Source organism: Vigna umbellata, chromosome 5 (genome assembly GCF_029865625.1).
Source record: "Vigna umbellata cultivar VRB3 chromosome 5, Vumbellata_1.0, whole genome shotgun sequence".
Lineage (NCBI taxonomy): Eukaryota > Viridiplantae > Streptophyta > Magnoliopsida > Fabales > Fabaceae > Vigna > Vigna umbellata.
The window spans coordinates 26,795,729-26,867,817 of record NC_142169.1 but is presented as its reverse complement, the minus strand read 5'-3'; the positions used below and the strand labels follow the sequence as shown (position 1 = coordinate 26,867,817).

The 72,089-nt window shown below is 29.2% G+C and overlaps 6 protein-coding genes and 1 long non-coding RNA gene across 14 annotated transcripts in view; 4 read left to right on the top strand and 3 right to left on the bottom strand.

Moving 5' to 3' along the window:
- Positions 1–26,025: 26,025 nt before the first annotated feature.
- LOC124825588 (heat shock cognate 70 kDa protein 2-like) lies at positions 26,026–28,990 on the top strand. The gene is made up of 2 exons (XM_047298237.2): positions 26,026–26,345; positions 26,957–28,990. The coding sequence occupies exons 1-2, from the start codon at positions 26,132–26,134 to the stop codon at positions 28,696–28,698; spliced, it is 1,956 nt and encodes a 651-aa protein (XP_047154193.2). The 5' UTR covers positions 26,026–26,131; the 3' UTR covers positions 28,699–28,990.
- Positions 28,991–34,800: 5,810 nt separating this feature from the next.
- On the top strand, positions 34,801–35,544 carry LOC124825587 (uncharacterized). Its single transcript, XM_047298235.2, has one exon. The coding sequence runs from the start codon at positions 34,894–34,896 to the stop codon at positions 35,245–35,247; it is 354 nt and encodes a 117-aa protein (XP_047154191.1). The 5' UTR covers positions 34,801–34,893; the 3' UTR covers positions 35,248–35,544.
- A 1,878-nt stretch (positions 35,545–37,422) lies between these two features.
- LOC124825580 (uncharacterized) lies at positions 37,423–38,080 on the top strand. The gene is made up of 2 exons (XM_047298225.2): positions 37,423–37,701; positions 37,832–38,080. Exons 1-2 carry the CDS (start codon positions 37,524–37,526, stop codon positions 37,918–37,920), a joined length of 267 nt encoding a protein of 88 aa, XP_047154181.2. The 5' UTR covers positions 37,423–37,523; the 3' UTR covers positions 37,921–38,080.
- A 9,093-nt stretch (positions 38,081–47,173) lies between these two features.
- Positions 47,174–51,360, top strand: LOC124825586 (26S proteasome regulatory subunit 4 homolog A-like). The gene is made up of 6 exons (XM_047298234.2): positions 47,174–47,696; positions 48,617–48,862; positions 49,780–49,949; positions 50,121–50,337; positions 50,445–50,585; positions 51,067–51,360. The coding sequence occupies exons 1-6, from the start codon at positions 47,214–47,216 to the stop codon at positions 51,148–51,150; spliced, it is 1,341 nt and encodes a 446-aa protein (XP_047154190.1). The 5' UTR covers positions 47,174–47,213; the 3' UTR covers positions 51,151–51,360.
- A 1,799-nt stretch (positions 51,361–53,159) lies between these two features.
- LOC124825585 (transcription factor PIF1-like) lies at positions 53,160–54,977 on the bottom strand. Its single transcript, XM_088115163.1, has 2 exons — positions 54,367–54,977; positions 53,160–54,277 (listed from the first exon to the last, which is right to left on the bottom strand). The coding sequence occupies exons 1-2, from the start codon at positions 54,432–54,434 to the stop codon at positions 53,497–53,499; spliced, it is 849 nt and encodes a 282-aa protein (XP_087971289.1). The 5' UTR covers positions 54,435–54,977; the 3' UTR covers positions 53,160–53,496.
- A 5,565-nt stretch (positions 54,978–60,542) lies between these two features.
- LOC148198034 (uncharacterized) lies at positions 60,543–63,122 on the bottom strand. Of its 8 annotated transcripts, none has more exons than XR_015786685.1 (5): positions 62,944–63,117; positions 62,743–62,798; positions 62,471–62,630; positions 61,102–61,465; positions 60,543–60,913 (listed from the first exon to the last, which is right to left on the bottom strand). It is a non-coding gene; the product is annotated as an uncharacterized LOC148198034 (long non-coding RNA). The 8 variants fall into 8 exon arrangements; XR_015786684.1 differs by having other exon boundaries at positions 60,543–60,709; positions 60,793–60,913; positions 62,471–62,798; positions 62,944–63,116; XR_015786682.1 differs by having other exon boundaries at positions 60,543–60,713; positions 60,793–60,913; positions 62,471–62,798; positions 62,944–63,114.
- Positions 63,123–71,231: 8,109 nt separating this feature from the next.
- The window catches only part of LOC124825578 (two-component response regulator 24-like), a 1,012-nt gene continuing 154 nt past the window's right edge, over positions 71,232–72,089 (bottom strand). The window contains exons 2-3 of the mRNA XM_047298223.2: positions 71,716–71,952; positions 71,232–71,637 (exon numbers count right to left, since the gene is read on the bottom strand). Coding sequence (XP_047154179.1) covers positions 71,452–71,637; positions 71,716–71,931 — 402 coding nt within the window. The 5' untranslated portion in view covers positions 71,932–71,952 and the 3' untranslated portion in view covers positions 71,232–71,451. The remainder of the gene's footprint in view (positions 71,638–71,715; positions 71,953–72,089) is intronic.

The following is a 72,089-nucleotide window of genomic DNA, read 5'->3' as shown; positions in this document are numbered from 1 at the left end:
TTAAATTTTTTATAAAAATAAAGGTTAATTTAGTTTTAACTTTAGGAGGTTGAAATGTGACTTGTTTTTAATTTGCAAAGTTTTCTTTATGAGAGGATAGTGATTGTCTCTTAAGGAAAGACATTGTATATTTTACATATATTTGCAACAACTTTCAATTTAAGTTTCACATATTTTTTTGTGAAAAAAATCATTGTGTGAATAAAAAGTTATCGAATTCGGAGAATAGAATGCAATATCACTATTGTTATTAATTTGAATTTTTGTCATATTAGGTATCATGTGGCTATGCGTCATAAAGAGTATGTTTTTTGCTTTGTGTTACTTTTATTATGGGTTTGGTGTGGTCACTCCATTTTAGTATTCTTTATTTTTGTTTTTATATTTTTTTTGATAAACCTTGATGATAAATGATTGATGTAATTTGAGATGTCAACTTAATTGAGGTGTCAAATATATCTTATAAATTTGGTTATTTTTATATTTTTCAATTGAGTCTTTGTCAATTAACATTATTTTTAATTGTGTGATGTGAGTGTTATCTTACTTTATTATCTCTATGTTAAGAAATGTGAGATTTTGTTGTTGATAAAAAAATATTGTTGTTAAGGTAAGATGATAAGTGAATTTTATTATTTCAATATTTTTATTTTAGCAATAAAATTTTACATTTTTTTAATATGAAAAAACAAGAACCAAGATAACAAGATAAGATAATAATCATGTCCTCATTAGTAAAAAAAGTTAAATGACATAACTGAGAAGTATAAAAAGATTTAGTTACTAAAAAACATAAATTTTTTAATAAAACTCAATTGAAAATACACAAATTTATGAGGACTTGAAACTTAATTAAATATAAAAGTAATAATTCTTTAAAATTATTTATTCAAACACTAGCATTGTATTCGAAAAAGAAGAATTCATAATTTTTAAGACATTCAAATACATTGAATTTGATATGATATAATTTCAAATTGTTTTTTATAAGAAAATTCAAAATTAATGATTTTAATTTTATTGTTTTGTTAAAGTATTTCAATTACCATAAAATACAAAAAATATTAAAATATAATATAATTTTTAAAATATTAAAAGTATCAAAATTGATTATATTTTATAATCGACATTGCACTACAAGAAAATCTAGTAATATCATACACTAAAATACACATATAATTACAATAATTCATGAGTAATCCAAAACTATGGTTACTTATGACCAAAAGTTTATCAACAAAATCATTATAAATAAATTTTACTAACAAATAGAAACATATGACCAAATATGAGTAGATAATTATTTATCAATAAATATTCATTAGTTATTATTAATAAATATTTCAATTAATAAAATTTGTTAGTAAATATCATGATTTATTCTTCTTTTTCTTTCTCATAATTTATTTTTTTTTTCTTTTTTGTTTTTGTTTTTCTTCCTCTTCTTTTGCCTCTTATTTATTCTCCTCCGCATTTGTCAATGAGTTTGTTATTATCGTTGCATCCATCACCTTTGTCTCTTCATCTCATCCTTCTTTTCTTCTTCTTCCTTACCCTCTTTCTATTCATCATTCATGGTTGTTTATATTGGAATTACCAATCAATTTAAAAAAAAAATCAATTACCAACAACTTTATCAATGAATTTAAAAAATAAATCATTATTAATGGATATACCGATGAATTACGACATGGTTAAAGTTAAAACATAAATTTTGACGTCCATTTTACTCATAAATTGTATCAACGAATCTATTATGATAAATATTTTTGTCAATAATTAAAATCCTAAGATTTGTCAATATGGTATTTTCTTATAGTGTTAGTTAATGTTATTTTTCAAATAAAGTTCATCAAGATTTTTTAATTACTATTTAAAATAAAAGTCTTGATTGACGTTAACAAATATTGTTTTCAATTGGTGCCAAACACAATTATTTAGGCTAACTTTAGTCAAAGTTATTTGTACAATGTTTATAATTGGTATTTTTTGCTTTAATAATTTTTATCAATGTCTATTGAAAAATTTAACCAATTGACTTTGAAAAAAAAAAACTTATTAATTATGAAAAAAGTTTTCAAGTTTGTTAACTATGTTTTTAGTTTATAATACGATTTTAATTTTCGTTTTTATCTCAAATTTTGTTCATATTAAGCCCTCATACTTATAAAATGGATGAGTAAAGTCTTTCTCGTCTAATGTGTTAAATGTTTTTTGGTGTGACAAATGACAAATCACATTAATCTTTTAAGACATTGAGAGAATAGAAAATTATGAACTACATCTAACATGATTTGTCGTTTGTAATATAAAAACTCAATTAGCATTGTTGGATGAAAATAACATTTTTTAAGTATAAACAACTAACCAAATCAAAATTTGAAATAGTGATAAAAATCAAAATCACATTATAATTTATAAAAAAAACAAACAACGTAAGTAACCCTAAAAAAATTACTATAGGCATAAAACAATCACCACGAGCATTGAAAAAAAAATTCACATGTAAGAAAATAGTATCTCCAACATTGAACCAAAACAACTCTAGTTTATATCGAGCAAGAAATAAAAACGATTAAAAAAATATTCAAACGACTTAAATCGCAAAAATAACTTATATTAACATCAATAAAAAGGCATGAGGTGACATCAACCAGAAAGTCATCATTGGTCAAATAAATAACATCCAAAATCAAAATTGAATTGAGAAAAAAATACGAAAAGCAAAATGTGTACTTAAAAATATAAAGAGTTTTCAAATTTTACTTTTGTAAATGAAATTTGAAATTTTATAAACAATACAATGACCTTAATAGAATTATAAAATTTCAATTTCTTTTTTGACGAAGTTATAAAACATTTTACATTTTCTAAAAAAATTGAACTATCCTAATAAAGTTCCATGTCCAAATACACTATATAAGAGAATTATCAAAATATGTACACTTAAAAGTAGGTTTATATTTATAGTTCATATTTATTATAATTGATGCAAAGGCTTTGATTTATTTTTTCTGTAAAATATGGAAGTTAACATTATCTAATTTTCAAAACAATAAATTTCAACAAGTACATTTGCCTGTCTTCAAATACTTAGATTATACAACTTGATTTAAACGTAAGGTAATCTTAGTTATTAATTAAAACATTAAATGCAGTTGACTTTATTTTTTAAATGTAAGCTACCTAAAATTTCGTTATAATATTAATGAGTTAAATATATTTGTAGTATGTGCAAAACGAGTGAATTTTGATTTTAACGTAAGTAAATTTATTGTATTTTTTGTTTTAATTTTTTTATTCTTAGTATTATATGCTATTAATTATCCACTTGTTTTTTTAATAAAAAAAATAAACAATAAGTTCCAAGTGATACATACTAATATAGTAAATAATATAATTAATTTTAAAAAATAGATATCCCTGAGAATATATTATTCATCTATCTTAATATTAATATTATAAATTAAAAAATATATATTTAAATTTTGAAGGAATAAAAAATTTAAAAACAAACTAAACTAAAAATCATATACTGTATAAAATATTAAAAAACATTTATATTTTATGAAAATGTAAAAAAGAAAAACAAAATAAAAATCTATTAATTTTATATATTTAAAAAAATACTTAAGTTATTCTTAGTATTATAAGATAGTGACTAAGTAATTACATATTTCTTTAAAAAAAAATAAGCAATCGTTCCAAGTGTTCTTCTACTTTTGAGTTGTTCAGAGTATGTTTTGAAATAATGGTTTCAAGTTGCTAACGATATAATGTTTACTTCAACCAATAGTGAATGACGTGGCAAGTTCAGGATCAATTGATGTGTAAATGTTAAAAGTTAAAGTTATTGACGTGGAAAAGTTAAAGTTAAGGTTAAAGAAAATTACAATTAAATTATAAGCAATCCACTATCAAAATTTTATTTCATAAACAAAATTCAAAAAACTCCAAAATGCAAGATCACAGATTTCAAAAACCTCAAAAGTGCAAGATCAGGATACAAATGCAGATAATCCCAAAAAGTGAAACCAGAAAGCAAAATCCCAATTCGAAAATCCTAACCCCCAAATCGCATAAACAATCTGTAGAGGAGAAACAATGCACAAGAAATTCCCAAATCAAAACCCTCAATCCCAAACAAAAACCCTAAAATCTCCTAATCACAAGATCACGAAGAACTCCAACCATTGTGCTACCAACCTGTAGAAAAAACAAAACAGAAACTCAATCCAAGGAAGAAAATGAAACATTACAAGATCAGAATTCCAAAAATAGAACACCAATTCGGAGTCCTAATACTAATAAAACCACAACATAACCATAACAAGAAAAAGAAAAGAATAAAAGTTCTGTGCGATGCCAACCTAAATACAAAGAAAGGACGGAGAAAAATGTCTCCTTGCGAAAAAGGATTACATGACAAGAAAAAAAGAAAGTCTTGAAAATGGAAGTCAAGAGTTTCTAAAACTCATAAAGGATAATTCACCTGAGCTTGTTAATAAATAACTGGACATGTCATTCAATATTAACTAAGGACATTAAGCCGTTAGGATTTTTAACACTGTCAGCCAAAAGGACCTTAAACCATTTTTATAAAACATGAAAATGTTTTGAACAACTTAAAAATAGGATAACTGTTTTAAACACAACTAACAAAATCAAGAATTAAAATTGATATTAAGTTAAATAATATAATGAATTCAAAACTATAACGTCCCGACAACTTACAGGGAACATCGATTGCCCCCACACATCACCACCAGGTTTTCCAATGTGCTTTGTCCTCACTCGCACACTTTCTGGGAAAACTTCCCAGAAGGTCGCCCATCCCTAAATTGCTCCAGGCCAAACACGCCATGGAGTTCTTATGGGTCAGGCTACCGAAAAGCAAATGCATTTTGGTGATATGAGTAGCCAAATCAATCCCTTTAAGCTATCCTTCAACTGTATAGTCCCATACCTATACAGTCTCTAGATCCCTCTCATTCCGGTGTATGTTCGATTCGTCCCTGTGCCCCTTCCACTGGAAGCCTGCCAGGAGCCGTTCCTTATCAGTGTCCCTTGCATCATGCCTCTTGCACCGGCGATCACTCCCCACCCTCATCAGTGCCCGGGTGTCACAAAAACAATCCTTATATTATATGTGAGAAAGTATTATTCATCTATCTTAATATCAATATTATGAATTACAGTTATTTATTTAAAATTTTAAAGGAATACCAAAAATTTAAAAAATAAAAATAAAATCACTATATAGAAATTAGAAAATTATTTTAAATTTTATAAAAAAATTTAAAGATGCTTAGGACCAGGATCGAAATCTATTAATTTTACATAAACTAACAACGATAGCAAGACCTGAAGTAAACTTAAGCTTTTGAATATTTAATATAATTAATTATGTTCGTATAATATATTCTATAAAATATGTTTTCATAGTATAACATTCTATGTATCATACGTACTGTGTAATTTTTTCCTTACACTATCCAATTGTGTAAATTTGATCTTCTAGATATTATGAAGATACAATTTTCAATATTAAATTAATAATATCTATTAAAAAAACAACGAAATTAAAATGAATAACCATCAACGCAATCTTAAATTTAAAAATTTATTTCTTCATTTCTTACTTAAAGTTTATTACGTGAACTTACTAATATTATTAGTAAATATAATTATTGTTAACTTTAAATATATATTTAAATGTTTTGGTGATTTTTTAAAATTTTATTCATATTTTTATTCTTCTTTGTAGAAATGTTTAAAATGCATTTAGTATAACTTTGTTTTTAATGGTGTATGTATGGGAAAATTCATTGATGGTCACCTCAAAAAAGTCTTTCCAACTTGGTACTTTTGGGATCTACCCCTTCTTCTATAAATATAAAATGCATTAATTGAATATACGATATCAATAGGATTTTTTTAATATGTGGCCTTTGCTAATCCTGATCTTGTTCCTTAGGATCTTAGTAATAGAGGAGGAAATAATATTAATGGGTTAGTTTTAACCAAAATAATGTCCTTTGTATATATTTTCTTGCCAACTTTTGTGTAGATAAGAGAGGACATATATATAGAAACAGGAGAAAAACTCCCTTATTTTACCTAGCACAAAAAATAATAAAGACAAGAAAACAGTGTGTTAAAAAAATTACATAACTAAATTTAAAATTTTCTAATTTTGGATTAAAATATAATGTTTTTAATCTCGTATGATGGATAAAATAATGTTTATTATTAACCTTTAAAGTTTTTAAACCAGATTCACGACAATATTAATATATTTATGAATAACTTGATGCTGAGTATCATGTCATGGACGAGTATATTCTATATATACTTTGAATATTTCTTTTATAAAAATAAAGTTGAGAATGATTTTTATGATATTGTTCTTAATATTAAACATGTAGCGTGAGCAATATACATTATTATTATTATAAAATTATTATTATAAAATTTAAGACAATTATTATGTTGAACACCAATGAGATATGAATCCAATTATATCAGGGATTGACATCACTTTCTGCTAAAAATATAAAGTAATGAGTTAATGAGTCTTTCACTTTTATATAAGGCTCTATTTTCTGATTTTTATCCAATAAGACTTAAATTCCTACTTGGATTCTCAACAATTTCAATATGTAACTTTTTTTTATTTAATTTTTCTTTTTAAATTAAAAAAAACAAAATTATTCAACTATCATAAAAAAGGAGGATAACTCCACTTATTTTTATTTCGTCATGGCTTAATTTTAGGCCATATATCGGTATTCATTTTGATATCATGTCAATGAAACATTTATTTGCAAATAATCTTATTTTACAATTTTCAAGTCAATTAGTGCAGTGTGAACATTCAATGTTTATTCAAATAAGATGTTAGCTAAGCATGACTAATAGGTATTCTATTAGTGAAGAACTCATCCGTTGAAGAAAACTCATGATTATTTTAAATAGGGACAATACTCTCAACTTGCGAAAAAAGGTGTGTGAAAACATGATATAACATATAAGAATTCGTCAAAATACGCTACAAGTTAAGGGACATTAATATGACAAACCTAAACATAAGGGGATAGCATTAATATCAGCAGATTTTTATATATTTATATTGTATTATAAGTTAATAATATATGTAAATTAATTAAATTAATATATAATATAAAATATAAAAATAAATGTTAACAGTAAAAATTATAAACATAATAAAGAAATAAAAAAATGTAACAATTTTATATAAAATATTAATATCACTTCTAAAAAAACAATCAATAAATATATTTAAAAAAATCAATTAATAATAATTATATTATAAAAAGTAAAATGTGAATAAAAATTATGTTAAAATAAAGAGATATTCTCTTTTTATATATAGTTACAGAAGTATAGATTAAAAAAAAGAATACTATTCTAAAATTGAAGTTAAATCTCGTACTCTGCCACTCTTTTTTTTTGTCTATTGCATAGTTGATCTTTTTGCCACGCAATTAAGTTTTTTTTAGAATATTTTATATTTTAAAATAATTTTCAATAATTTGCACAAAAATAAGTAGGTACTTCTCTCGTTGCATGAACTTGTGTCTTAGTAGTCTCACTCCAGTACAGCAATATACAAGAGCGAAACACTTATACAGAATCATTTTCATAATCCTTTTTGTGGCTAGGTGTGGCTTCACACTTTGATCCTTGATTGAAAAACAAAACACTTCTATTGGGTGGAAAAACTAACTAAACTCCACTCCACTATCAATTAATTATATTATATGGAACTAAAAAATTGAACCGTTTACCATACAAATTGAGTTGTACATTTTATATTTCAATTTTAGAAAATTGAACTTTTAAAGTTACTTATTTAAAACTATTTTTTTCTACTTTTTACTTATTTAAGAAATTCTAAAGTTATAATTTAATTTGTCTAACATGACCAAATCTTGGTTGGGGCGAACTCTGTTGATTTTCAGTTAGAACTGTCTTATTATATTTAATTGATTTTCAACAAGGACCGATTTAGTCGAATTTCGATTCCAATTGACTCGAACTAGTTTCAATCATATCAGACTTGGCTGAATTATGCCAATTTTCGTTCAGGATCGACTTTGCCAAATTTTGATCCTTAAGTTTCGTCTGTGGCTTCTCAGCCTAATTCAATCAATTTTAGGTTTGGACTAACTTGACCAAGTTTTGATTGTGTCTGTCCTGGTCGAATTCAATCGAATTTCGATCCCGATTTCAATAGAGTAAAGACAATTTTTTCCTATTTACACAGTCAATTTTTTTTCAAGGTTTCTAAATAATATTTCAATTCAATTTTTTTTCTTAAAACAAAAGTAGTTTAGTTCAGTGTCTCAACAAATTTTAAGTTCATGCAAACTATTTTTTGGTTCAGTGCAATTTTTAACGATTTAGTATAGTTAAATTAATTTCATTTAGAACAAGCACAACTAAGTTTTGATCGTGACCAACACGGTCAAATTAGGCCAATTTTTTGTTAGATCCTACTAAGCCAAATTCGGCTAAATTTTGATTGGGATCGACTCAACCGAGTTTTGATAGTGGATGTCCTAGTCGAATTCAGCCGACTTTTAACAAGGTCGACTTGACCAAATTTCAGTCATGACTTACTCAAATGACTTTCGGTCATGGTTGTCACGATCAAAGTTGTTCAATTTTCGATCGTGGGCGACGTGGCTGAATTTAGTCGACTTTTGATCAAGTTTGACTTGACCATGATCATCTCAGTCGAATTCAGGCAAATTTCAGTCGAGACCAACTCTGCAGAGTTGTATTGTGTTTTAAAGTAGAAAACAAATTTATGTAAAATTTAATGGAGTGTAATTTGATAGAATAAAAAAATAGTTCAATTTAGTTCGTTTGAACTAATTTTTAATTCAATTCACTTGAAACAAACTAATTTTTAGTTCAGTGCAATTTTTAATGGTGGACTTTATTTTTTCCTCTGTATTCACAATCCATGCTAAATAAACATTAAGGTATAGATACATGAAGAAAAAAGATTGATACCTTAATATAACATCACTTATCACTTAATGTTTAAGTGAAATGAATAAGGATATATGACATTTTATTCAGGTTCACAGTTCGTTAGACATATTCTCATAATCAATTTGCACCATCTATTATGTCTAATAAGTTATTTTTTTAAAATATTCATAAAACTTATTGGTATACTTATTTAATTATTTTTAGAAAAAAATTAATTAAGTGTTCCTTTATCATACAACATATTCAAAACAATCAATTATCCATTGAAAATAATTGTTTTTTTAATTCTTTAACTTAAATATGTCACCAAAATAAAAATAATCTATTATTACTACTATAATTTTCCATATTCCATTAAAAAAATTCTAAAAATTATGGATAAAATTTTGTGAAATTTGTAGATTTTAATTCATAGGTAATTTGTTTCTAATAATTTGTTCTAAGAGATTTGAAATCTGTAGTGTGTATAGACATAGTATTTTAAGAAGGTAATTTAATTTTTAAAGAATATGAAATGCTTTATCAACAATGACATTATTTAGGTAATTAATTTTGAAAGAACTTGAAATTATAGGATTTTATTAGATTAATAAAATTAAATCTTCATGTTTCACTTAAAATATAAAAAATTTTGAAATTTTTTACATTTTTAAATTCATATTTTGATCTTTGTAGATTGAGTCAATTTGAGTTCAAGTAAATTCAATTTAACATTGATTTGAATAGATTTAGCTCTATCTAGTATGTAATCAATCCAAATTAGTTTAACATGACGTGGGATTTGACTCAACTCAATCAAATATAGTGTAATTTATGTCGATCTCACTTGTGCTTAAGTTAAGTTGGATCTTACCAAACTTAACTTGACACAAGTCTAGCCTAACTTGCTTGAATGTGATTTTGTCCCAACTCAACTTGACTTGAACTAAGGTTGACTTGGGCCCAAATTAACCCAACTCAACCAACACAAACCAACTCGACTCCATCGAGTTTAGGGCGACATGACTCAACTTGGGTCTAGGCCAACTCAACCTGACCTAGGTTTAGGCTGACTTGGTTTGACATGGTCCTGATCAGACTATGACCTACCTAGGGCTAGTCTCACTCAACTAACATGATTCAACTTTAAGTCAAATGAACGTGGACCCGTCTTAACTTGATTGGACATGAGGTTGCCCTAACTCAACCCAACTTGGACCAACTCGGGACAACTTGAGTTTGGGCTGACTCAATCTAGATCTAGGCAAACTTGACTTGACCTAAGCTTGGTCTAATTTATTTTGACTTGGACCTATACCAACTTGGATTGATTTGGGCAACCATCTTGGCACGATTAAGGCTTAAGCCTTTTTTCCTTAAATTGAGCCTAGAATGATTCAACTCAACCTGGGTTTGAGGTGACTTGGCTTAACTCTGACTTAGGTTGATTTGACCTAACCTTACTTGAACCCAATCCATTGATATTTTACTCTGGTCGATTCCAATATAAAATTGGGAGTTGCTCCCTCCACCACCACCAACCACTTCCTGCACCTCCCCATACCTAATTTGCCCTTCTATAAAACGAATGTCAATATCCGTTTCACCTTCAACGGATGTTGACATCCGTTTAATAAATTTTTAAAAAGTATTTTATTTATTATTTAAATAATAATATATACATTAAATTAATAATAATTATTTTATTAAATAAAATAAAATTAATTTATAAATAATTAAATAATAATTTTTAAAAAATTAAATAACATTTATATATTAATTTAAAATATAAAAAATTAAAAACAAAAAAACAAAAAAAGGCAACGGATGTGGCACATCCGTTTTAATATATTTATAACAAATTTTTTAATTATTATTTAAATAATAATACATAAATTAAATTTAATAATAATTATTTTATTAAATAAAATAAAATTAATTTATAAATAATTAAGTAATAGTTTTAAAATAATTAAATAATATTTATACATTAATTTAAAATAAAAAAAATTAAAAAAAAAACTAAAAACCAAAAAAAAATATGCAACGGATGTCGGATGTTAACGGATGTGGCACATCCGTTTTAATATATTTATAACAAATTTTTTAATTATTATTTAAATAATAATACATAAATTAAAATTAATAATAATTATTTTATTAAATAAAATAAAATTAATTTATAAATAATTAAGTAATAATTTTAAAAAAAATAAATAATATTTATATATTAATTTAAAATACAATAAATTAAAAAAAAAAAACTCAACGGATGTGGCACATCTGACATCCGTTGAAGAAAAGAGGTGGGGGTGTAGGATATTTTAAAATATAAAGGATAGTTTTGGAATTTTAGAAAAATGTGGTGGTACAGGGAACAAAGTGGGGTGGTGTAGGGAGTAACACCCTATAAAATTTCATAACTTAAAAATAATCTCATTTAACTTAAATTGAGAAATTATTTTGCAAATATATTGTGAAAAAATCTTTAAGAACTTTGAAAAACAAATCAACCAAAATAAAAAAAAATATATAAATATTGATATATTTTATTTTTTAACAAGATATTTAAATGATTTTTTAAATTTAATAGTAATTAAAACACTTTATAGAAACAAGAAACTTAAAATTCACTAATTTGAATTATCTTATCCACCTAAAATATTTGAAAAATGAAACCATTTGAAATGACTTCAATTCAAATTAATATACTTGAATGTGTTATAATTTGTCAAACAATTTAAAACGAAATCAATCAAATTTAATATATTTGAATGTTATAAATTGTGAAATTCCTAATTCAAATAAAAAAATTGAAAGAAACTTACAAAAAGAATTTATGTAAAAACAAATGTGAGGAACTTTTCCGCAACCAAAGTTTATGTGAATATTAATTTTTATATATATATAATTTCGAAAATAATTTTATATTTGACAAAGTAGTTTATAAATTTATATGAAAATTTTATTTAATTTCTAAATACTAATATAATTAATATTTATTCAAAAAGAAGATTGAAAGCACGATTACTAAAGTGTTCATGGTTTATTATGGTTTGATTTTTCATTAAATTACTATAAAATAAATCATTAAATAACAACTGATTTAAAAACAAAAATAATTATTCATCATATTAATTTAGACATTTTTTTAAAAGAATTTGGTATGTAAAATAGTCTCTATTATTAATAAAAATTTATAAATTATTTATTAATGAAAGTTTTAATTATTTTCTAACATTAATTTTAGCTACTTATATTATTAATTTCTAAACTAATATCTAATTAGCCTTTAATAATATTTAAGACACATTATATATGCGTGATAGTAGTTAGGTAACCGTTAATTAGAAATTCAAAGAAAAAACTGTTTTTATCAATTTTAAACTTTTAGGCCTAATTACGTTTTCTTCATTAGTATACATTTTCTTTTGGACCAGTTTGATTTTAGACATCCTTAATAATGACAAAATTTAGTACTATTGATTGTAAGAAAAACTATTCAATAAAAATAGTTGTGCTTCTGATGTTAAGAAATATCATTATTCTATCCTTAGAAAAATATAATTCTAGATAAAATTTCTAAAAAAATATGAATTAAAGATACTAGTAGCTAGCTATTGCCAATGTTTAAAATTTTATTAGGACCACTCAACAACCGAGTAATTTTATCAACACTAATAGCTTTTTCTATTTGAAAACTAAAACACCACATTGTCGTTATTTTATTCGTTTTTTTCTTCTGTTTCTTTTATATATGACATATTTACAAAAATCACCAAATTAACCATAACCATTTCTAATATGTTCCTCATGCTTTTTCTATGTTTTTAACTTTTCTCACACTCGATCATGAAAAGTTTGCTCTCTCCACTTAAGGCGCGATGGTTAAATGATTTCAATAAGGCTTAAGGATTCAAAGATGAATGATGTTTTCTTTTTAGCTCAAAAGGTTGGACAAAGATTTAAGTATTGAAAAACAAGGTTGGCTTTTTGGTTAAAAAAATGATGCAAGGAAGGAAAGAAAATTGCCTTGTTTATATGTAAGCAAACAAATGAAAAGTAACTAGCTATGAAACTCACACAAAGTTAATTGTAAGCCAAAAGTAATAGTACTCAATAAATATAACTCAGAGGCATAAAATCTCATTCGGTTAAGTTCTTTGGTTTCCTAAGATTATCATATACATATACCATGCCACAATCATTAACTGCAGTAAAAATTTTCACAACATTCTTAGCATACAAACAAAAGTACAACCACAAGCATAAGTTTTCACAAAACCACATCATACTCTTAATGTAATCCAAAATCAACTCATTAACAAACACAAATGGTTTTCTTTATTGTCATGCAACACTAACTCAAAGTCATCAAACCAATTGCATCATGCATGTCATATAAGCCAAGTCATGCTTTTACTATAAAAGAAAACAATAAGTTAAAAACAGAAAAAGAAAGAAACGTAAACTCTTTTTTGGTGGGTCACATGTTGAACCAATGCCCCCTGCCTCCCCTGCCTTCTTTTCATTTTCGTCAATACCTTGCACTCATAAGAACACAACAAATACTCAAATAGACAAGTTAGCCCAATTTTGATATAGAATAAGATTTGAGAATTGAAAACATAAACATAAGAACAAAGAAGAAAATTGAAAAACAAAAACAAAGAGAAATGAAAAAAATTCATAACATAAACAAAGGCATACCAACCAAACAAAAAATATAATATGCAAAATGATTAAAATAGATTTCCTAGATAACCTCACTCAGATCCCTCTTATTGCAAATACTAACTTTGAAATGGAAAAACATATGTATTAGCATAAAAAAATACACAAGATTTAGTTTGTTACATAAAATATCATCAAATAGAGTAGTTCTCCATGGTACATAACCTATGGTTTACAAATTGAAGAGATGAGGAAGAAAGTAAAACCAAAGAGAGATGCATGCCCTTCCCCAATGTTCTTTGCATCTACTTCATGTTCCAATCGTGCTTTCTTTTTGTATTTCGATCTTTAATCTGTGACTCATCTTCCTTCTCAATCTAAAAACGGTAAAATCACCATTAACGAAGATTAATGTCTAAGGAGGAGGAGGAGAGCTTCCCAGCACCCCAAGCAACCTCTAAGGGCCTCTCCAAGTTGCTACGGGTGAAGAATGAAGAGTGAGAGAAGATAATGTCCTTAAACCTCCCGAAAAACATGTTTAAATTCTCAATTTAACATGTCAGTGACGTCACCGCTCAACATCATTAGTTAAAATGCAAAAGGGGTTCTTTGTCAAACCACCGTCCAATGCTATTTTTTATTGCTTAATGCAAGTTTTGTCGCATTAATTGGCGCTCAACACCACCTTTTCACCGTTCAACGCTACTTGTGTAGGGGTTGTTGGCGCTTAACCCTACAAATATGGCGCTCAATCCCAGGCAGTTTAACAACACTCTATAAATGAAACACTAGGCGTGATCCCAATGGTGCCCAACGCGAGTATTTAATCATGTTAACTTTTTCTTGTCCAAAACATGCTTTCTTGAGTTCTTACCTGTTTTCCTTTACTAAAATTGTTCCTTGTTCATTTATTTCACACATTTAAACAAAGATATTAGAGGTAAGACAAACATAACACAACTAAATTACAAAATAATAAAAAAACACACTAAACTTGTGGAGAAAACAAGATTAAAACTAGGAAAGAATTGATTTATTCATGACAATAGACATACAAAATCAGATCAAAATGGACTTTATTAGATGACAAACTACAAACCTTATAGTTGTACTAAGACGCAAACAAATAAATGGAAGATAAGTGTGTAAAAGCAACACCCACACTTTCAAATTTCGTCACTGGAACGAATGGTAAGATCCTGCAAATCCATCATCTCAAATTCATTCAAATCATAAGAAGTGAACACAATATTTACTTGTTTGCTTACCCATCCATTCATACAATAAATCTATGAAAATAAACACGGTCTAAGTATTTTACTTAAAATAAAATTAAAACTAAAATTGTAATTATTGCTCTTAAGAAATAAAGAAACTAACATAATATCAATATCAATAAATTGTTCATAAAAGTTTTACTATGCTCATTCTACACAAATAAAGCTCCAATTTTAAGTTTTATAAATATTAAAAAAATTACAAGAAAAACTCTAAAATAAAGGTTAACCGCTCATATTTTCTTAAAGAAAAAGAATTGGATTGTATTTATTTCATCGGTCCCTTTTGTACATAGATTGTACATCTAATTCAACTTTTTTAGTCATTATTTTGTTACAAAATATTAATCTATAAATAATATAATTTGAAAAGAATAAATGATAACTTTTGCCATATATCACACTTACAATAATTGAAAAAAAATTTCTAAAAAAATAAATTAAAATATATATGTGGGTCTCTTTGTGCACGACGAGAGGTTCTCTCAAAGCTCAAAGCGTGCTCCTTACATGTGAAATCCAATTTAAAACTTACTCATTTTGTCTTTATCACTCCTCAAAACCCTAAGTTACTTCTTTCTCTCTCATTCTCCACGACGTCACATTTTTCTAGATTAGGATTTTAAATAATTTACTCCATCGCTTTCTAATTACCTAAACCAATCATGCTTTTTTCCTTATTTTTCCTCTCATTATGCTTCTTCTATTTGTCTCTACAAGAGAACATCTTTTTTCATCTATGTATAAAATATCTAATTTTTTTTTAATTATGTCATACGTATATGTATTGTATGATCAATTAATCGAATGATCCACACAGTTAGATACATCAATAAGAACACCTAATGGCCAAATGGTTGTACCATATACATCAATAAGAACACCTAATGGCCAAATGGTTGTACCATATAAACTGAACAATCATTCTTAAATAACAATTAAACTTGGCAAAAATTAATTTATAACAATACATGATTAATACCAATTAGGTCATCAATAATAAAAAAAAAAACTCATTATGAACTTTATAAATACATGTTTGAGATAAATAGGTACGAGATTACAATTATTACCTGAACTCATCAAATCTATATTGACTTCGACATCAAAATATCTTTAATAGATAATCTCATATTGGAGTACCTTTTATAGATAACCTCATAGTTTGACTGAATGCTGGAAAGAAAAAACCAATTATATGAAGACAAGCATTAGACGAGCATTAATACTCAAGACTTAGTCAACAAAACATCCACCCGATAACAAATATATTTTATAACAATTAGAAAAGTGTTAAATGTCACTTTATGATTTTTTTTTATCTTTTAAATATTATTTTTTATTTAAAAAAAATTGTTGTCACATAATCATAATAATGTGATGTGACAGTAATAATCATCATCATTTTTATTTTGTTTTAATTCAATTTTAATTTTTTAAAAGTTAAACAATTTCATCTCTTCAAATTGAAACAAAATGTAATTTTTATACAAATATTATATAAATATTTTTATAAAAATTAATATTTTTATTAAATATTTTTAACAAGATTAAATTTATTTATATTTATATTTTATATTAAATTTTATTTAAAAACGTTTTAAAGTTGTTAGTAAAAAATTCAAAATTAATTTCAACTAAACTAACAAATATGCTAAACTTATTTATTAATTATATTTCATAAAATAAAATAAATTTATCAATCTTTTCAATTCTTTTAAATAATTGTATATTTTCAAAATGTTTAAAATTTAATAATTTTTATGTTGGTTTAAAAATAACAATTTTACAAATTTAAATGTAAAATTAAAAAATAAAAACATTAAATTCTTTTATAACAATTTAAAATAAATAAGTTTAAAATTTGATAAAAAAATTTAAATAAAATTCAATATAAATATAAGCAATTATTTATTGTTAAAAATATTTAATAAAAATATCAATTTTAATATTATATTTATATAATATTTATACAAAAATTAAACTTTAGATTAATTTGAATAGAAAAAAAATTGCTTCATTTTAAAAAAAATTTAAAAAATGAAAATATATGACTAAATTAAAATTAAGATTATATATTTAACGTACACGAACCAAATTTTTTATTTTATTTTAAAAATAAAAAATATTAAAAAAAACATAAACATAACACTTTTTTAATGTGTTAATTTCGTATTAAAAGAAATAACATGTTTACATCAAATTTTTGAAAAAAATAATTAAATTAAAACATAAAAAAAGTCAATTTGAGATTTTTTTTAAAAGGACATATATTGTTGACATTATTTAATCTTTTTATATTTGAATTTTTAACAGCTGTAAGGAAAATAATGGATAAAATAATAAAAACATGTAACCATAACATTGTTTTAAATATATTTAAAATAAAAAAAAATTTCATGTGTAATTTCTTAGTTTTTTGTACCTCAAAAATATCGGGTAATCTCATAAATTCTTTTTAACAAAAATTATATGATTATCACAAAAAAGAAAACCACAACAAAAAATGCAAATGTCAACTAACTTAACAAAACATAATAATTAACATAATTTATATCACCGATAAAATTATCACACCAAACTCCATCTTAGTCTTTTCATCAATTCATTCAATATTAACAATCAATCACAATTGTTGTCTCATCCAACAATAACAATTCATGTGTAATCTCAGTCCAGAAATTCAATTATCAATATAAACATAACTCCGCACATAACTTACCATCAAAACCATCTTATCTCTAAGATCTTGTTCTTTTGAGTGAATTTGAGGGAGTGGATTTGAGAGGATTTGAAGATAAATTTTTTTGTCGTTTATTTGAGTGAATTTGGAGGTAAATGAGAGTGAAATTGGAAATAAAATTTGTCAGAATTAGTATAAAATTGTATTGATGTGACAAATTAAAAAAAATTATTTTCAAATTCACTCTCATTTACCTCTAAATTCACTCAAATAAACGACAAAAAAATTTATCTTCAAATCCTCTCAAATCCCCTCAAATCCACTCAAAAGAACAAGCCCTAAGTGAAACCAACTCTTTCCTTCGTATTGCATTAAAGTCTTTGGACAAAATTTTCTTCCCCTGATTCTCCTCGAGTTTTACAATCAAAGTACAAAAGTGTAACTTTTCATTACTCTCATTGAGAGCTTTCCTAGTACAATTCGTCTATCCTACAACCAGTGTTATCAAAATAGGTTAGAATCTGTGAGCCAATCGTACCTACCAGGGGTTTAGGTCAGGTTGGATTTGAAAAAAAAAAACTTTTTTTATACGGGTCAATTTTTAACCCGGTTCACTTAGAACCCAATTCACCTGGGTTGGCTCACCAACTCATTAATTTAATTATTTATTATTTATTGTTTCAATATTATTTGTTAACATTTTTTATTGTATTATAAATGGGAATAAAGAAAAAAATGTTTTAAGAAAAAAAATATTATAATTTTTTCCATTCAAGACTTTAATCTTATAAATGTGGATAAGTGACACAAAAATTATCAATATTATAAACTTATTTATTTGTTTTTTGAGTTTACTTTTGGATTACATTTAAGTTGTATGTTACTTTTTTTGATTTTGAATTGTTTTTGGGGTTTAAGATCGTTTTGAAGTGAAATTTATTTGAATCTACATTACAAAAATATTGTAATTTTTTTGTATTTAAAAAAACTTGTAATTAAATAAACCAGCCTGTTTAATCCACCAACTCATAATAAATCGGATCAAATTTAAATTTTTTTCGACTCATTAATAAATGAACCAAAATTAATTCACTAACTAACTAACCCATAAAAACAAATTGAACTGAATAGTCCATTTTGTCAATCCTACTTCCGGTTACATCAAATTCATCACTACACTAGATACTACAATTGAAATCTTCAATGTCAACTCCCATATACCCTCACCTTTTCCTGACACAAACACTTTTCACCTCACCATCAAGACATGTACATTATATTCATAATAATACACATTTTATATTCATTTATATAATCTATAATTTAAATTTGGGTTAAATATGTTTTTAGTCTCTAAACTATTAGCCGTTTCTGGTTTTCGTCCCTCTTTCAAAGTAAGGTACAATTTGGTCCTCATTCTTTTCGAAACGTTCGTTTTAGTCCTCAGAACTTTGGTTTTAGTCCTCATTTTGTTGCTAAACGAGGACCAAATTTTTAAACGGTTTAGTTTTCGAGGACTAAAACGAACGTTTTCGAAAAGAATGAGGACCAAATTGTACCTTACTTTGAAAGAGGGACGAAAACCAGAAACGGCTAGTTTAGGGACTAAAAACATATTTAACCCTTTAAATTTTTATGTTATATTTTATGGTTAAATAATATTGAATAGGTTGTCGGTGTATGTTTTTGCTTTTTTGATTTGTTTGTCACTAGTGCAGCGAGGGGCTTTTACCGCGGTTCATTTTCACTATACGTCGCGGTTTAGGAACCGCGGCATATTCAGCCGCGGTAGTAAGTCAGACACTTTAGGCCGCGGTTAAAACCGCGGTATATAACTTGAGGAATATGCCGCGGTTGTATAGGAAACCGCTGCCTAAATTCATTTTTTTTAAAAAAAAAATTAAAAAATACACGATATGCCGCGGTTCAACCGCGGCATATAGACCGAAGAATATGCCGCGGTTAGTGTCAAAACCGCGGCCATATGTCTCGTTTTTAAAAAAAAACGAAGCACTATATGCCGCGGTTGTGGTTAGAACCGCGGCATATTCCCCTGCAGTTTTTTAAAATTGCAGGTCTGTTTTTGTGATATCCACTACCACAAAAACAGACCTGCATATAAAAACATGTACACAATCTCAATTTCAACATAACAAACACGTGTTCAAATGTATTTCAACATCAAATAAAGTACAAAGTCTAAGAAAATTCTATCTAATCAAATGCATTGTTTAAATCTAAATCTAAGAGCTATTGTATAATCTAACTATATACTTCGCAGCAGCGTTCCTAATGAATAATAGTGACTTCTCAGGAACTAGTGTAGTAGTCTTGAATCTCTACAAAAGACAATTCATTTTAATTAGTGTATATGAATTCAACATTTGTTAAAAAATCAAAATTTGTTAAAGTTAAATATTACCGTTTCCCAGCGACTTGTGATGTGAGAACGAACAATATGGGTCATCCAATACATTACATAGTATCCACACTCATATGACCCATTTTGTCTGTTACACTACAATATATCATCACAGTTGATAATAGTTAGTGAATAACATTTGTTATAAAACAATTATAACAAAGTATGACTTTAGCATATGTCAAACCTTGAGAGAAATCCAAGCAATCTTTCTACTCTTAACAATTGATCTCCCGTCCATCATCATACTTGCTGGAATAGAACTGTATATAAAAAAAGGTTTTAGCATTCAGTTATATAACAAAGAAAGTCCAAACATTGAGGTTCTTACCAATCAATTGCTTGTTTGAGTTGTGTGGGAGGAGGCCTGTGCAATGAGCAGAACCACAAAGCATAGTTGTCTTGCATAGACATAACAAAAAGTTGCCAATGGCGCCTGAAATTCATAATAACGTAACTATTAAATATTAAAATCACATATGGAACATTATTATGTTAACAAAGTTGACTTACCCGGATATATAAGGCAAAAAGTATATTTTCTTGCCCCTTCCAAAACTTCTTATCAGACTCATGTTGATATGGTCAAAATCATTTGATTCATGAATTTCTTGGGGATCAATGAATCCATAATCATCAGAACGCCCCAACTTATTAGTGACCCCAGACATATACCTGAAATCAAAAATTAACTTTGATATAAGGATACTTGATATATAAATCAATTTTATATATAAATAATTGGTCATAGACTTACATCGTCCATAGTTGAATAATTGAAATATTCAACTCTTGTGTTCCCGACGCAAGCTCACGGACATCTTGGCTATTAAGGTATATTGGGACCTCAGAGCCATGCCCAAATACATTAGCATCATACTCAACCTCCAAAGGCTTATCATCAAGGATGTCAGCAAGTAGATGCAATGAAGAAAGAGGGTCATCCTCAGATAGAGGAATCTTCTGTTGTGTCTGCGTCTGTTGTTACATGAAAAGATAAGATAAGTTTTGACATCAAAAACCTTTAAAATTGAGAAGTGTAAAGAAGAATTTCATACCGAGGGGTCAGAAACTGGTTTAACCAAATGGTACTCAGATTACCAAATGGGTTCATTCCATCAGTGGCTAAACCAAGCCTAAGATTTCTACACTCTTTACCAAATTCGGGGAATTGTCGATCAATATTTTTCCATTGCTTTGAATCAGCTGGATGACGAAGCAGCCCGTTAATTTTTCTCTCATCTGCATGCCATCTAAGATTTTTAGCATCTTTGGGATTCGCAAACAAACGCTTAAGTCTGGGCACTATTGGAAGGTACCAAACTACTTTCAAAGCAGATCCATTTTTTTCTATCCGACCATTATCTTCACTATTGTTTTTTGACTTGTATCGTGATAAGCCACATTTTGGACACTTTGTCAAAAATTCAAACTCTTTCCTATACAAAATGCAGTCATTGGGACAAGCATGTATCCTTTTATACTCCATACCCATTGGACAAAGAATTTTCTTCGCATCATAATTACGAGTGGGCAGTGTATTTCCATCTGGCAACATTTCATTCAACAACGTCAACAGTTCTGTAAAACTCTTATCAGTCCATCCATTGCTCGCCTTCAAATTCATGAGCCTTAACACCGCTGATAAACGTGTGAACTTAGTTGAACCGACATACAAAGGTGTTTCTGCATCAGTCGACATCGTCTCATACACATGAGCTTTGGCAAAATTTTCTGCTCCAACATCGCGGATCATGTCCTCCAATTTGTCTTCATCCGGTCGATCTTCTTCCATGGTGGAATCAGTAACATTTACACTTTGAGAGTCAGTGGGAAAATCCATTTCTTCGCCGTGCCAGATCCATGTTGTATAGCATCTTAGAAAACCATCACATATAAGATGTTCTCTAATTTGAGTTGCGTTCAACTTTCTCCCATTCAAACAGTTCACACAAGGACATCTAAACTTCACTTCATCATCAGTTCTCCCCTCATTACGTTGCGCAAATTGTATAAATTCCTCTACACCTCTCTCGTACTCAGCACTAATACGTGGTAAATTAATCCAATTTCGATCCATATTCCTAAATATTACATAAATAATATTTTAAGGTTTATAAATAATACAAGAACTACAACACACATTACCAAAACTATAGCAAAAACCATTCCATACATTACCAAAACTATAACAATTTCATGCATTATCAAAATTAAAGCAAAAATTATACCATACATTACCAAAACTATAGAAACTTCATACATTATCAAAACTATAGCATTATGCAAAAACTAATGAAGAAATCACGTTAAGAATGCAAAAAGACATAAATACCTAGAAGAGGAACGGCGGCGGAGAGGGTGAAAAACGCAACACAACGGCGGCGGAGAGGGTGAAAAACGCAACGAAATCACGATTTTGATCGGGTAAAACTCGTTTTTATCGTCAAAAATGAATAATGACCGAACAATCTTGAGTTTAAACGGTGAAAAACGCAATATCTGAGATGATTGGTGGTTCGGAGAAGAAGAAAACGCGAAAACAGTGAGGCACGCGAAGAAGACGATCACTGTTCAAAGTTTTAATTTTTAACTCTGAACGGGGGAATCTACCGCGGTTCACTACTTAACCGCGGTATAATATAGGTATATGCCGCGGTTTCACGCCCAACCGCGGCATATACTCATTAAATAAATAATCCTAAATGGCATTTTTGAAATTATATTCAAACTATATGCCGCGGTTCAGCGGGCAACCGCGGTATATACCTCGAAATATTTCAAATACATATTAAATTAATTTCAGATAGGAGAATATGCCGCGGTTGCTCGTAGAACCGCGACATATACCCCTGTAACGTGCTCAACACAACTGTCTCTCCAACTGCCTTCTGGGGAATTTCAGAAGTTACAGGGGGTATATGTCGCGGTTCTCTGGGCAACCGCGGCATATACCCCCTGTAACTTCTGAAATTCTCTGACTGGCAGAGAAGTTGAGACGTTACAGGGGGTATATGCCGCGGTTGCCCAGAGAACCGCGGCATATACCCCCTGTAACTTTTCAAATTCTCTGACCCAGTCAGCACCTGCAATAAATTGGCAGGGTATATGCCGCGGTTGTTCAGAGAACCGCGGCATATACTCTGTTATTTAATTTTTTATTCATACGTGGCGTCAAAGGCAATGGTTGACTGGAGTATATGCCGCGGTTTGGAGCAGAACCGCGACATATATGTTCGATTTATTTACAAAACTGCCACCGCGCACCATTATGCTGCGGTTTTCGTTGAACCGTGGCATAATGTGCGCTGTAAAAACCCAATTTTTTACTAGTGTGTTAATTTTTTTAATTTGTTTTTTTTTTAATTTTTACATCTATATTTTTTTGTTTAATTTTATTTTATTTGTTCCTAAATTTGTTTTTAATATATAATTTTTATTAAAAAATTTATTTCATCAAATAATAATTATTATGCGTTATTTTTTTTTGTTGATGATTAGAAAATCATTAACTGATCACTAATTTTTATTTAATTTTAATAAATGAATGACAAATACGTAAAATAGAGATGTAAAAGGAAATAGAGAATCCCTCATTTTATAAATGCCTAAATTTGCGGGGCAGTGCGACCATCCTACTCCTCTCACATTCTTACTCCTCTTTCCTTCTTTTGTGCAAGCATCCACCTCTTTTCTTCGTTCCACTGCCATCATTTCTTCTCTTCCTTTTGGTATGCAATGCTTCAATTTTCACCATTACATAAAGGAGCATCACGTTGACATCTTTTACTACAACATTCTTCATAAAATCATATGCATGCCAACAAAGATGTAGAAGGGACTGAAAGTAAGAGAGTGCAATGTAGAGGTAAATGATAAAAGGTGAAGGGTGAAAATGGCTGGAGATGATATGATGTATGATGGAAAATCAATTTGATTTGTAATATGAACTGAAAATGGGTATAAAATGCATACTCCAAATGCAACCTACCAATATCTTCCTGCATTAAGATGGCAATTGGTGATGCACGTCATGCTCACCTACCCACTCCTATCAAACCTTGCATATATAACGCTAATTAACTCCTCCATCACATTTCAACACAACTTTAGCAACCAAGCAGAAAGACCCTCTGCCAGTAAAGTGGTACTCCATATGTCATTATAGTCATTATTTATTAGGATGCAATTATGCAAGAGGGGATGGTTTATATAGTGGGTTAATAATTATTAATAACTTGACGAAGCAAGTGGTGGGTAAATAAAACCATGTTCCAAAGCATATTAGCCAATGAAGACAACTACTTCCCATGAGAAACATGGGTTGGTGAATGACATTATGCCTGGTTTACTGTCACACATACATACGTGGATCTGAAGCTGTTACATGTACTATTATATATATATAGGAACAAAAGTTTCATGGATAAATTTGAGACTAAAATTTGTGTGTTTTTTTTTTAAGAAACTTAAGATGAAAGTGAGTCAATTTGAAAATGAAATTTATGAAAACTTATAAATAAATTTGAGAGTAAAGTTTATTTGTAAGTAATTTGAATAATGAGATAGATAAACAAATAAAATTCTAATAGATTAAAAATAAAATTATAGTTTTAACCTTATAATTAAAATTAACTTTTTAAAATATTATTATTATTTATTATTATTTATTATTATTTATTATTATTATGATTTATTATTTTTATCATATATTATGAAGCTATAACCAAAGTCCATAATTATATAATTATATTATTATATATTAGTGTTTTGAATAATAATATATTGAAATCCATTCTATATATAATAATAATAATAATAATAATAATAATAATAATAATAATAATAATAATAATAATAATAATGATAATGCATGAATGATTCTTATTATTATATATTACGAGGTTTCAAAACAAACTCAAACCCAAAATAATACTATAATCAATTCCCACACACAGAAGCTTCATAGAATCGATTCCATCGTACAAAAACCGCGTTCCCTTTCAACACAGCTCTTCATGTTATTACCTATTTCGAGTTCCATTATCACCATGCCTTTTGCCACCATTGGAGGTGCACATATCTTCTCTCACGTGATGTGTTTCGAAGTGTTGGGTACAAACAAAGTTCCACATCAAATAAAATATAAAATACACACATGAGATACATCCCTTAGTAAGAGGTCTTTCGGAGTGGTTCCAAAAGACAAATCTTGGAGAGCAACAAACAAACTGCATGATGTCAAAGGACCTAAAAAAACCCCACCTCTCAATATGCTAACTTTGAGTTAAGGAGGAGATTGTTGGGATTTTATGACTCAAACTTTTGCCTCTTATATTGTAAAATCACGACACTAAGTACATCTTAATCCAAACGAAGCATGAACAAGCATCCCAAAAATGGTGTAATAGTAATGTTAAACAATATATATTTTTGTAAAAATTCATGAATCACTCACAAATCCCCTTCCATGAAGGAAGATTGGCTCATATGCTAATATCGCATATTCGTGTTCTCTCACTAGCTTTCAAATTTTTGGGTTCAAATGCAAAACGCATTTGCTAATCCGTTTCACCAAATCTCATTGTACATTAAATTACAGAAAGCGAACACAATGTTAATGTCCATTGAGTTACAAAATCCAATTTTAATCCAAACACCGGTTAGATCCAAACTGTACACCAAATTACAAAATCCGACATATTTGTTTATTTAATATATAATAAACATGAAGGAAAATAAGAATAAATGGAAAATTGTGAGGTACAAGAATAAGTCCAAAAGTTGTTAGTGGACTTGTTGGGTCGGCTGAAAGAGAGTCGAGCCCGTTAAGGGCCCACTGTTTAGAAAAAATCAGATCTGAAAACGTGAAAATTATGTGTAGCCAACTGGCAACGACTTCTGGGACTGAAAGAAGATTCTGGAAGGACTTCAAACCCTAATTATATAAGCTAATTATCACCTTCTCCTTAGGTCTCCCTTGAATCACAGTGGTGTTGTCGCTGTGGTTTTTCATTTTCTTCCTTCCTTTTAGATCTCTTGTTTGTCTCAGACACACGCTGAAAAACAATGGCTGGGAAAGGTGAGGGTCCTGCTATCGGAATCGATCTCGGAACCACGTACTCTTGTGTCGGGGTCTGGCAACATGACCGCGTTGAAATCATTGCCAACGACCAAGGCAACAGAACGACGCCGTCTTACGTTGGATTCACCGACACCGAGCGTCTCATTGGCGACGCCGCCAAGAACCAAGTCGCCATGAACCCCATCAACACCGTCTTCGGTAACATCTCTTAAGCACACATTTTTTGTTCTACATTTTTACTCTGCAAATGAATAGACTTGTGCTTCTCTTTTATTTATTTGTTTATTTATTATATCTGATAATGATGTGCACAAAAAGAACTCCTGTTTTTTAGATCTACGGCGCTGTAGAAATTCGGTTACTTTATTAACCTTTTTTTTTTCTATTTGTTTCTAATTTTAGTTTCCATATGAGAAATATCCGAGGTTTGTTGTCTGTACATATGTCGTAAAATTTTTGTCTTTTGTCACTCTTACCTAAGAAGAACACTTAGTTGAATAAAATTGATCTGTATCGGATTAGTTTTCTTGTGTAGAAAGTAATACTTAAAATGTGAACAACTAGAGGAACTGAAATTTGAATAAAGAACAAGTACGGAGATTTAAATATAAAAGGAGGCCATCTATATGAACTAAAAATTAGAAAGGAGATAATTATACAGATTAAGTGATAGTTTAACTTGGAAATTTTGATGAATTATTTTAGATACGTTTAAGTTTCTGGCTTCAGTTTGCCTGAAGTATGTGGTTTTTTTTGCATTTAGTGATGTACTTGATGTCTAATTTTTAAGCTCATTTTTTGAATCACAGATGCAAAGAGGTTGATTGGTCGTAGATTCACCGATGCCCCTGTTCAGAGTGATATCAAATTGTGGCCTTTTAAGGTTATTGCTGGTCCTGCCGATAAGCCAACTATTGTAGTTAACTACAAGGGTGAGGAGAAACAATTTGCTGCTGAGGAAATCTCTTCGATGGTGCTCATGAAGATGCGTGAAATTGCTGAGGCTTACCTGGGCTCTACAGTGAAGAATGCTGTTGTTACCGTCCCTGCTTACTTCAATGATTCTCAGCGTCAAGCTACCAAGGATGCTGGCGTTATTGCTGGTCTCAATGTCATGCGTATTATCAATGAGCCTACTGCAGCTGCCATTGCATATGGTCTTGATAAGAAAGCATCAAGTGTGGGTGAGAAGAACGTGTTGATCTTTGATCTTGGTGGTGGGACATTCGATGTTTCTTTACTTACTATCGAGGAGGGCATCTTCGAGGTGAAAGCCACAGCTGGTGACACCCATCTTGGAGGAGAGGATTTTGATAACCGGATGGTGAACCACTTTGTGCAAGAGTTTAAGAGGAAGAACAAGAAGGACATAAGTGGAAACCCCAGAGCACTTAGAAGGTTGAGGACTGCTTGTGAGAGGGCGAAGAGAACCTTGTCATCTACTGCTCAGACTACTATTGAAATTGATTCTCTATACGAGGGAATTGATTTCTACTCCACCATTACTCGTGCCAGATTTGAGGAGCTCAATATGGACCTCTTCAGAAAATGTATGGAACCAGTGGAGAAGTGTTTGAGGGATGCTAAGATGGACAAAAGAAGCGTGGACGATGTTGTCCTTGTTGGTGGTTCTACCAGAATTCCCAAGGTTCAGCAACTACTCCAGGACTTCTTTAATGGAAAGGAGCTGTGCAAGAGCATCAACCCTGATGAGGCTGTTGCTTATGGTGCGGCTGTCCAGGCTGCGATCTTAAGTGGTGAAGGCAATGAGAAGGTTCAAGATCTTCTCCTTCTTGATGTTACTCCTCTATCTCTTGGTTTGGAGACCGCCGGTGGTGTGATGACTGTCCTGATCCCTAGGAACACTACAATTCCAACAAAGAAAGAACAGGTTTTCTCAACATACTCTGATAACCAGCCTGGTGTGTTGATCCAGGTCTTTGAAGGTGAAAGAGCAAGGACCAGAGATAACAATTTGTTGGGCAAATTTGAACTTTCTGGCATTCCTCCTGCTCCCAGGGGTGTTCCACAAATTACAGTGTGCTTTGACATTGATGCCAATGGTATCTTGAACGTCTCTGCTGAAGATAAAACCACTGGCCAGAAAAACAAGATCACTATCACCAATGACAAGGGTAGGTTGTCGAAGGAGGATATTGAGAAGATGGTTCAAGAGGCTGAGAAGTACAAATCCGAGGATGAAGATCACAAGAAGAAGGTCGAGGCCAAGAACGCCTTGGAAAACTACGCTTACAATATGAGGAACACTGTGAAGGATGACAAGATTGGTGGCAAACTGGATCCTGCTGACAAGAAAAAGATTGAGGATGCAATTGAGCAAGCTATCCAATGGTTGGACAGCAACCAGCTTGCAGAGGCAGATGAGTTTGAGGATAAAATGAAGGAATTGGAAAGCGTCTGCAATCCTATCATTGCCAAAATGTACCAGGGTGGTGCCGGTCCAGACATGGGCGGTGCTCCTCCAGCAGAGGATGAATATACTCCTTCTGGTGGAAGTGGCGCTGGCCCCAAGATTGAGGAAGTCGACTAAATCATATTTGCTTTCCATCACTTAAATTATTTTTTTTGAAAGAACTTATTTTGATGTTTTTTTGTTGGATTTAACTGCATTATTCTTCTTGCATTGGATACTAATTATTTTCCCCGTCTGGACATGTACCTTGCTCGAAACATTATGTTATGTTTATGTTTTTAGATGGCTAGATTGAGGATACTCAACTATCTAGATACATAGATTATTCTAGGTTATTTTGTTATGTTAACATTTGTGTTATGTGATGTTTTCAGGACTTTACGTTTATTTAATCATGTTTTTCACTCTATCTTTTGGCTATGAATTTGAAAGTTTTCTGTATAGTTTATTAGTTATGATGATAATTCTAAATTGTTCATTAAGTCGCTCACAAAATTGATATACTTGTCTTTTTATTTTGTAAAATCCTTATTTTGTAAGGTTTAATCAACATTTGAAATTCAAAAATACAGAAGTTCAAGTCTTGAACTATTTTCATAACTCGAGTTGAAATCAAATTAATAATATTATAATGGAAATTGGATCTTTGGAAATCATTTTGGTTTTTATAGTAATTACCTATTAATTACGTTTAAACCAATGTTTAATTAGGTGATAACTATTACGCTGATAATTTTTTTTTTATTATTGATGGAATCTCACACGTTAGTCTGCATCTGAAATATGGATGGTTGAAAAGTATTTTTAGGAAGTTTTTCATTTTTTGTTATTTATTTTTTAAGAGATATGACAAATTAGTTTTTTATATGCCCAAGGTGTGCTTAATGCTTTACTATTTTTAAGTATTCTATTATAAAATACATTATTTATACTGGCTACACTATTTTAGGATTAAATTTACAATAAATTATTAACAAACTTTTATGTTAGATACAAATCAACTCAACAGTCTTGAGATGGAATTTAATAGGAAAAAAACATAACAGTCTTCAAGTGGATACATATCTTGTCTCTTATGGTTCATCTTGAGTAAAACAACGTTGAACGACTAAGTGAAAGAGCCATTTGAAAACTACCTTGAAACATGGGTTAAATGTAAGAGTGTTTCATCTACACCTCCAAGATCTCATCCTGTACCTCCAAAAATTCCACTTTTAATCTTCTGACATCTCATCATCATCCTGCACCTCCAACCTTTTCAAAACTTTATTTTTAACTTTAATACATATTTTTCCATTTTCTTTTCTTTTTTATTAAAAAAATCTTCACTACCTTAATAATAATTTAATTTATTATATTTTAAAATTTAAATATTATTTAAAATAATTTTTTATTTTAATAATTATTAAAATATAATTTATATTATAATAATAATTATATTAAAAACATAAAAACAAAATAATAAAATAATAATAATAATAATAATAATAAATAATAATAAATAATAATAAAAATAAATTTGATTTAACATATTCAAATATATTAAATTATAATAAAATATTAAAATAAATTAAATAATTATTAAATTTTAAATAAAAATGAAAATTTTAAAAAGCTTATTTATATATTAAAATCTATAAAATATGTTAATACTTTTCTTTTTATTTAAAATTTAATAAATATTAAACTTAAATAAAAATTATAATATGTACTTATTATATTTTTATATTTTAATAATTAATAAATATAATTTATATTTTTAAATTAGTTCTATTAAGAAAATTGAAAAATAATAACTAAAATAAAAATAAAAATAAAAATAAAAATAATACTTAAAATCATATTTAATATATTTAAATATATTAAATTATATTAAAATATTAAATTAAATTTAATAATTATTAAAATTTTAAAAAAACAAAATTTTGAAAAATTTGTTAGTCGGATACAGATATCCGATATATCCATATCCGATAAAGAATGGTTTTTAAAATTTTATTTTATATATAAATTTTAATAATTATTTAATTTAATTTAATATTTTAATATAATTTAGTATATTTAAATATTTTATTTAATATAATTTTATTTGTTATTTGATAAATAACTGTTTTAAAACTTTGGTTATTATTTAAATTTTAATAATTAATTAATTTAATTTAATATTTTAATATAATTTAATATATTTAAGTATATTAAATATTTTATTTAATATAATTTAATTTTTGTTATTATTTTTATTTTTAATTATTTTATTTTTTATTTTTAATATAATTATTATTATAACATAAATCATATTTTAATAATTATTAAAATATAAAATTATATTAAATAATATTTAAATTTTAAATTTAATTATTATTAAGGTGATATAGAGTCTTTTTAACAAGAAAAAGAAGAAAATAAAAATATATTTATTAAAATTAAAAATAAAATTTTCTATAAAGTTAAAGGTGTAGAATAATGATGAGATGTCATAAGGTTAAAAGTGAAATTTTTGGAGGTGTAGGATGAGATCTTGGAGGCGTTGGATGAAACACTCTAGATGTATTAGGGTAGGCCTAAAAGTTTTCTAATTTCTTTGTTTGTTGTTTTTTTCTCTTTAAAAAATAAAACAAAATCAACATAACAGTGTTTTCCCCCATGCTTCTCAGAAAATAAAAGGTTTGGATGTTTCTGTAGTTCATAAGATATAATCATATATATTTTCAGTATTTAAAAACTTATGTTAAATTTAAAAATGTTTTAACAACTATTTTTTAGGTTTTTATTAACTGCAATCGGTTTAATGTTAAAAATGATAAAACAAAGATAAAAAGTATTTTAGATTAAAATTATTGAAAAAACTAAATTCATAATTTAATTAATGTGTCATTCCACGTAAGATCCAATTTTTAATAGTATTCAACTGTCATAAAATCATCATGCATCTAATACACAGAACAATTAACTCAAAAAACATAAAGGATACTATTTAATTAATTCATACTCAAAGAACTTAAAGGATACTATTTAAGTTATTCATATATAATTATAATACCAAATTATACATACAAGAATCTTATAAAATTAAGAATGTTATTACATTAAATAAAAATAAGTAATAGAGTCTTTTAAAGACTGATATAAACAAAAAATTAGCATCTTTGAGCATCATCCCTATATGTTCATACCATTAAGGTGATGATTACAAATAAGAAGACAAACATACAAACATACAAACAAACAGAGATAAAAAGATAAATTAATTTATCAAAAGAGCATTCATACAACAAAAATATAGATGTTAACACATACAAAGTTATATCAACAAATTCTAAGATATATAATCATTCATTCAAGACTTCACCTATCAGATACATGTATTGATGTCAAAAATTGACAGGTTATGCACTTGTGATAGCTTCTATTGTTCTGTAGAGCCATTGCAAATGAGTTTCATCTTACCACACACACAAGATTAATTTGTTAATGTCTTAGGTCAAGATAAAGTCCCTGAACTATAACTTTTGATATTGTATATAAAGTTTGACTTATAGTTATTTTGGATAACTTTATAAATATTTTATATATATTCCTTGAGTTAAACTATTTTATTGTATTGATCTTGTGATAATTTCTTAATAGTGTTTATACTATTTTAATAAGATGTTACATAATGTATTTCAATTTCTTGAAATAGTTAAAACCCCTCTTCCAATTTCAAGGTTAATATTCACATAGTATAATCTCAAAGTTAAATTTGTTTTGAAATCAATAGTTATTTTTAATTTATTCCTTCAGAAATTTAATTATTGAAATTCAAATAAAAGTTAATAATAATAATTGACATTCCTTAGTGTTGTTTGTTTGCAAGTCTAGGTTACAATCTAGTGAGGTTTTTCATGCATCACATCAAATTTCTTCCTGCACTCCATATGTTTTCAGAAAATTTGATCCAAAATAGGAGTGGAGTGAATGACTTCAGGAAAGATATTTCCAGAATTTGTCTAGTTTGTTCCGGAAAGCAAAATCCGGTTGGTGGGGTGAAGAAGAAATTTGATGGTGCTGGAAGAAATACCCTGCAATTTACTATTGAAAGTGGACGAATATAGTTGTGGGGCTAAAATTGAAGCCTTGGGACTTTTGGTGGTTATTTCTTCGTGCACTCTTCACAGTTATGACGGTGTCTCATTTCATAAACCGGAAGGGTAAAATGGAGATTTTAATATTTATTGAGATGCAAGATGAAAATATGAAGACACAAAAAGAAATTGTGGATTTTGTAACCCTGGGCCATCATTTTGGTATTTTATTAGTTAATTTGTCAAAAGAAAATATTGTTAGTTGCACCCCTTATTTTTATTTAAACTCCAATGCATTAATATTATGTATTTTGACAAAAAGGATCCGTACAACACAAATACGTTTTTATTGTCTGTCTATCTACGTTTTCATTGTTTATTATTATTAGTTCACAGTCTTTGTCACTCATGAGAACTTATTTTCCTGTATATTATTCTACTATGCAATATATGTTATATTTAAGAAATATCTTTATACTAAAATGTAAAATAAAGATTAAAGTATAAATATAATTCCTCTTGTTAAAAATACATTGCGTAAAAGTTCATAAGCTGGTTTAAAAAAATGAAACAGTTCAGTATTCTTGCAAATGTGATATTCCCAATAAAGTAAGATAATATAAACCAATGAAATTGCCATTTATTATGTCGTATTTGTTTGGAAAGTAATTTATTTTGTAAGCTTAATTTCACTTTCGGTATTTCTAATATTTTGTTTGTATAATTTTAGTCCCTCGTGTTTAAATTGTACATGAGTCCTCAACCCATCACGTATGTACAATTCTAGTAGTTAAAATTTTAATTGTATTAGGGGAGTAACTTGAAAATGACTATTAAGGCCAAAACCTTATTTTTACGATTCAATAAATTAAAATTCTACAATAACCTCACCTATCAATTTATCTCTCTATCTATTTATCTATCTATATATATATAAACGAGTAAACGAATAAAGATATAATTAATATCTTTAAAATACTCTTTACAAGTATACAAAAAAATATTAACATGAATGTTATAACTTATTTCCACAAAGGGAACTCGACCTTCTTCTTTTTTTCATTCCTAATATATCATTTATATTTATAATGTTTATATATTGTTTTTGTCTATTATCTAATTGTACACCTATTTTGGGTGTAAATTTAATATTTTTCTTATATTTTTTTCTTATTCGATGTGGGGAAGATAAATATACATCTTATTTTGTGTTCTGCAAACGAGTTAAAACAAGATAAGGATGAAAAGTAAAAACAAAAGAGGAAAGAGAAAATAATAAATAATAAATAAGAAATGAGGTGATAAAGAATAAAATAAAACAAAGTAAAATGAATTTTTTGTGACGCGTATACACGCCACTTAATACAGCATGAATCATAAAAGACTTCAGCCAGCTCAATTTTTCAAGTTTCTGGCTAATACACAAACCTTCCATTTTCTTCTTTATACTTACTCAATACAGACAAAATAACATTTTTATATATAAAATAATTTGAAATAAATGAAATAAAAAATAAAAAATCACTTTTTATTAGATACTACAAAGGTGTATAAAATTTAAAAAGTTTACATGTAAAATTTCCCATAAATATATTTGCCACTTCTGACAGAAGAAAAAGCGAAAACAAATGCATTGCTTCAAGTTGAATTAAGTCTAACACAAAAATCCATATTAAAATTAAAACTCTGTTAAATTAGTACCATTTATCATATATGGATATCATTGATCTAAGTTGTTCCAAACATCGATGTTGTAATACATCGCTTATAATATGTCCCTGCTTCCTTTGCCTTCAGTTCACCACCATTGCTGGTGCTTCCCATTCATCATCAGCCCCTTTTACTTTCTCAGGATGAAAAAAAATCAACTTTTTTCTTACACATCAATTTTACAGAAGTGAATTAAATCGAAATATAAATTTAAAAATGGTATAAAATGATTTGACAGAGTGAGGGTAGCGTGTCCCATAGGAAAAATTGATTCATGCACGAATGTGGCAGGGTAGGAAAATGGTCTTAAATATAATTTGGGACACCGTGTCTGATGACAGCAAGGCTCTGTGAAGACATTAAAGTTTCATTTACAATGCTCAACTGCCCCTCACCCGTTAGTTAACTTTCTCCCCTATAAAGAAACAACCTCTCCAAAGTCTTCACCTCACAGACTCAGAGTAACCAAAGGAGACTGCAACTACTCATTGTGTGTTCCTAGTGTGTGGGAGTCAAACAGAGAGAGAGAGAGAGAGACATGGCTAAGTTTTGTGTCTTGTTCTTGGTTCTTGCTTTGGCTGTGGCCACAAGTGCCAGAAACGCACCCACTGATGCTGGTCTCAAGGACCAGAAGAACTTCATCACCTACGGTGGAGTCGGTGGCTATTCCGGAATTGGGAATAATGGACTACCTTTTGCAGGAGGTGGTGCTGGAATAGGAGGTGGTTTTGGCGCCGGTGGTGGACTCGGTGGTGGCCTCGGCGGCACTACTGGCATCGGTGGAATCGGAGGACTCGGCGGTACCGGTGGTGGAATTGGTGGCGGTGTTGGTGGTGGCGTTGGAAGCGGCATTGGAAACGGCGTTGGTGGGGGTGTTGTTCCTTTCCCTTGAGATCGTTGAAAGTGCATGCATGCATGCATGCATGCAAGGGTTCTTCTGGATGACTCTAGTGTTTGTTTTCGTTCAGGAAATAATGTTGTTTATGTGCGTGTTCATCAGCCAGCAGTTTAGTGTTTCACGTGTTGGGAAAGTGAAAAAGAGTAGTGTATCTTGTAACGTGTCATTCCATCTTTCATTTGTTTAGGTTTTCTGTCAACCATAGCACTCGTATATATACGTGGTTCTTTCATAGTTGCAACATTTCATTTTAGCTTCCAAGTAATATGAGTTCAACTTTCTATTTGCTTACCTCCACTTCCTGGTTCAACTTTCAAATGTTTAAGATCGTGTGTGCTAAATAATATTTAAAAATAAATAATTTCAGTTTTAGAATACTTTACATATACTATATGGTAATTAATCAATTTACTTCAAAATACGACTAAACTCCTTATCTCTACTCTTTATTTTCTTAGTAATTATCTAAGTTAATTATTAGATTATGTAAAGAAATATTATTGGATTGACGTGACTATTATATTCCAAATATGTGCAAATGGCTTACGAATATAGAAATGTCTAATACAAGATTGCGACTACTTTTTTTCTTTCAGCAGACACTTAAAAAATCATTTTAATAATAAAATTTTATATTTAAATAATAATAAATATAAATAAAATTTTAAAATAAAGTAATAAAAATATATGTAGTTATATATAAAATAAAAGAGTGTCAAATATCATTACTGTTTGAGCTCAAAAATCGGATTTTCTTAAGGAAATCAAGTTTAGTATGATTCGGAACTACCACTGCTTGATTAAAAAAAGGAAAAAAAAATATAACAATTTAAGGAAATGATAAAAAAATTCAATATTTTGTATTTGACCAAATAAATGTGCTAAGGAATTAAGCTCAACAAGATCTATCAACTTTCGTCTTAGTAAAACAGTTATACAATATTCCAAGTAAATTGAAAATCTCGTCAATTGTATTGTATTATTATTTACGGCCCGTTATTATTATTATTATATCAAGTAAACGTAGTCTATTTTACTGATATCATTTAATATTATATTATTAATTTTATATCATGGATCCTAAGACTGAAAGACCTTATAAATATATTTTTGTTATTTTTCAAAAAATACTCACTCATTCTTATATTCATTTTCTCTTATTCAAACAATTTTATTAATTTGAATGTTAGAAAATATTTTGTTAAGTAAATTTTCTGTGTTTCAAACTTCAAGAGTACATGTTAAGATTTTTCAAACCACTTAAATTTTGTTATTTATGTGAATATTTACACTCAATATAATCGATGAGATCAGTGTGAAATCAAGATGTAAAAAAGTAATTAAATAAAAAAAAATTCTTTCACATCTAATCCACTAAAATTATTATCCCAACCCACATAATCATTACAAAAATGCATGTTATTAGACTATAGTTGTTATATTTCCAAATTATTACGAGTGTCATACTATTTTATTTTTATAAAATAACTAACAATTAAAAAAATTAAGCATATATTAGATTTGATGATGGTAAAACTCACTATACACACCATACATATACATACATACATACATACATATACATACATACATACATATATATATATATATACATATATATATATACATACATACATATATATATATATATATATATATATATATATATATATATATTAGAAAACACTCATCCAACATTAATTATATCATATTTCTATTTTAAAATTTAAAATTTAAAATTATTCGAGACGATTCAAAAGTAAAATTATTATCTTTTTATTAAGTGTTAGATGTGTAAGAAAACTTTATGCAAAAATTTTAATTTTTCATGTAAATCAGATAATCCTATTAAAAGTAATGATATCACACCATCATTTTTCTCTAACATTCAAGCAAACACATTATAAATTATGATTTTATTACAATTTTTTTTTTCTTAAAATAATTAACCAGTCAAACCAACAAAAAGTTCCCGGTAGTGTGGAGTTCAATCTTCCACCTATAGATTCTTATTTCTATACATATATATAATGGTTGAGATTCCAAAAAATGAGCTGTAGAAGATCTTGATCCAATCCAAAGCACGGCAAGAGTGTAGATGACATTAAATTTTCATTTACCATTCTCAACTGCCCCTCGCTGCAGGTTAGTTCATTGTCCCCCGTAAAAAACACATTCTCCAAATTTCCACACACGACACAGTCACTGAGAGTAACCGAAGGAGAGTTCAAACATTTCCTAGTGTCTGGGAGTGAGACAAAGAGAGAGACATGAAGTGTTGTGTCTTGGTGATGGTTCTTGCTCTGGTTATGTCCACAAGTGCCAGAAATGTACCCAGCGATGCTGCTCTCAAAGATCAGAAGAACTTCATCACGTATGGTGGCATTGGTGGTTACTCCGGAATTGGGAGCAACGGACTACCTTTTGGAGGAGTTGGTGCTGGAATAGGTTATTAGAAAGTGGGTTTTTTAAGCTTAACTCAACCCCACAAAACCGGCTTGTAGGGTGAGGTTTGCACCTCACTTATATATATTATAATTTGACCTTATCTCTAGTCGATGTGGGACTTCCAACATAGGTGGCGGTGGACTAGGTGGCGGCACTACCGGGATAGGTGGACTTGGAGGCACGGGTAATGGAGTTGGCTGCGGTGGTGCTCATCCTTGAGTTGACCACCATTCATGCATGCATACATGCATATGGTTTCTTCATGTTTCTTTGGATTACCCTAGTCTTTGGATTTCCTAGAGTGTTTATGATTTATGTTCGTGTTGTTAATTAATCGTGCAAGCATGCTAGGTTTATTACCATTGGAGAGTAAGTTGAATGTCTTCTAATGTTCATATTTGTGTTAATTAAAGTATCAACCTTACGACTCATATATATATATATATATATATATATACTTACACTTATGAAACTTCCCTTTCCTTTCGTACGGAAAGGTCTCAGTTAATTGGGGGCCATGCATTAGCTTTATAGCCACATGTTTTTGTTGTACATATACACGTATTACATAGAGACATATCAGAGTAAAAAAAATCTGGTTTTTGTGGGTGTCCGTCAGTTCTTAAAAGATAACAGATAATGGTGTTGACTATTGAATGCAGTACTGCAATTTTTTCAGCAAGAATTAATAGGGGGTCATTTGGGATTTACCATTATTTATGAATGTATGGTAAATGCCATAGCAGCAATAGTTTGGACCAAATGTACTTATAGGTAAAACATTTGAAGGTTCCTAAAATATATAGACAAAACGAGTTACACATTACTTGCTTACTATTATAGCAAGCGTAGTTCAAAATACTGATTAATTATCACTATTTGTGGATTTGAATGGGGGAATGTTCTGCTCTCGTCTTTCTTCCTCCATGGAGATTCTAGCAATATATATATATATATATATAGGGTGGTCCAACGTGATTCAATCCATAGCCAACAACTGGTGATATCTCTTTTGAATAGGTTGGTGTTGTCTGAGTTCTTAATTAAGCCACAAAGAGAGTAAACAAAGTCATATAGATCAGTCTGTAAGAGCATTCATTTGGAGATTTTCCAGTACCTACCCATAGTATATAAATTCAAAGCATTTTATCAACTTTATGAAGGGTTTAATTATTTTTTACCTTTTTCTTATTAAGAAATTATCTAAAAGAAATCGTATTCAGACGATTTTTGGACAAGAGTTTATAAAATTCTTTATCTAAATATTAAATTTATAACATTAAATTTTAATAATAAGACCCTGATCTAAATTTATTTTATAATATAAATATAAGTTTATTAAACAAAAATTACAATTTTTTTAGAAGAAATGTAGAATAATAAAACCTACATAAAGTAAAAGAAAAGTTTGATAATATAATATTTTGTATTAGATTTTTGTCTAATGGACTTTAAAAACCCACTAAATAATGGGATTGCAATCACGTTTTCTATTTTCTGTCTGTGATTTTAATTTCAAATTAATAATTGTTGTGAATTATTATTAAATTCATAATTGTTATGCTGATGTTCCACATGCTCGAGACAATTTTAAACAATTTCTGATAAGGGTTACACAATTTCTCTTACTTTGAAGTTGTTTCTAATTAATAATGTATATATTTTGACAAAGTTCTTATTGAAGCTAATTACATCATGAAAAAAGCTTGGTTATATATTTACTCATATAGAAAGAGAAAGTTTCATATAATAAGTGAAAGTATATAATAATATATGATAACTAAATAAAAGACAATCTTATTATAATTATAACATAATAGTAGAAGACAGAATATAATCACAAACTTAGATATGAGAAATGTGTTCGATGAAACAACTTTTAAGAGAAATTAAAAAAAAGGAAACGTTAAAATCTATAAATCTAAAATTAAAGAACAATAATGTATATACGCTTTTCTGAAATATTAAACGGAAAATCTCTTTCTAACCATTTTTTTTATAACTTTTTTACAATCATCTATGAAATAATCTATGAAATAATTTATGATTAGTCCATTTTAAATATTCAGAACAATAAAATAGGGACACCTAATTTATTATGAAAAAATTGTTAATATATCCTAATTCATATTAAACATATGTTCTTTCGTATTGAATCTCTTGCATTAGTTGATACATTTCCTTGACAATACACATAAGAGATTGATAATTTTGTAATAAAAAGTCCATCATTATCTGAATTCCTTTTGTTACGTAAGTTAACTTCATTCACTTGTCATAAGATGTGTAATCAATTACAGTTAATATCTAATCAATTATGTAGCAAAGAACAGAAGAAAGTTAAGACTGCTGGTCCACTGCAATCTCCATTAAAATCACCGTGAGGAACTATTCCAGATTTTGATGATCCTCCTCACGCGTATCCCTCCTATAACAGTGAATACTACAAGGATGGGTCAAATATTAAAGGGAAAATTTTAACGGAGATTCCTTCAAGAGACACTTTTCTCAATAATTTTTTCTTATTTATTCAAAATCATTCATGATTTTAGGAGAGAAAGATGTTAGAGGTTGTACTGTTATTACTACATACGTACCACTGCTTTAAATATTAAATAGTAATGTCAGAGTTTGGTGAAGTTTTGAATGAAATAGAAGAGGTTGGGCAGGCCCAGTTAAAAGGTGTGCAGATGGCAGCAGCTCCATCTTACATGTTCAAACTAGTTCCAGAATTGGTAGCTTGCAGCTGGTAATAGTTGCATGTCAATTGAATGATCGAATTCAAAACCTCGTCAACCGTAGTAAATATCCATCACCTACCTTCTCTATTACAATTTGCGATCTCTAACAAAACCATGTCTGCAATACTGTGGTTGTTCACTCATCCATGTACATACTCGATATACGATAGACATGTGAATAATATTGTAATAACAAGTGAGATGAAGAAAATAGAAAGTGACAAGTGTGTTCATGGTTTTTCATACACACAACACGGTTCGATGAGATTTTAATGGAAGGAAAATTTCTAAGTTTAATAATATACACAGTAGTTACATACCTAAAACGAAAATTGTGGTTAAAAACATTAAATAATGATAGTAGTTTACTAAAATGGTGGTTGCATGTCTTTTAATTAGTTCAAAAGACATCTTTTATTTCGTGCTTTCGGTACTTGTTTTTTTTTTCGCATATTTTTCTTTTGTTGCTTTTTAAGCATAGTTGATTATTGTGCATTAAGTTTGCTCTCTTTTGTCATCGTTTTATTTGTGTTATTTCCTTTTTCCCACTGTAGCCACTACCTTCCACTTGAATTAGTAGCCCCTTTGTTAACATTGTATTTTGTGCTATTCCAATCACACAATTGAGTCTTAAACTTTCTAAAAATGATATAACTTTATCTTTTACAAAACTAACTTTATTATTTATATAATATTATACTAAACTAAATTTATTATTTATATAATATTATACTGATATTAAAATTGAATTTTTAATGTGTACAGTATGACCAGACGACCTACATGACGATAAAGAATGACGCCCGATAAGGACGGTGAGTTCTACAGCAGATAACAACTAATCCTAAGAAGATTAAGGTAAATCATGATTAAGGGTATTGAATCGTGATTGGGCTGAGATTAAAGTATCAATAATCCTAGACCCACGCCCAAAAATTATAAATATAAGTTAAAGGTAAGAGGTAGATGATTGCATTTACTGTGCATTTATTATTGTTACGTTGAATTATCGAATGGTTCACCTACTGACTTTGGCATCCGAGCACCTTTAACAGGTACATCTCCGAACGGGAAAGCAAGACAGGAGACCAGGAAGCAAGACCGAGCGGTGGAGGAGGACAAATTGTGAAAATGTTTGGTGACTCGACCCGCAACTGAAACATAATGTATTAAATTAAAATAATGTTAATACAAATATTTATTTTATATTTTAATTATTTTAATAAAAATATTATAACACTTATACAAATAAAAAATTTGATTTTAATTTAGATAATAACAGCATTAAAAAAAGTTAATTAAATTAAATCAAACACTCCATACTCTGCCACGTGATACTCATAGACATGACACATAGACAACAATTTTGTTTTTAAATAAATAATCTTAAAATTAAAAAAAATAAAAAACTATTAACTAATATCTAATATGTCTTTAACAATATTGGTAAAAACTAACAAAAAAAACCCTATTTAAATCCACTTTTCAAGAATTGAGACCTGATTAAAATAAAAATAGAAGTAGACATGTAACTTTTCAATCAAAATAATGAAAAATGAGTAATTAATCCATACATTTATCTACAAAATAAGACGTGTAATTGGATAACAGGTCTATTTTAACTTTTGATTTATTTATGTAAATCATTATTAAGTTCTTTATGTTGATGAGAAAATGGATCACATTTGTTCCTTATAGATTAAATATAAGAAGACACACCTTCAATTGCCTAATTTATATTTTGCACAGTGATATTTATAACTTATATGGGACAATTTGTATTGAATATATGTATGTTAATGCACTTTGTTCTGCCTACGTCTTCATATATTTTACAAATATTTCATACAATTAATTAATAATATAAAAATAGAATTATAAAAAACGATAATGTAATACAATTAAGAAAGTTAACTAATGTTAATTAGTTTATTAAATTAAAAAATTAAATTGAATTTTTTTGATAAAAATCGATTAAAAGTTAAACTGTGAAATTACTTATAGATTGGTTTTAGAAGTTGTTCAGTTTGTATATTAAGATTTCATCCTTCCAACAATAAAAAATGAAGAGTTGCGTATAATGCTACGCCTTTTTGGCACTCACCTTAAGCTCTGAAAAGAAAAGAAAATGCTTGATTCCATTTAGGCCCATGCCATTTTTCTTCACCTATTGGGCTACATATGGTATTATTTGGGGCTTTTCTTCCTGTACCACCTTTTTCTTCTTCATCCCTTAGAATCATATATCCTAAATTTACACTTATAAAGTTAAAATAAAATATGAAAAATTAGTCATATCAGGATTGTAAGTAGGTGACAAGAGGTATTATTAGATTAAGAAACATATTCTAAATTAAACATTCTGAAACGTCTTTTAAATTAAAAAAATTTAGAATACACTTCGGTGATAAAATATGGATTAGACATTCGAGAACGTAAATATATGTTTTGGAATATACAAGTTGAGATGAAACTTTGAATTGAAAGTTTATTTCAAATTACTCTATGAGAAAAGTATTATAATATTATCTTTCAGAACTTAATCTTGGATTCATGTATAGTTCAATCCTCTTTATCTCGCATCGTTTTTACCAACCAATAAGGATAGAATATTCTCCCAAACTCTATCTAATACGGTACTGATATGATAAATTTATTTTGTATTTTTGTCTTTAAGATAAAAGTTTAAGATTAAAAAATGTCTAAATAGAATTTTAGAAAAATTCTTTCTAAAAGATTCTAGAGTGAAGTATAAAAATATTTAAAAAATGTTTATTTATAAACTCTAAATAGGTTCAATCAATGTCTAGAATCATAAAAATATTTTAGACACCTCTTAAGAATGAATTATAGTTCTTAGATTAATATTGTGGTGGCGACATCCTAATCATTGATGGAGGATGTTGTCACTAGTATCAAGCCAAATATTAGAAGCACTCAAGATTACAACAACTCTTTTCCTTTCTCAAAATCTTTTGCATCTCTCAATTTTTAAACACTTCCTTCAAGCCTCTAAAGTTTTCTTCCAACAAAGTGGTCTCGAGAGCCATAAGATCATCATAGAAATGGCAAATACCAAAGTCCCCTTTCAAGTACGTCGCAATACTCACAAAAAGAAACTATAACAATTGGACCTTAAGGATGATAGCTCTTCTTAGTTCGTATAATGTGTGAGAGGTGGTCGAGAAGGGTCACACCGAGCCAGAGAATATAGATCGTCTTTCTCAAGCTCAAAAGAAGAGTTTGAAAGACTCAAGGAAGAGAGACAAAAAAGCTCTATGTCTAATCTATCAAGGATTATACGAAGATACTTTCAGAAGATTTATGGAGTCAAGTTAGCGAAAGAAGCATGGGAGAAGCTTAAAATCTCTTACAAGGAAGTTGATCAAGTAAAAAAGGTATGTTTTCAAACTTTAAAAGGAAAGTTTGAAACTTTGCATATGAAGAAATATGAACTTGTCTCTCATTACTTTTCAAGAATTTTAACGGTTACTAATAAACTAAAAAGAAATGGTGAGAGAAGTTAAATGATGTAAGAATTCTGGAAAAAATCCTTAGATCATTAGATCCAGAGTTTGAATATATTGTCATCGTTACCAAAAAAACCAAAAACTTAAAGGCAATGTCAATAGAGCAACTTCTTGGTTTGTTGCAAGCTTATGAAAAAAAGAAAAAGAAGAAGGAAGAGATCGTGGAGCAAGGCCTCAAGGCACAAGTTGATTCAAGAAAAGAAGAAAATGTAAGCAACCAATCAAGACGAACTTATACACAGGAACAAGGACAAACGCAAGGATATATACGTGGACAAGATGGAGGCCTAACAACAATAACCAAAAAGGAGAAAGCTCTGTAAGAGATTGTGGGAGAGAAAATCTTATTTTAAGGTATGACAAGTCACTCATCAAGTGTTACAATGGTGATAAATTTGGACACTATGCTTCTGAATGTATAACTCGTAGAAGAAATAAAGTCGAAGAAAAAGCCAATTATGTTGAAGAGTCGTGGGTGAAGGATGGATGGGAAGATGGTTGGAAATTATCCTACGTAATGGTTGTAATCACACCTTATATATGCATCTACAATATTTTACAAGCATAAAAATCTTAAGCATTTATTTTATACCTAGCCATGCATATGTGAAAAGTGCAATTGCTTAACCATTTTTATGATCAAGTGTCATTTGTTATTGTTATGATTTTTTAGTTTTATTGGTCAACTTCTACAATTCACCTTTCAAAAAATAACATGCTTACACTAGGCTTTAGTAGTTAATTTAGTAGTTAAGATAATAAGCAAATTCACACATATTAACTAAGAAGAGATTTTCTTTCTTTATAGTTTTCAAATGCTAAAGTGTTGGAGTTTTTTCAGTAATGCTCAACATGTAGAAACTTAAACCACAATAGCAACATTTTAAATTTGTATTTGAATCTTTGAATGTTAATTCGTTGCATCGGAATTCACCACAAAATAATGCAAAAATCAGTGGAAAGAAAAAGAAAGGTAAAAAAGAAAGTTTAATAATTCAGATAGTCCATATTTTAGGTGATTTTTCTCAAATAGGTCCATCACTTTTTTTTTGTCTTAATTGGATCCTTATTTTTAAAATTTTGAAGCAATTAGGTCTTTGCCATTAGTTTTATACTAACATCGTTAAAAAGGTGCCACGTGTCGGCTCGTGGTTTTTTTAAAATGTTTTAAATATTTTTTTTAATTATTTTTATTTTTATTTTCATTTTTTGTTTTTATTTTTAAAAAAAATTATCACTATCAGGTCACATATCACTACATTTGTTTCAATTTGGTCCCATATTTTTATTTTGTTTTAATTTGGTTCCAGTATTTTTATTTTATCTCAATTTAGTCCTAATTTTTTAAAAAATTAAACAATTTTTTCCCTCTTCAAATTTAAACAAAATTTAATTTGTATATAAATATATGCAAGTATTTTTATTAAAGATTTTTAACAAAATTAAGTTTATTTAAATTTATACTTAGTTAATTATATAAATGTTAATTATGTTTTTAAATATATATAAGAGTTAAAAAGAACAATGAACAAATTAATGACGTGAAATCTCACTTTATTGAATTTTGTTTGAATTTAGAGGGGAACAAAACTGGTTAATTTAAAAATAATTAAATAAAATACAAGGAACAAATTGAGACAAAATAAAAATATAGAAATCAAATTAAGACAAATATAATGACACATGGCTCCTGACAGTGACACATAACACTATTATTGTCATGTCACATTGTCATTGCTACACGTCACAATGTGAGCTTTACATGTGGCACCCTCTTTATCAGTGTTAGTACAAAACTAACAACAAAGACTTAATTGATTCAATTTTTCAAAAATAAAGATCCATTTGAGACAAAAAAAAATGAGGGACCTATTTAAAAAAGGCCACTGAAAATAGGGACTATCTCAATAATTAAATCAAAAAGGAATTTGAAGAAAGACAAAGAAAGCCACATGTAATAAGTCAAAACATAATCTGCATATATCAGATTACATGATCCAGGATATGAAAATTTTCTTTGGATTAAATCATATTAAATAATCCAAAAAATATGTTTATGTGTTGGAATGTTTAATTCAAAATGTCTTACATATCTGATAGTATAGTCTGGATTTAGGCTGAGCAACAATTAGGCAGGTTCAGGTCATTTCAGATCTAGTTAAATGTGAATGGATGAAAGGTTATCTATAATGAGAAATATTTGAGACAAACATGGAGAAAGATGAGAAAATCTATCACACTACAACCATGGCTTCCTCCAACTTCTGCATTGTCCTTGCTTCTCTCTATCATCACGTCACTATGGAGACCACTACCATGCCACCACCTACGACATAGATCAGAGCATATCTATCACGTGTGACACAAATCAGAGCAGATATATTCACCGTCACAGCTATCCATCACGCACACTCATCTGAGACGTAAAAACAGGCGAGAAGACGCTAATTCCATTTATTAGAGTAATTTCCATTAAAGATAAAGGAACTATTGCTCTTAAGGTAAAGGTTTAGTTTGAGTAGAAACGAAGACACTACGATGGCCATAGAAAAAAGTAAAGGTTGAGAGAAAAGAAAAGTGGTACGTCGAGAAAGTAGGGTTTAGAGAATATTTTACTTTTATAAGTAGTGATATTGCCCAGGTTGGATACCCACAAAAAAATAATTTGATATTCATACTCAATCTGTTTATAACTGTGTTTATCTATATAAGTTGATTCTTTTAATCTAAATTCGAAAAAAATTATCCGAATCCATTTTATCTTTTTGGGTTTTATGGTTTCGGACTAGTTGAAAGTTTCTGCTCACCCTATTCCATATTACTCAGTCCAAAACGAATGCTTTAAAGATGTTCGAGAATGCTTAATTCAAACATATTTTTAAATCCAAAAATACATTTTGAATTGTACCATTCGTATCCTACTTAAAGTTCTCAAACCTTACACCCCACCCCACCACAAAAGGGTAAAGAAAGATAGGTTTGGGGACACAGTAAGGTGACAAAATTACCTTATCATATTTTATATAAATTTATGAGTAAAATTGGAATATACAATTTTTAGGGGTGAGGGAAGAAACAATGGGGGTGCAGGAAACAATTCAGGATTATTTGTTTCACGAACTAATGGGCTTTTTGGTTCAATTAATGGTTTAACTTGTTCACAAAGGCAAGGAGCGAGTATACGTATATATTTCATTCTAACTTTTTCTCTTGCTTTCTCGTATTGCGAAATTGGGAAGACATGGGTCAGGGAACACCCGGCGGTTTGAACAGGCAAGGTCTTCCGGGGGACCGGAAGCCGGACGGCGGTGACAAGAAGGAGAAGAAGTTTGAGCCAGCGGCGCCGCCGGCTCGAGTAGGGCGGAAGCAGCGAAAGCAGAAGGGGCCGGAGGCGGCGGCGCGGTTGCCGACGGTGACGCCGCTTTCCAAGTGCAAGCTGCGGCTGCTAAAGCTGGAGCGCATAAAGGACTACCTTTTGATGGAGGAGGAGTTCGTGGCGAACCAGGAGAGGCTGAAGCCGCAGGAGGAGAAGGCCGAGGAAGACAGATCCAAGGTCGATGATCTCAGGGGTTCGCCTATGAGTGTTGGCAACCTCGAAGAACTCATCGACGAGAATCACGCCATTGTTTCGTCCTCGGTGGGTCCTGAGTACTACGTTGGTATCTTGTCTTTCGTCGATAAGGATCAGCTCGAGCCTGGATGCGCCATTCTGATGCATAACAAGGTAGGGTTAGGGTGTGATAGGGTTTTGTTTGTTTGCTCCTGATTGGTTAAATTTTTATGGCCTTTTGATTGAATGTTGTTTCTTTTTGTGATGGATTTGGGGGATAGGGTTTAGTGGTTAGATTGTGTGTTTCAGGTAGGCGAAGTGGGGGTTTGTTGCGTGGAAATGGTGTGTGTTGTAGGTGAATAGAAGAATCTGGTGGTGAATAAAGGTTAAGATCTTTGAACTGCTCTTCATGGCAGAGCAGTCTTCTTTCAAAGAATCTCTGTCCTTATTCCGTACACAACCTTCGGGATGTTCGGAATTCTGAACATATAATTGCGTCTTTAATTGGGATAGAACTGTTACATTTCACCTCTGGCTGAAAACTTGTTTGGGTGTATGTTTGAATTTGATTATGTTTTTGGCGAAAACCCCCTTTCAACGGGGTTTCTATTCTGGTTTATAATCTGTTTTAAAAATATATTTAGTTAATCAAGGAATACACTAGGTCAGTTAATACATTTAAATTAATCATGTTTTGAGTACTTGGAACACGAATAGTATTCGGAAGGACTAAAAGTTTCATAGATAATGCTTGTTGAAGTAGTTAATGGGCATGCTATCCTATTAAGAGCTGTTGAAGGTTTTTCTGTTCTTGTGGACAACATTTTGAGGAGTTATTATGTGTTGCTGTTGCCTGGTATAATCTAGTCATGGCAAGTTGTAATCCATGACACCGGAAACTATAAAGAGGTGAGAAAAGTTGTGAAAAGGTATTTTTGTTGGACTGTCTGTCTTTTTGGAAGAAATGGACATGGGAGGTTGACATGACGTTTTTTATGTTTCAATCAGTTATCTTTTCTTACACATTTGATATTTGATTGGATTCAAGAATGGTAATGCTTCTTCTGATCTTATCATGTATGGTTCTTTACCAGGTTCTCTCTGTCGTTGGGCTTCTTCAAGATGAAGTTGATCCTATGGTCTCTGTCATGAAGGTTGAGAAGGCACCTTTGGAATCATATGCTGACATTGGTGGTTTAGATGCCCAGATACAGGAAATTAAAGAAGCAGTTGAGCTTCCACTGACACATCCTGAACTGTATGAAGACATTGGTATCAAGCCTCCTAAGGGAGTCATTTTATATGGAGAACCTGGAACTGGGAAGACATTACTTGCAAAGGTGTGCATTTTTTTGTCTTATAGGGTGATATCTAAACATCTTTTCAACTTCTCATTTTATCTGTTTAATTACCGGGTTTGAAATTCTGTTCATCTCTACTTTCTGAAAATGAGGTTTTATTGATTATCTGGTTTATATGGTTTGTTATAGAGTGTTTTTTAATGTCTGTCCGCAAAATTTATTTATTCATTATTTTTCTGTTTTCTTAAATTCTGTTATTTGTTCTTTATTAGTCAGCGGTTTTACAGATAATGGAGGACAACGTGTAAATGTCTTGTTTTAGACCCTTCAGCTTTTCATAATCATTTTGCAGAAGAATTGTCTTTTTTTAATGTTTAATTATTAATCCGTGATTGATGAACTTGATAGAATTTAAGTTCTAGGAATTAAGGGAGGAAATTGAGAGAATAGAAACTGAATAATATTTTCCAAGCATTTTGATGTATTATGTCACAAGATATGAACCACTGGCATGTTTTTGTCTAGATCATAATCCTAGGTAAACGAGGAAATATGGAAACTAATCCTGAAAGATATAAAGTACGTTTTTTCAAAGTTTTCTTCATTCAAAAAATAGTCACTTTTTAAACGTTTTTTTATTCGGCTAAAGTTAAATTGATATTGTGTTAGAATTTAATAGTCCTATGTCAAGTTGTTTATTCTTTGTTGCGTCAAACATCATTTAATTAAATCAAAAGTTGGTTAATAAGTAGCAACTTGCTGTTCGCTTTTGGAAACAGAAACTAACAAAATTTGAAGTAAATTTTATCTGTTAAATATTTTTGATGTTTTGCATAATGTTTACTGTAATTATAGTTTTATCAGTATGCAATTATGATGCGTTTGTTGATCCTTGTATCAGTGTCAACTTTGGTATTGTTATTCAGTTTGGTCTAACAAAGCCTTTTTACTTTCAGGCCGTGGCAAACTCAACATCAGCAACCTTCTTACGTGTTGTTGGTAGTGAATTAATACAAAAATACTTGGGAGATGGTCCAAAACTTGTAAGGGAACTTTTCCGGGTTGCTGATGATCTTTCCCCATCTATTGTTTTCATTGATGAAATTGATGCTGTTGGTACGAAGAGGTAAATTATTGAATATTAGCTTCAGGAATCACTACTGATACGTTATCTATCCTCTATTCTCTTGAGTTTTTTTCTTTTATACTTATCTTTGGAGAGGGGGTGTAGGGTGTGGGACAGGTAGAAGAGTGATATCTTAGACAATTCTTAGTATGTCTCTTGTATGCTTTGCAGGTATGATGCCCACTCAGGTGGAGAACGTGAGATTCAGAGGACTATGTTGGAGTTGCTGAACCAGTTAGATGGTTTTGATTCAAGAGGAGATGTGAAAGTGATTCTTGCAACCAACAGAATTGAAAGCCTTGATCCAGCCCTGCTGCGTCCTGGTCGAATAGACAGGAAGATTGAGTTTCCTCTCCCTGATATCAAAACCAGAAGACGCATTTTCCAGGTAGGTGTGCTAGTATTGTGAAAACGTAATTTCAGGTTTCACTGTTATATCTTAAATATGCATATTTTACTTTAATGACTAACAGTTCTTATACCTGTGAAATTTAGATTCACACATCAAGGATGACATTAGCTGATGATGTCAACTTAGAAGAATTTGTTATGACTAAGGATGAGTTCTCTGGAGCTGATATAAAAGCTATATGTACTGAAGCTGGCTTACTTGCATTACGGGAACGCCGAATGAAGGTTAGAATTATCTTTATATTTGTATAGTTATGGCCAAAACAATGTGACCCTGTCGAAATATATTATGACACTCTGTTACTGTTAGGAATTACTAAGTTATTAGTATGGATAAGCTCATTTGATGGCTCAAATTCATATATTAACATAAGAAAATATATTGCATTGGTTGGCTGGATATTGTAAGTTTAGACACACCATTAAAGAAATTGCAAGAAAAATTGGAGGGAGTTGAGGTGGGAATATTGAGAAAATGGAACTGGAAAACAATCTTCCTTAAATATATTTCTTGTAATTTAGAGAGATTGCTTATTCTCATCCCAAGCCTATGTGGAGGGAGGGGAGATCACTGTAATTCTGGACCTAATTGTATTGTATTTTGAAGTGTTTCTTATTTTACAGGTTGAGGTCTTCTGCTTATCTATATTCAATTTTCTATGTTTTGTTTTTGTTTACCCTCATGACCATTTTGTTTGATCTTCAGGTGACGCATGCCGACTTTAAGAAGGCTAAGGATAAAGTTATGTTTAAGAAGAAAGAAGGGGTGCCAGAAGGACTCTATATGTGAAGCCTCTTTTATCATATACCCGGCCTTCTTTATTATAGTCTTTTGTGCTGTGAACGATTTTTTTTTGTTTGAATTACGGTCGATTATGGATCGAAGTTGTCATGGGATTTAATCTCACCGAACTATAGTCACGTATAGTTTTCTTTTATTTAGAACAAATGGGAAAATTTCCCGCCATTTCTTCCCCGTCAATGTATGCTTTTCTGCCAATATGTGCTGCTACCTTAAGTAGGAGTTGCTCAATCCAGTCGAGTAACACGATCAAGCTCCTGGTTATTGGGAATTGCACCTGATGAACAAATCCAATCCTCATATTATTCACTTAACATTGCGTTCCAATTGTCGGTCCTAGCTACAGAGCAATCCCCATCACGGATTACGTAGTGCATGATGAGGGTTTTGAATCTACTAAAACAGCCATCCTCACGCAAGGAGATAAAGAAAAAACGAAATATTTTCTTAAAAAAATTAAAGAATTTACTGTATCTTTTTTATCTATTCTTATTCATTCTTATATATCTAGTCATGATTTCTTTATTTTTCTTCAATCCAATTTCATTTTATTTATATCCAGTTTTCGTTATGTAACTATTAATCAGAGTGGATAAATAAGACCATCATTAATTGCACATCATTAATTGCACTGTCTATGTAAGATCATACTAGACTTTCCACTAAACGTGAACTCCCTTTATTCCTTAATTCTCTGTTAAGAGTTCAATAGTTTTTAAAAATTGATTACGTTTACGTTTTTTTTTTCTTAATTGACTTTCAAAAGTTGATGAACTCTTAACAAATTTTTGAAAACTAACAATCTTTTAATTGGATATTAGAAACAGATTATTTCTTAATCAACTTTAAGAATTGATTAGTTCTTAATTGACTTTAAAAACTGATGATTTCTTAATCGACTTTCAAAAATTGATTACAAATGTGCTTCAAAATACAAATCAAAATAAAATAAACAAAACAGAAAAAAAAACAATTAACAAAATTTAACAAAATTTAACAAAATTTCAAATAAAAAATAATCACAAAATACAATTGCAATATCTAAAAAAAACTAAAATTAAATTAAACAATTACGAACAAAATAACAAAAATCAATACAATTTCAAAATAAATAAATAAATAAATAAATGATTAAATATTGCAAATTAATTAAAATAAATGAAACATAAAATTAACAATTAAAATTAAATAATAAAAAACATACAATTTAAAATAATAAATTGTTATTTTAAATTGTTCTTTTTAAACAATTTAAAGTAATTTTTTAGTGTTATTTCAAATTGTATGTTTTGTTATTTAATTTTAATTATTAATTTTATGTGTTGTATGTTTTAATAAATTTTCAATATTTAATAATTGTTATTAAAATAATTTTGTTGTTGTTTGAAATTATATTGATTTTTGTTATTTGTTTATAATTGTTTAATTTAATTTTTTATTCTCAGAAGTTATATTTGTAATTTTGGAGATTTACGAAGAAAAAAGAGAGACATGGAAAGAAACACCAACGTGAAATTAGTCTATTTCTATGTAGCCAAATTTTTTTAACATAACTAAATAAATGTGAACAGGCATATTAAGAAAATGCAGGGGCAGTATAGTCGGGAAGTGAAAGTCTAGGGAGTGAGTCTACACCTGAGAAGACTAGCACACAGTTTCTTGGGCCTAAGAACATTCCAACATGTTACACTACCAAATTCTTCAGAGCATTAATACGATCAAGGGAAGTAAAGAAAGCAACAAATTCCCATTGTTAGAGTGGAGCATTTGTTGATTTCTTGCGACGCGACTTAATCCAGAACGCTATTCGGCTTAATTGTACGGAAGCAACGAGAGCGAGTAACAGAGACCAGGTACCAACTAATAGATAGCCCAGTTTACGAATTCTATAGTAATCATTGAAAAGAAAATTATTATAAAGAGTTATTTGTATGCATTATTAGTATAGACAATTACATTAATAAATATATTACTTTAAATATAAATTTTAAAATAACTATTCAAATAAAATAATTTTATGATTAGATATTAATGTTAAAAAGATTAGTATTGCGAATCTATTTAAATTAAATCCAATTTTAAAATATCTTCAATCATTTCCATGAACACGAAAGTTAGACATTCATGCCATCCATACACGTGTCGTGGACATGCGCAGCCACGACGGTGAAAGTGACGGTATCAGAAGTGCGCACGGCCACAGCACCGAAATGAATGCAGCAGGAAGGGGAGTGCTCACGTAAACCCGCGTCACCCACCCGGCGCACGATAGCAAATGCCAACGTACACGAAATTTGTAAACTGTAACTATGATTTGATGTGAGAGCCAAAGAGTCAATTCAATTCACTCACCTCGCTCTGAGAATCCCATTCCTCCGCCTCCCGACCCTTCCGCTTCCGCTCTTCCGCCTGCGCCACCTGAACTGGCTCGCCGCTAGTACTCGAACTGCCCGGCGACGATGCCATAGTCACGTCGCACATCATCGTGCTCCTTCCGTCACCGGCACTCGTTGAAGGCACCGGACCGCCGGCGCCTCCTTCCGTCGGTTCCGCCGCGTTCCTCAAAGTTTCCGAAACTCTCGAAACCGCCGCTGCCGTTGCGGCCGGCGTCTCGCAAGAATCCACCACTGTGGATTCCTTCGCGGCTGCCTTCACGCTCTCCTCGGCGGCTCTCGTGTTGTGCCGCGCGAAGTACGCGAAGTTCGGCGTCTTCGGTTCCAGCCGTCTCGGCAGCGGAATTGGAGGTCGAGGCGGTGCGGACATGGGGCGGTGGTCTGTAAGCTGAGACGTGGCGAGAGTTTGCATGGCGGTGCTGTTGTTAACGGTGGGCGGTGAGTAGAGGAAATCGGCGCAGAAAGCCTGATCCAACGGAGGTACGTCGTCGACGTCGATTGGATAGTGTAGCCAGGAAGCCATTTCGCCTTCTTGCATGAAGAGATGTTGATTGAAATTGTCGAGCTGCGGTCGAATCTCCCTGTCCTCGGAGGGACCGGCGGCGGAGGCATCGTGGGAGTTTCTGGGCGGCGGCATCGGTTTTCTTAGAGAACGGTGGTTCTGACTCTGCATCACAACCTGGCCGTCATGCCATAGCAGCTCCATGACGTCGTCCTCTGCACTGTTTCAATTTTCATGGGTGAAGTAATTAATTAATTAAAGAAAAAATGGAAAAAGAAATTGTGAAGAGCGAAGGGATAAGTTAGATACATAGAGGGTTTGTTTTGGCGAGGTAATCCTGAAGGCGTGAGAATGGGGTATTGGTTATTGTCGTCCATTTGAATATCGAAATCTGGAACGGAGTAATTGTGATCGGTGATATTGAAAGTGAGAAGAGAAGTGAAAATATAAAGAATGAAGGGAAGTCGGTGAAGGTGAAAAAGGAGAAAGAAGTTACAGTTGTAGCTTAGTTGGAGGTTGTGATATTTTAGTTATTTAGGGTTGGTTGCAGAAGAACATGGTGTGGTTGGTGTCTTGGCTGCCTACTACCTGCTCTTCTCTCTGTGGCTTTAGCAACACTTCACAAATACATACCCACACCAGAGATAAGATGCGAAGCTAAAGGACGAAAGGGATTTTTCACTGTTATTCACTTCTGCCTTTTCTTTTTATCATCACAGACAAACAACTATTTTTATATATTCTCACCAATTTCTTTTTCATAAATTCTTTATACTGAGTGAGATCCTTTGGCTTCTTGATTTTTAATTTTTTTGTAATGTGTGCTAATTAATGATGAAGTTTAGTATGGAATTAGAGTGTAGCAAATGTCTGTATTTATAAGTAATTCATAAATTTTATATTAATTGGAAGGGACAGGGAGATAACGACTCTTGGCCAGTTTAGTCTACTGGTTTCTCTGCTTATTCATGATAATTTGTCCTCATTAAACATGATTCATAATAATGATAATAATCTGTTTCCATTGATGACTATGCTGGAAAGAAAGCAGCCAAATCCAACATGCAATTGCTGGCTTTCTTATATTCCCTTGTCATTTTATTATGAAAACAAATTTTAAAAGAAAATTTGAGTTTGAAAATTCGTTTCTAATTGATAGGATTTTACAAATAACTAGTAAACACAAATAAACAAAGTGTACTTTGATTCTGTAATAAATTTAGAGTTAGATAAAAATATTTGTCATGAATACAACGGATAAAATTCGAAATGCATAATTAAAATTAACGATTAATAGATACATGTAGATAATAGATAATAAATATGTTAATGTCTAATTGTAAGGTTATTATTCATATATGTTGATATTTTTTAAATAAATATTCTAATACCGATTTAGAATCTTTTTACAGATTGAATAACGAGTAGGTATATTAATTTATGTTTGATGCAACCCATTGTAATCCAACCCATATTAGCTTTTATACTCACTGCATTATTTAATCTACTATCAAAACGTAATATATGAAGTAAATACTAATAATAGAAAAAACACGGTTAAAAACGGTTTCAGGGACATGGTAAAAGTATCTTACCCAAATCACTTCAAATTGTCAACTGGACACTTTTATAGTGGTTATCCATCTTTTAAGTTACGTTATTCGTTTTCTCTTCTCCTTGTTCAATTAATATGGGTGAATTATTGTTAAATGCATTTCAATGCTCAAGTTAGTAAAGTAACCAAACGGTTGGCACAATAAGTGATACATATATTGTGCATCGTCCTCTTAAAGTCATACATGAGACCTTTATTTATACTAGTTGTGATGGACCTTTATCTTTCGTTGGCCTAATAACGGCCCAATCACACTTTAATCTGCATTAGAGGCTTAATAAGTCATTACCACTAGACACAGCCTGGGAGGAAGACCTGGTTGAACGGACTTGGAAAGACAACCTATGAGGATGACCTAGGTAGACGGACTTTGAAAGACGACTTGGGAGGACAGCCTGGATGGACGACTCTAGGAGGATGGTCTGGGAGGATGTCCTGGGAGGACGACCTGGTTGGAAGGACGTCCTGGGAGGACGACATGGTTGGACGAACTTGGGAGGACGGCTTGAGAGGATGACTTGGGAGGACGACATGGGTGGATGGCCTGGATGGTGCTTGTTACCATGGCAGACTGTACAATACACACCGGTGTGGTGGACCGTACGGTACACAAGCCCCCAAGCCCGAGCATGATGTTATTTTGTGAAGGGATTCTGTACATGACCTTCCTGATAAGGACAAGTTTTCTGGTTGACTTTTGTCTCTATGTCCTTTTTGTTCGTTAATTAAGATGATTGGTTGTAAGACTAAAATAGGTTGTGCCTTTGTTGGCCGAGCTGAATAGGCTACTGATCCTACTTAAGTGACATGTCGTGGAGATTTATGGTCATTAAATTTCGATGAGGCCAATCGGGTGTCCTAACATGAAGATCCACGGTCATTGTCCTTCAATGACGCCGATCGAGATTTTCTTGTTGAAGATCCACAGTAGCCAACTTTTGGTAAGGCCGACCGGGATTCCTTTGGTGCAGATTCACGGTCGCCGACCTTCGGTAAGGCCAGTCAGGATTTCTTTGGTGCATATCCATTATCGTCGACCTTCGATGAAGCCAATCAGGATTCCTTTAGTGAAGATCCACAGTTGTTGACTTTCAATGAGATCGGCCAAGATTTCTTTGGTGAAGATCCACTATCGTCGATCTTCGATGAGTCTGACCGGAATTCTTTTAGTGAAGATTTGCGGTCTCTAACCTTTAATGAAACCGGCCGAAATTCTTTGATACATATCTACGGTCATCGATGTTCGGTAAAAGAAGCCATAATTCCTTTAGTGAAAATCCAATGATAATAAAGAGTAAAAAGGTTTGATGGTTAATTGAATTGGTATACTTTTTTTGTATCATTTTCTTTCTTGTGATGACGAGCCATAACCTTTTACTTCAAACACAGGCTGTGATTTCACCTATTGGATGAAGAATATGCCAAGCCAATTCAGCCATTATTTTTGGATACCAGTTTCTTGTGGTTCATTGTAAGGAAAAAAGAAGGTGTCTTCTTCTTAGTGATTACTCAGTACTATATTATAACACGTCATGGAATAAAAATATCTATGATTTATGGTTGTGGTTCTGGAGGATTTAAAAGTGAATGATTTTGTTCTATGGATAAGAAAAGAAATGGAACAAAGGATCCTAAATAAAAAATATTTTCTAATTACGAGAAAAATATATGAAACTACTTTTTAAAACTATTTTATCCTTTTCTATTTCTCATAACATGCAATGTGGAATCTGTAATTTCTTCTTCTTTCATATTATTAAGTTCCAAAGAAAAACACTCCAAAATTAGATTGTTAGTGAATATTTAACTTAAGTTATATTATATTAGATTTTTTTAGTGAAAACAGTATTACTTATTTAAAGAACTCACTCAAGTAATAGAATGTAACATTATTTTACTTCGATAAAAGCAGTATTACGTACTTAACTTAATACATCTAAGCACTTGAGTTGGAAGTGTTATCAAATCAATTAATTTCAGATATATTTATTTATTAATATATTCATTACCAAGTTGAAAATATATAGAATTTAGAATATCAATTAACTTGTTCTTAATAAATTTTGATGTTTTAAATTGAAGTATTGTTAAATTCTTTATGTATTGAGTATTCCAAATTTTTATATTTAATTAGTTTTTTTTATTATTATTTTTTTCAATAACTAAGTTACGTGATTGTTATCTTATTAGTCATTTTACTTTATCCACATGTTAAAAAATGTATTCGTGTGTTAAAAGATTAGAAGTTTTGTAGTTAATATTAGACCATATTGTTGTTAATGTAAAATAATAAATGACTTTTCTTATTGTTATAAAATTGTGTTGGACAATTATTGTCATACTTTTCAATAACCTCTAAGAGATCATTATTATAGATTGGTTCTTTCTTATTTATCACTTATCGCGACTAAAATTAGACTATTTTTGTTATATAACCTGAAAACAATAAAAATCACTTATTATTTTATATTACTCATAATATCATTTTATATTATTTACAAAATCTTAAAATATGAAAACAAAGTAAGTAAAATAATAATATAAAATAATAGTCACATTATCTTGTTAAAAAAAATTAAATGATATAAAAGTTTTAAGTGTTCAATAAAAAAATTTAATTAAAAAATTTAATTTTTTTTATTAACTTTAATTAAACTTATAATATATTTAACTTGTTTTTATTTTTTTTTTGTATTTACAATTATATAACTTTGTATCATTTCCTTTTTTTTTTCTTTAACTAAAACATCAAATACTTTTTATATGTTTCTTTCTGCTTTCTCAGTGCTTCCAATTAATGAAAAACATGAGCATGATACAAATTCAAAAAATTTTAAGATTTTAGAAAAAAATTGGCATTGGATCACGAGGAGTGGTGCATATGAGAGTGCTATGATTAATATATGAATAATAATAATTTTACATACACACGTTTTTTTATACATTATTTTTTTATGTTTTTTATTTTATAAATATTTTTTTTATAATTAGTTTATCCTTTTAATGTTGCAAATGAATTTCAATCATAATAGCATTACTCTGTATATTATAGTAAGAGGTGTGTAAGCATGGGATGTTGGCCAATTGACCAACATTTGGGGTTCCCCATTTTCCATTCCACTTCTTAATCCCAACATGGAATATATTGTCATAGATTATGCTCTTTTAAAGCACGTTACTCATAAATATTCCTTTTATTCAAATGGATATAATAAAATAATATAATTACTAATATAATTACTGTTCTTTATTTTACATTTTTGTTTTTTTAGTGTTTTTTTTTGTTAACGTCACAGAAATTGAATGACAAAAAATTTTCAGTGTTCATTGAAATTATTTGCAAGTCAAAATTAAGTTGAAAAGTTACGGGAAATAGTAAAATAAATATTATATTTAAGTAAATGTTTTTTAAGTATGTATATTTAATTTTTGTAGTTATATCTAATAAATGGATGTAATACCAAAATAAAAAATTTCATGATTTGAAGAATTAATTAAATAGTTATATAATTATATCATTTATAATATTTTTATATGTATATATTTTATATTAATGTATAATAATAATTAAATTGGTGTATAATTAAGATGTTACGTATTATTATTCTCTAAATTTATTATTTTTATTAATATTAGTAATTTTATTATTATTATGATGTAAATTAAATTAAATGTATATTTCTGAAACTCAATTTAGACTTAATTTTAGTTAATATAAATATCTTTACATATTTATTTAAAACATCAAGTTATAATTTGTTATGTAATATAACTCAAACTTTATGTAATCAAAATAGAATTAAAAACATGAATAAAACAAAATTTGCAAGGCAAGTAATCATTATAAGACCTAAAACCTTTCTGATACAATAAATACACTAAAAGTATTGTTACAAAACAAAAATTACTTATTTGCAAGTCACAAAACAACTTCAAGAGTAGTTGAACTTTTGTAATGTCTTCTTAACCTTGTTTTTTTATAGTTTGAAACTTGTGCGTCTATACGAGCCAATGTTTGTTTATATGTTTTTCTAGATAGTAAACATATTATATTAAAAGGATTTAGAGATTGAGGAAAAAAATTAATAAATATTTTTAATAATAAAAATGTTTGACAATTTAAGAAAATGTAAAAAATAGAGGAGTTAAAAATACAAAACTTCGGCAATCTAAAAGAATAGAAGCTTAACACGATTCAATGTTTGTTTATGTGTATTTTAGGCAATTAGATATTATATTAGAAGAGATCCAGAGATAAGAGAATAAACAATAAATATTTTTAATAATAGAAATGTTGGACAATATAGAGATATGTAAGAAATAAATGATCTAAAAATATATAATTTAAACGATGAAAAAATATAAAGAGTAAAAGAACTAAAAATAGAAATATTACATGCTAGAATGTTAAATAAAAAATGTGTATTATTAGATTTTTTTATTATGAACAAAGTCATCTAATATATTTTTTTGGAATCTCACATAATTTTTTTGTTATATTTATTTATTTAGTATATGGATGTAATTATCTAATTTATATCGAAAGATTCATATAATTTTCTTTCTAAGTGATCATTTAATTAAAAATATTTATAATAAAATTATAAAAAAAATTATATATAATTTTATAATTATAATAACAACAATAATAGTAATTTTATTATTTTTTTACTATTATAAAAAAGGAAACACATATGCATAAGAGATGTTTTCACGATCTAATAGAAAATGATTTTTTTATAAATTTTTCATCGAATAAGAAAAAAATAATATTTCTCTCTATGATTATTTTCATATAGTAATGTTACTCTAAACTTTTTTTCAAACAACATGATCCTGAAACTGAGAGTGGGGGAATGAGGGGATGGGCTCACCGACAGAAAGACCATATCAATTAAGGTTATCGTTGTGGGACAAAAAAAAGATGGCTTATAATTACTAACAATCATAAAAATAATGGAAAAAGAATCTTTGCCATTGATTTCCCAACATGTTTTTGTTGACCTTGTATCATTTTCATTTACCTTTGTACGTGGTCTGTCTATAAGGAAAACAGAATAAATAAATAAATAAATAAATAAATAAATAAAAGAGTAAGTGGTTTAAAATAAAATACTAACATGCTGGTGAAGATTTTTCTTCATCCAATTCTTCCATGCATACCATTGTTTTCCTCTGATTTGTCCTTCCAAACCCTTATTTCTACCACGCTTTCAGTTGTCGTCATCAATGCAGAATTCACTGCATAAACAAGATTCTATAGGAATAAAAAAAAGAGTTTAAAGAATTTCTACTTTTGTCGTGCATAAAAAAACTGCAGAATAAATTTTAGAGTTCTACAATAAAATATTTATACTTTAAGAAGTCGGTTGGCATTCTTTATTTGTCATAAAGAAAATGTAAGAAAGAAAAGAAACAAAGAAAACTACCCTATCACCAAGCAGATGCGCGGTTTCTTTGTGCAGCTCGCATGTGATGGCTTAACTTTATTCCTCTTTCTATGTTTCCTTTCTTTTCAACTTCCATTCACACGCTCTCCAACAACACTCGCTCCCCACCTTTCTATTATTCATACTTCCACAAAATAAATGCATCAAATTTTTTATTACATATCATATTTTTTGACATATTCAGTTACCGACATCTGAGTAGTCCGATAATAAATACTAGAATAAAAGATGAATGAATTTAGAATAAAAAAAAGTAACACTTAAATTTGAAGAATACCACAGAAGTCAACTTCTTTACAAATTGGTCTTCGAGGCTGCCACCTTGCAACAAAGCAAACTTCTTCTGTAAGAGAAGAAAACTAAAAATATTCAACTTATCATTTTGCACAAAAGGCAGAGTTTATAACAGAAAGAAACTAGGGAGATGTATAGTTATAGATGAATACAAACACTAAAAATCCCTCCAAAAGTTAACAAAAGAACCATCCCAAAAACCCAGCCAATGTTATCACGAATCTCATAAAGAAGCTTTGCAAAAAAAAAAACCCCAAAAATGATTTAAACTATTTAAAAGGATCCTTATCATGAAAAAATTTACATACAAGTTGAATGCGCATATTTTGAAAAAATGGAATAGTTTATCAGTAATTTACAAAAAATAGAGTACTTGACATTTTTTACAAATTTAAAATAAATTATTGAGTGCTGAAGTCATCGTAAGTGTTTATGACTTTTTCATAAAACTTTAGAAAAGTAAAATTATAACTCAAGGTAAATTTGTTTAACTAAAATCGTAAGCACTTATGTTTATGTAAACTAAAATTGTTTATGATAACTTTTGATTTATAATGAATCAAAATCGTTATAATATTTCAATAACTCATGACAATTTCGGTTATTATAAATCGAAAGTTGTCATTGATCCTGACAATTTAAGTTCAAATTAAAACGATCTAAGTTTAAATTAAAATTGTCAAAAGGACTTTTGTTATAAAGAAGTCCAATAAATCATGAAGATTTCATCTTTTATAAAAGAAAGTCACAAGAACTTCTGACTAGTTTAATTGAAAAATCATCGAGATTTATGACATCTTGTCTTAAATTTGTAAAAAATCGTTACCTAGTATAACATATTCCAAGAAAATTTAAGACTGGAAGCTCTAATTATAAAGTCAGATATTGAAACAAAGTTAAGAGTCCAGACTCTAAATCTTTGTCCAAAAGAACTGATTGAACGTGATTAGAAGAACCCCGTTTTGACCAAAAGCTTGTTTGAAGTTGTGAATATACGTACTCTACAAAACTGCAAGATATCATCAACATATAAAATGAGTGGGAGTTTCAATACCTTTTGGAACAGAGATCGGAAGATTTTTCTTATGATCCTTTCAAAGGCGAAATATCTCCGTTAAGAAATGCAAAGGTGACAGAAAAATCTCCTTATCTGACATCCCTTTTACAAACCAGATATTAATGGAGAAATAGTCTGCTAGAACTCAGAAGAACCTCTATCCATGAACAAATAACATCACAAAATCAGAAGTTTTGAGAGCAGAGAAGAGACAACACAAATCCAAACATGTTTATAGCTCTGAAGCTATGCTGATGATGCCAGCCTACCCTTAATAAAACAAATACAGTGAGGAGAGACAATTTTCCCAGCAACACAAGCTAATCTATTCATGAATAATTTTAAAACAAAATTAGCAATAATAATAATAATAGGCCTTAAATCTTAAACTTTAATGCACCATCAAATTTAGTTATGAAAGAGACAGAGCTAGAGTTAAATGATATTTAGTAAAAGTTAAGAGAAGTTACCTTGTTGATGCACAATTATCTACGGATTTGTTATAACAGTCGAGGGAGAGGAGAAAATAGAGTGATGATATCTGAAGAACACTTTGGACCTAACAGACATATTATAGAAAACATAGTCGACTAACTTAATTAAACCTCATTTTCATCATTGTTTTGGAATATGTTCCTAGCTAGGAAATATCTTCATCAATACTTTCTAAATAACTGTTCTTCCTGAACAATATATCGTCATCGATATTGGTAACATGACTTACTGATTGTGACAACTTGAAATTTACACCGCAGATTTGGAAAAGACTATAATGAGAAATTCCACGAATATTTTCGGTTTTTAAGGCGTGGAAACTGGAGAACATTCTGAATTATCTGCATAGTGCATGTACATGCCAATCTTTTGGTTGAAGTTTGAGATATGTATATGACTTTTCCAGAACATAATTTAGTGCAACTTGCAGTTGAAAAAGGCCGGAATTTTAACAGCTATTGATTGATGTTAGTCCAAAACCTCAAACTTGTGTACTGAACTATACTCCAACTAATACTAGTACAAAAGAATGCCACAATTCCTTCAACGTACAACACAACAGCCTTGGAGGCATTTAGAGCATCTTTCAGTTCAGTACTTTAAAATATATGCAGAAGAAGATATGCCATTAAAAATAATACTTTAGTACCTTACTATATATACAGAAAGTTTGAACTTCAATAGTCCAGCATTAGGTATTCTATGATAATTAATGGTAAGTTTTTTTTTTTTTTTTTTAGTTTGCTGGATTTTAACAAACCGCTAAACATGCAGATAATCGTAAAATTTAAACTTGGAATACATTAGAAGTTAAAATTAGAAGTGAACTCTTCGTTGTTTATTTTGTTTGGGTTGCATGTGAAAGGCTCACTCTTCGAATTGGGCCTCGTTTTATATTGAAATGAGTCCAATGATTGCCTTCTGGACATTTTCTCCATTTTTTCAAGGCCTTATGCTTCTTTCTTTTAATGTACCAGGATGACAACGGATCATCTTTATGCATTATCCGATCCATAATAAAATATTTATTTGTTATTATTCTTTTATCTCAAATATTCATTTAAAAAATATTCATAACTATTTCATAATTACAAAATTTATCCACAAGTTATCAATCTTCATTGATGGGAGTGTCTTTGTGGCCCTACACAAACATCTAAAGTCAATAAGGTCATTATAATCAATTATCAACATTTCTTTTATTAGTTTTTTAATCCTATCTCTTATTTCGTATAAACAATAAGCACAATGCATATTGTAATAATGAATAGAGAAAATATTACAAATTTATAAGGTTAAAAATAGTATTATTATAATTCTGTCATAAATTATATTTTTTACAGCTGAATTTCCATTTTTTGTCACTTCAGTTTTATCTTCAGCACTCTTCAGCATCTTTCGATTAAGTGTTCTTAATTTCATCCCTTGAAATGGTTATTCGCCAATATTTTCCATTAATATTTCCTATAACACAAGAAATGCAATATATATATTGTGCAAAGATAACTTAACCTAAAGGTTGATTTGATCGATAGCATAAATTTTTGAAACAATTAAAAATTATACATATCCACACCTAGTGGCCAGTGGTGATATTAAAAATAGAAATAAACATAAATATGATGTGATAGGCATATGTTTAGTTCTTTCTCCCTTCATACATGAATGAAGTGTTTATATGATCATTATAATGAAAAAGTGATATTTATCCAAAAGCCACACTAAGAGGAGTGAAAAGATAGGTAAGTGACACCCAAGTTGGGGTATTTATATGTACTCATTCCACATGGTTTGAAAAAAGAAAGAAAAAAACATGTGGTTTTAAGCATCAACAAAATCTCAAAATCTCTAGTACTCTAATCTTTTTCCTAAAATGGCTCGATTCTTATCTTTATTAAACTTTTGAAGCATCTTTCCCATTTTGAACAAGACAGCAAGACAAAATAATTTCAATTTTTTTTTTCATTCAATGAGAAGGTGGGTAGTCACTCCTTTCAATTCCTTTTCTTGTCATTAGTACAAGTAACAACTAAGCCTAACATTTTTTCTAAACTTTTTATTTCTTCTTAGGCCATCGAATCAACTCTATCTATATAGTACAATAATTCCAAAACAAATCAAATCAGTAATAGTTATTTCATTTTTACTCTAAAATATTCTATTTTATGTTAAATCTCTGTCCTGGTAAAACCATTCTTAGATTCTTACTTTTAGTTAATGGATGTACACTTTTTTGTTCAACTTTTTTCATTTTTGCCTTGTGTATCTATATTTGTTTAGTCGAGTTCATTTACATTAACGTTATTTAAATTGAGTTTTTTTTTTACTGAATTTTAATATTAGGTTTTTTAAATCGAGTTTTTTTTTACTGAATTTTAATATTAGGTTTTTTCAAATCGAGTTTGTTTTTATTGAATTTTAATATTAGGTTTTTTTAAGTCAAACTTTTTCATATTGAGTTTTAATAACATGTTTTTTTTATCAAGTTCTAAAACTAAGTTTTCTCTGATCGAATTTTAAGATGGATCACTCTTGAATAAAACTTTTTTGATCATTCACTGTGGATCAAACAGTTACAACATGATTGGATTAAATAGCATAATCAAACAGTTACAACATGAACATGGTCTATCAATCACACCATGATCAAATTAATAATATAATGACAAATGATTAGATTAAGGTATTATTGAATTATAATTAGAAAAAAAAGTAAAAATCTATATATATATATATATATATATATATATATATATATATATAAATAATATAACGGCACATATGTATTGTTTACTAACCAAATAATTTTTTATTGACTTTAACATTACCTTTTGTACAGATTTTCAACAACCTTAAAAATTAAACAGCTGACAATCCATAACTTACTCAATCTATAACAAAACCTATCCATATGTAATAACTACAAACCCAATCAAAAATTTTCTAAAAACACGTTGGTATGCATATCTTTTACAAATTAAATTATTAGTTCTAGATTGTTTTTTTTCTTTAATGACTACATTAATCGGAAGTGAAAGTTATGCAATATATATGGATTATTTTATATTTAAAACTTTCCTTTCGACAAAATTTTGCATTTAAAACTTTATAAATACAGAATCCAAAATGGTTTTTAGAAACTAATTTTTTTATACCCCTGCTCTTCATTTAAAAGATTACTTTTTGAAAAAAAAAGTTTTTCTATTTTAGGTACGAACTTTGACTATTTAGGTTCTATATATAAGTTTTACTATCTTGATCAAACTAGAAAGTGTGAATTTATTCTTATACAGTTTTGAATATTTGCAGAAATGAATTTCTTTTTCAGCAGAACAAATAGGCAAAAAATAAAAAATAAATTTTGTATATTTTGCCCAATATGTATGTCACCTTATTTCCTCATTTCTGATGTCATATATGTTAATTTTTTTTTTCATTAAAACCTGGTGCAGAAAACACTTCTGTATTAGCAATAAGAGTATATGCTGGAAGCACGAGATTACGAACCTCGTCGGAAACCTGAACTTTTCGCTCGTAGGTTTTTGGCTGGTTTTGTCTTCCTAGAATGGTCCTAATTTAACTTTTGAGGAGGTGGGTTATGTCGTTGAAAAAAAAAAGGACAACATATTTTCATATTCGGAAAATGTTTACTTCACTTAATACTATTTAAAAAAATAATCATAAATCTAAATGTGTAAATCAAATTATTAATTAAATATAAAATTTATTTAAAAAATCATCGTCTCAAATATTTTATCTGTTATTTTAATTTAACAAATAAATGTTTTATCTATATAAATTTGATTTGATTTTCTATTTTTCTTAAATAATTCAAAGCTTTGGAATTGTGCACAAATTAATTTTAAAATAATCAAAATATTTGAAATAATAATAAGTAGTACACGCAGAATTTACAATATAAAAATCATATAAAATAATTTAATTCTCTTTATTATAATATTTGCGTATTTCATAAGTTTTACTTACCTATTTAGAGTTTGTAAATATACACTAGTTAAAGAGAATAACAAGATTTCTTTTAGTTTGCGTTTACTATGATAGTGTAATTTATGATATGAATTTCTTTCTTATCTATACATCTCATAGTTTTATGAAAAAATAGTGAAAGAAAAAAAAATAATGTGTCTGATTTAAAAAAAAAAAGAGAGAAAAATATAAGATACGAAATATATATTAGCCTTTTGCTTCAAAACTTAAAGTTTGTTTAATTAAAAATAAAAGTAAATGCGTATATTTATTAATCTTAAAAAGTGTAATGATGGGAGAAGAATCTGGATTGGATGATGGGACAATTTAGGATAACAGAAATCTTGGATTAGATTTTGTGTAGTTTTAGACAATGTTGAGTTCTGGTAAATGAAAATCTAACAGAAAATAGATTTTGGAGGGTTGGTTAATTGGTAGGCAACAAATATTGGAAAGCTTAAAAAGGTGTAAAGTTAAGAAAAAGTTGAGACAAAAATCTTTCTTCTTTAACTTCGAGGTTCTCTGGACCACAAACTCCATTTTCAGGAGTTCCTAATCAATCTGAACTAAAATAAACTTTCACAAAAAGCAACACAAACAATTCAATAATTTATTAATCACTTTCATCTTTTCTGATCTACAATATAGGTGGCCTTCCTTTATTTCAATTTCATCCGACACTTTAAAGCCACTAATATCCATCCAAAGAATCTTTTCACAGCCGTTGGAAGCTTTGAGGCACAGAATTATCAAACTAAGGGTAATTAGTGGAATTTTATTCAATAGAATTATTAACCTAAAATTCAACTCATTCAAAAGTATCATCATCACAAACAATTCTCCAATCTTCGAAGAGTTTATACAACGACATAAAACGAGAACCACATTAACAAGAGGAGACACGTATATTTTTAATATAGAATTACTTTTATTATGTAAAAAATATATAAAAAAAGTGATAAAGGCAAATTAATTAATCAAGTTTTACTAAGATCTAATAAAATTCTCAATAGGGTTACGTCAAATGGATAAATAAGCATTTGCAACAACTCAATACGTAAAAATAACAAGTTTTCTAATTTAAAGAAGAAAAAAGAATTTAAAATATATTAATTGTGTAAAATTGATTTCTTCCATCATACTTTTAATTCCTGCTCCCAACGGTTAAAATTTTAAAAAAATAATACTAAAAACTTAATGTTCAATTTTCAACTTGATTCAACTGTGAATGTAAAGAGAATTATAATTTTTCTTCTCTTCTCTTGACTTAAAAAACCTTTTTTGCACTTTACATATATAGTTGAAAGTTCAAACCAAACAATATTCTTAAGCGAAAAGGAATTGAAAATAAAAGAAAAAGTCCTTTTAGGTTAAGTGGAAAATGCAAATCAGAAAAAAAAATCTCAAATGATTTAAGTAGCCTTTATAAAAATGAAGATGGAGGCTATTAAAAGATATATAGAGGTTCCAAATTTAAGTATGGGAAAACAAAATCTCCAATATATGGATATTCAGTCTGGGATTTTGGAGAAAAATCTGAATATAGGAAAATAAAATAAGATGTTTAAGTCTTTTAGCCCGAAAAAAGAAAAAAGTGGAAACAAAATCATCTCTTTTCGAAGATATGTTTGGTTCAAAAGCTTCCCTTTGAAAGATTCCTTTCCTACAGAGTGTTCATAATATGGGAGGACAAGAATAAGGTTTTAGAATTGGAATCTTGGGCTGAAATAGTCACTAAAGTAGAGAAAAAAAAAAGAATAAAATTAACTTTGGTAATTAATTAGTAGAAGTGCTAAACTCGATTATCCATGAAAAGAAGAAGGATAAGAGTATATTCCTTGAGAGATTTGAAGGAAAATTGTGTGAAACGTAGCATAAAATTCGATAGTTTTAAAGGTTCTTTAGAAGTCTTTGGCCATTCCAAAAATATTAGCATTCTTTTGATGGCAAGTCTTGCTGGATTGAATTTCAACTAGACAGAATTTATAAATGTAAGAGGAAGGTGCTTTCTTGCTAGTTTCTACCCGGCAAGCTCCTTTCTTTCTGTTTTATTCTCTGCATGTATAAATTTTTCCTACATATAATGTTTTTTCTACCTGGCTCCCTAGTGTTCCTGCCGACCTTTATAAATCTTCAACCAAGATGTTTTTTGTCAGAAAAATAAAAAAGAGACCATAAAATAATGTTTTTTATATGGTTATTTTGATCCTTTCATTATGTGTAATGATGTTATAGTTGATTTTGATAGGAGGATAGATTTAATTAAGGATTAAACATTGATAGGAAATTAAAATTCGTTTCTCTTTTATATTTTAACTTAATTATATTAACTTTTTTTATATGTTAAGGGCATTTCAAGTTAATGTTTAAACTTTAACTACATTGATTTAAGAAAACTATATGTTTTCAATTTTAGAATTCAAGGATCAAACAAAAATATATAAAAGATTATCAATTTTGAGTTCCAATTACAAATATATATATTTAATCCTTTAATTAATTAAAGTTTTGTTAGGTTGAAAATTTTCTTGGATCTATAAATTTCTTTCACTCACCTGGATAATAATTGAGACTAACAAAATTAATAATACATTCTCTATTAAACATGCCTATGAAAATAATACCAGACATACTATTTTATAATTAATTATAATTTATTAAAATTAAACAAATATACTTTTTGTTTTGACAGACATACAAGCGACTGTACATTTTTTCACTAAATAAAGAAGTATGTTAAACAATATTAAGACATTAAAAAACCAAATACTTTTTTATTACAATTTTTAAGGATATTTAGTTTTCTCATAATGTCACGTCATCTTTTTTTACAATCAATTTGAACTCACTAAAGTTTATTCATGACCCACAATACACCAAGTTCTTTTATATTTTATATCATCAATCTTAATGGCATATATATTAGATAGTATATAAATGTATACTTTGTTTCTAAGTTTAAACTAATAAAGAAAATATAGAGATTGCATTAAGAATGACGTTTAAAAATAAAAAATATCATTGTAAATAAAAAGAAGGGTGATGTAAAGAAACTAATATTAAAAGTGTAAATTTTGCAGTGTTGCAAATGTTACTTTAAAATACATGTTGGGCACTTTAGAGAAAAAAGGAACGGTTCCACAGAAGAGAGAGTGAATATTTGATGTGGTTTCCAATCATCTAGAATTTCACTCTGCAATTCGTTTACTTTGAAGATGCTCTTTAAAATATATTTCTTTAGGTACTGTAACAACTCTCTTATCAAAATTGCCATGTCAACTTGATAATATTAATTAATCAAGTATAAGATGTACTATTTTTTTAATTATCTTTTTTAATAACTTATTTTTAAAAGTGAGTTTACAATTAATATCTAGATACCAACGTAGCTATCTTTTAAGGTCTGCATTTTCCAATTGATTTGGGTGCTATTTTTTTTATGATTAAATTTGTAGTGAAACATTGACTTTTTATAATGCATTTTAGACATTTGTTTGATCATTTTTCTCCTTTTAAGCCAAAGGAAACCTAAGAACTTGAAGGACTTTTGCCAGTTTTGTTGTGATGAAAATTGAATAGGTCAGTCTTCAAGTGGTGTGTCTATTTATTTTTTATAAATAAAATACTTTTTTTTTTCAATAAAAGATCAATACTATTTGGGTGTAAAATGTAAACAAACACTTTAAAATAATTCACTCACTTTTTTCCCGATATTCTTTCGGTCATTATAAATTATATAAACCCATAAAATCCTTTCCTTCTTAAAAAATATAATGTGCCCATAAAATATTTGTATATTATTGAAAGAAAAATATAAAACTTTTAATTCCTACAAAAAATATTTTAATTTAGTTCTTCGTCAAAGAAAAACGAAATCAAAATTTTCAATTTTTAAATATTAAAAACGAAGAAAGATGTTACCTAATTCAAATTAAAAATCTTTACATTTAAAAAATATTTAATTTTTTTCTATTATACACCCACCCACTGTTTAGATTAAAAACTTATATCTCGCCTAATTATATTATTATTAGTGATAGTAAATATAGTAGTACTCCTGTTATTAGTTTTTTTCTTATTCAATCGTCTTGAATACAATTGAAATAATTGTTCATCTCGTTCAAGTTGAACATGACGTTAGTTTCCATCTTATAAATCATTTTATCAGTACTTTTCTTTTGGGTGAGTTTAAATGCATGAGCAGAAGTGTGTAACAACATGCATCTTCTATGATAATGACGTCAGACATAAGACTTGAACTAATCATGTGGCAGTATTGATCATGGATTGAACAAGAGTTATTTCTCAACTCTTTTCCTTATTTTCTGTAACATTGATACAGTGATATCACACAGTCACATATTTGACCATAGTAAGAGAAAGTACAACAGAATAACCAAAAGAGAGAAAAAAAAAACATGACAACATGGAAATAACAAGGAAGTGGTAAGGTTAAGGTTTTTATTCATCCATGCATTAGCCGGTTGGATCTTCGCTCATTTATTAGTAAAATTAGGGTTCATCTTATCAAGAATTGAATTAAGCTTTGCAGTGTTCAATGGTTTCTCATGGTAGTCATTCAATCCTGATTCCATAAATTTTCGTATTTCTGTTTCCGTACAACGTGATGACACACCAACGATCATGCTCCCAATGCCCATGGAACGAAGTTCCTTTGTTGCCTAAAAAAATTTAAGAATCGAAATTTAGAAAAAATAGAAATAATAATGGTAAAGTTGCATGGGATGTAACGTGAGGACCTGAATGCCATTCATTATTGGCATGTCCATGTCCATGAGAATGAGGTCGAATCTTCGTCCATGGCAATGAATATCCACTGCTACTTTCCCATTTTCCACTCCCTCGTGATTTCTCACTCCAGCACTCTCCAACAGCTTTTCATGAATCCTTCTGTTCAGTACATTGTCATCTACAACAAGTGCTGTTATCTGGCTTCCAAAGTTTCTACGTGCCATATTCACTTTTTTTTCTTTCCACTAGTTTAAAAAACAAAAATTCTCTTAGCAAACGATGTTATATACGTATATAAATATATAAAAAAAAATTGTTTAAATTTAGCTATATATAATGTGTTTTGAAAGTGAGTCTATCTGATATGTCAAAGTATATAAAT

What these genes read in the sequence shown, in the direction of transcription:
- LOC124825580 (XM_047298225.2), top strand. Translation starts at nt 37,524, where the DNA reads ATGAAGTGTTGTGTCTTGGTGATGGTTCTTGCTCTGGTTATGTCCACA. An exon ending in AGGAGTTGGTGCTGGAATAG is followed by an intron (nt 37,702 to 37,831) that starts GTTATTAGAAAG and finishes CTTCCAACATAG; the next exon opens with GTGGCGGTGGACTAGGTGGC.
- LOC124825587 (XM_047298235.2), top strand. Translation starts at nt 34,894, where the DNA reads ATGGCTAAGTTTTGTGTCTTGTTCTTGGTTCTTGCTTTGGCTGTGGCC.
- LOC124825588 (XM_047298237.2), top strand. Translation starts at nt 26,132, where the DNA reads ATGGCTGGGAAAGGTGAGGGTCCTGCTATCGGAATCGATCTCGGAACC. An exon ending in CCCCATCAACACCGTCTTCG is followed by an intron (nt 26,346 to 26,956) that starts GTAACATCTCTT and finishes TTTGAATCACAG; the next exon opens with ATGCAAAGAGGTTGATTGGT.
- LOC124825585 (XM_088115163.1), bottom strand. Translation starts at nt 54,434, where the DNA reads ATGGACGACAATAACCAATACCCCATTCTCACGCCTTCAGGATTACCT. An exon ending in CGCCAAAACAAACCCTCTAT is followed by an intron (nt 54,278 to 54,366) that starts GTATCTAACTTA and finishes AAATTGAAACAG; the next exon opens with TGCAGAGGACGACGTCATGG.
- LOC124825586 (XM_047298234.2), top strand. Translation starts at nt 47,214, where the DNA reads ATGGGTCAGGGAACACCCGGCGGTTTGAACAGGCAAGGTCTTCCGGGG. An exon ending in GGAAGACATTACTTGCAAAG is followed by an intron (nt 48,863 to 49,779) that starts GTGTGCATTTTT and finishes TTTTACTTTCAG; the next exon opens with GCCGTGGCAAACTCAACATC. An exon ending in TACGGGAACGCCGAATGAAG is followed by an intron (nt 50,586 to 51,066) that starts GTTAGAATTATC and finishes TTTGATCTTCAG; the next exon opens with GTGACGCATGCCGACTTTAA.